Below are 72,089 nucleotides of genomic sequence, written 5' to 3' on the forward strand. Positions count from 1 at the left end.
AAATCCATAAAGTTATGATTAATGTTCCAAGATTGAAATTTTAACTGTATTTATATGTATTGTATATTTATTAAGTCTTTTCTAAAACACTTTATTGCAAGATGATTAATGTCCTATTGTTCGGTATTTAAAAAGTTAGAACATCTGACGAATCACTTAGAAAAACTTAATGTGGACATATTTTCATGCTTTTTTGCTTTTAAAAATATATAGTATACATGAAATATATATTAATTAGATTTTTTTTGATCTATATATTTATCAAAATATACTTATTGCTTATATTAATGTGATTTCATTTTATATAATAAAAATCGAAAAGTTATAATTTATATTTGATTTCATCTTATATGTATTTACCAAGAGATACTGGTTACTTATATTCGATTTTATTCTTTTAATTATATCATTTAGCTAAGAAAGAATGCTAAATGCCAGTTTTTTTATACATCTAAATTAATATAGTTTAAGGTATAAATTTTCTTGAACTAGGCGCCTTCACCCAATTTTTTTTTATAAAAATGTTTATTTTTATCATTAATAAAATGCTAAAATGGTATTATAGAAGCGAAAAGTCAAAAAGTATAATTTTTTGTATGGGAAGCAAGTTAAAATATTGGAATTACACTTATTTCTAAATTAAGCAGGATTTTTTGTCAAAAAAGATTAATTTTTACTATTATAAGGATACTTAATTTATCGAGAACGTTTTAAGTATATATATTTGAATCATCAAGAAAATAAAATCCATTTTAATATCTTATCATCCAAATTTATATTTCTCGGCGTTAAAAAAAAGATTATATATCATGTATGGTATTTTACGAGTAGTCTATTCTATAAATCTGTATTTTAATGCATTTAGAATTACAAAATACTAGCTTAAAATTTTTATAAAAAATAAATAAATTATTTATTCATCCTGAAAATGTATCATATCACGTGATAAAAAAAATACTAATCATGCGCATGTACAAAAAGAGTTTTCTTCACATATATATTTTCTATTGTATATATTCTAGATATAATTCAAGACATAAATAGTTTTAATATCGAGTCCAATATACATACTGACTATATTACGTTGGTTTAAGAATTTTTAAATATATACGTCATAGCTTAAACTTATTTTCATGTATCTTAGAATGAAATATATGGCTCAGAGATTATGATATAGCACGAAAAAATAATAGAAGTAATTGTGTGTTTTTGTATAGGATATAGATAAAGAAATGCATTACAACATAAGTAAAAATTTAGAAAAGTTGCGATATACTTATACTGGACGAATTTGGGGCTTTATCTTATTTTAGCCATCATATAAAATAGAATGAAGTTACATATTTAATAATTAAGGTTTTCACTTTGAATTCTATAACTTTAAAGAGAATTATAGTTATTTGATATAAAAATAAAAAAATTCTAATTGAATTTACTTTATGTATTTATGTTTTACGTCTTCTACTATTAGGAAGTTCGCTTTATACTAATAGGAACTATTGCTTTACTGCTGCTTCTCCATGTGGAACTCCCCCAGCATATCTTGTCACCCGAATTCACTCGGATTCTGCCATTTCTCATAGGCGGTAGTCATTATGAGGTGGTCAAAGGATTATGTCTACTGTTAATCGCTAAGAGTTACAAGCTACAACCACACTTACCTATATCCTTGCTTCACGGTGTGGGGTTTTTTCATTTTATATCCACAGTTCAACGGCTTACACAGCAACCTCCTATTTCTCATGACTTATCAAGTCTTTATGGTTTATCTTTTCTTGTTCACTGGCTGCCCCCTTGGGTATTTTTCTTTAGAGTAAATTCGTTTCGGAATTTAGTGAGGTGGGTGGAAGTGGAACCCGCGACCCCTCACCTTGGGGTTTAACTTGTAAACCACTTAACCATATCACCCATAATAAAAATGATATATATAATTATCGAAAATATATACAAAAAAAAATTCAAGTAAAATTATCGTGACATATGGCTTTGCATAACACAATTTCATACATAATTGAATTTGAAGAAGAATATCCGGAATAAAAAAATATAGTATAGTCCAATAAAGACCGATGAGCCTAAAATTTCATACATAATTGAATTTGAAGAAGAATATCCGGAATAAAAAAATATAGTATAGTCCAATAAAGACCGATGAGCCTAAAATTTCTAACATAATTAAATCTGAAGAAGAATGCCCGGAATAAAAAAATATATTATAGTCCAATAAAGACCGATGAGCCTAAAATTTCTAACATAATTGAATCTGAAGAAGAATACCCGGAATAAAAAAATATAGTATAGTCCAATAAAGACCGATGAGCCTAAAAGCTAGATCTTATTTTTAAAAAATATATAATTTATCTGTCACAATATAATACCACCCATAAATTTTTTTCAAAAAATACCTTGACCTGTATAAATCGAATTTCAACAAGGTTATACGACACATAAATGATAAAAACAACACAGTGCAGTTCTTTTAAAGCTAACCTTGCCTAAAAACTGTTTAATTGACATATTTGGTTGTTTATCGGTACAATAATATTCTTTTTTTACAAATAAATTGCAATTTGTCTAGAGTGTAGGAGTATAGTAGATTCAAGCATAAAACACATATTTATATATTCCAACAACAAATTAATACTTTTTCACTTCTAACGCAACTACCCGCAATTATTTTTTCATCTATTTTTTTAAGAGTAGATAAATATCCAAAAACTAAATTCTACACTATCATAAATATAAAATTATGCATAAATAGTAATAGACATGGGAGTAAAATGGAACTCATAATAATTATTGTGGTATTTATGATGTCTATGTAATTAAGCACAAAGTTGAAATTTGTGGACTTTGAAAAAAAATTAATATTAACGTAGATTTAATAGATGAGATCTTATCCAAGAAAAAAAAAATTATGTTCCAATGGTAAATATATCACGTCATACTTGAAGAAAAAACGCAAAATAACAACCTTAAAATCAGGTAAAAGTTGGAATATATATTGTAATCATTTTAATTCACATCTAACAGTGCGTTTAGATGTTAATATTCGCATAGTTAAACTTATATTTATTCTGTTAATAAAACCAGTTTAAGTTATAAATTCCTTTTTTTCGTTCTAATAGGTACTTCAGTTAAGATGACAATAGATCCATGATTTTGTGTGAATTGAGATAAAATGCTATGTGACTAATTTTTTATTTATCCTTTAAAAGTCTATCTTACAAGAAAAGAAGCATAAAATAATTACGGATAAATTAAGAAAAAAAACAAAATTATTTTTGTTAATGTTATTTAAGACGCAAAACAGACTTTAAAAGGTTTAACATAAAAGTTTTAGCATGTAAAAAGATTTTTTCTGACTTATTCTTGGTTTAAAAATATAATAAGCTGCAAAATACGAGATAAATAGAAAAATATGTAGTGCACTTATATTTTTATATTTAGTAGTTAACTGTCATTATATAAATTTTTTTTAAAAACGTAATATTCCTATGTTTTTTGAAGGATGATAATTTATAGAGCAAATTTTATATAAAGTGATGCGTATAATATGGAACTTGATATTTAGTAAAGATAAAAATCACGCTGTCTGTGATTTAATTTTAAGATAAAAAGGTAGTTAATGAATAAAATGTGTGTGAATAAAAGGTGAACCAAATAAATATTGAAGTTTTAAAGCATATAGCGAATAACGAAAATATGAAAATTACTTTAGATAATTAAATTAAAAAGTATTAAATCATAATTTTACAATTGTAAAAAAGAATAAATGAATCAAATTATAATTAAAATAAATAGAGCATTAAATATTTGCTAAATTATCACTGCGTATTCAAAATATTTTTGTGCTGTCTTAAATACACATCTAGTTTTGCGCGTTTAATTTTGAAAATTTCCATAAAGTTATTCATTGCACAAATTCATTTATATTTATACATTGAAATAAATAGTTTTATTAATATTTTAGCTAATTCATAACAAGGATGTTTATGTATTAAAATTAATATCAAAACATATGTTTGCCATGAAATTATATAAAAATTTAGATTTCAGCATAAAAACGACCTTATAATGTACATATACTATGCAGAAAGCTTAAGTGAAAATATTATATTTTATATGTTAATTTGCTAAAAAAAATGAATATGTAGATTAAACTATACTGTATAACCAAAAGTGTGGGTAACTTGCTTGAAAATAGAGTCAAAAAACCTTGAAATTTATTATTCAAATGAGTACATTTATACAATTGGACGGATTGTTTTTACAATTTTTATGCCTTAAAAAACGTATTTTTGAAAATTATAATATTTTTGTGCGCAAACTTTAAAATAAAAATATTTTATATATTTTTTGCATATTTTCCTAGCTAATAACCATATAAAAACTCAATGTAACATTTTTTATGCATGTATTTCCCAAAAAGATCAAAATTGGAAAGAGTCGATAATTACTGGAAGCAAATAAAAAGGCAGACTTACATTTTAAACATATGATTATGATTTTCTAAAGTATTTAATAATTTTATTAAAACTCTTTCTCAGCAAGAAAAATCGCTTAATTATCTAAACGCTAATTCAAGATAAAAAATTATTTAGTGTATTTTTTTTGCAATGTTCTCACTATTTATTATATATATTGCGTTTTTAAGTTTAGTTCAGTTGAAGACCTACATTATAAATCTATTTGAATTGCTTTTGAATTACAGTAGAAATTTTTTTAGTTTTGTATATATTTTCCTTAAATTTATTTACCATCTCGTTGTTAATCTATTCTTTTTTGTTTTTTTAACAACTAAATTTAAGAATTTTGTAAATTGGGTAATTTATTAGTCAACAGAAGCATAAAAATAAAATAAACATAGAAAAAAAGGAATTGCCATGCAAAAATATTGACGAATGACTTAAATAGATATACTTCAGATCCTAAATAGATGTAGTAAAAATAAATTTAGATAAAAATCAGCTCAACATATAATTAAAATCCAAATTTTTGATATTTTTAATCTTCATTTTGAACACGCCGACCATAAACAAGGTTGAAAGTGCTGGTGTTTCGAAAAATAAGGATTGCAAATGGTTTTAAATTCTAAGAAGATTATATACATAAAACAGCCTGCGAGATACTTTAAAATGCACATGTAATTATTGCTGTTTATGAGAAGAAACTTGCATGCAAAAAATTCAATAGGTATACTAGCAAATATGTATGATGCATTGAAATTTATAAAATAATACTTGATGTAAGATCGGCTTGTGATATATATAGGCAAGATATGTACTATAAAGAAATTCCAATACAAATGTGAATATTACACCACTTTCCACTCAAATTCCAAGGTAACATATCAAACGTATATAGTGAGCTTGAAAACGATAGTTTATAATTTATAAAAAAACTAGATAGATGCCAACACAAAGTTTGATTCAAACAGTGTGGAAGGCAAAAATGGTGCTTAATAAATAGATATACCAAGATTAAAAATTTAAAAATTTTATAAAAAAGAAATCAATATTATCTTTGATTTCATACATGAAATTTTATAGTAAGATATTCTTTTCTGCAAACTTTGTGTTCGTTTTAATCAAAAAAACCTTTAAATTATGAAATTTTAGATAGGCTCTTCCAAGGTTATTCCGAGTGAGCTTTTCTTAATTTAAGAAAAATAAGAATTTCCACAGAATAAGCTTACCAATGGTATTTTGTATCTTATTATGGCATTTTAAATCCAAAATCTAATATATACTTTTATTAGGCTATAAGAAGAAAACCTAGGGTTTACTATAAGCCTAGTACTCAAATACAAATGCCTATTAGCATTGTTAGATTAAAATGATTTTTAGTGTATCGGTCTTTATATTTTTATTTATATTGCCCATAATTTTTTCAAAAATATATGATTTTAAATGAGTTCATGCTTTCTGATTGTAATATACGTATGCTTTTTTTTATTGCATAAAGCAATTACCTTTTTTATAATGAAAAAATAAAAATGAATATTAAATACTAATATTCTGATAATTTTTGGCTAATAAAAGTGACAGCTATATAAACAAAAAACTGTGTATTATTGAAAAATATCTTTAAGAATCCGATCATTGTATTGTGTTCTATATTAACATTGATAATTCGTATCTACTTGGTAGTAGATACAAGGCTTCTAGCATTCAATACGTAAATATAATAATATTTTGATTTAAGAAACATTTAATATATGAAAGTATGACTTAAGTAAGTAGAGGATAGAGAGTGAATATGAAAAAGCTGTAAATAATTTATGCTTCTATATCATTTTAGACTGTATCATATAAACAACATATAACCCAGCTTTCGTGTGTAATAAGGCTTTTTATAAATATATAGATGCAATAAAAAATTTTCGAAGCAAATATCATTGTTCTAAAAAAAAATATACATATTTTAATAATATATTTATTCTTTTTTTTTCAATCATAAGCTATTTTTTTGACAGAATTCAAGAAATTTACTTTTTTATATCAAAAATTTTCAATTTATATTGTATATAGCTTATTTAAAATAAAGTTCTTTTTAACTAAAAAATATCTTTTTGTTTCAAAACAATTTAATATTTTAGAAATTTTATAATTTTGCTTTTATAAAAATATCAAAATGAAAATAGAAATATTTTTTTGCCAAAGCGACATTATAAATTTATTAACTTGAACAAAAATCTATAGAATCAGATCTAGATGAATTTTCCAAATTTATATATTAATTTCAGTCTAAAACGTTATTTGTTTCAAATTTTTACAATCTGATATAAATACAGAACTTTCTTATATTTGATATAATGAATACATTCTTTTATGTGATAAGTGCAATCTTATATTTTACTATCAGTAAAGAGAGGGTGAGGCCAAACAAAACGTGTGATTGTTTGCCGATGAACAATATAGAGAGAACAATATATATGATGAACACGAGGAATCAGATAGAATTTGATGATCTATCATCTTATTGTAAAGTTAACAAGGAGAAAGAAATAGGATCCTTCTGTGAAATATTAGATGATCACCGAAATTCAGATGATAAATCGGTTAAAGGGATTTTTATTAACAATTACAAGAATGAATGTTCAAAAAAAAAAGAGGGGATTGATTTATGCAAAAAGAAAATATCAGAATCTGATATGATCTCTAAAACAAATGGCGTAATAGAAGGATTAAACGGAAGCTTTAAATATGAGGGCTCGAATTTTTATCAAGATTTTATTATGGATCGAAAGAAAAAAGATAAACAAGATAGTGAAAATTCATTACACACTGTAAAATCGAAAAATTATATAATAATAGGAATACAAGAGATTAATAATACAGTTGACAGGAAAAAATATTATAAAACAATATTTAGAGATAAAAGAGGAAATTTAGTGTATACAATTTTTGACAATACTAAATTCAAGAACCTTTATAAGTTAATGATCATGGTTTCAACTACTTATATGAAAAAATTCCTCTTCAAAACAGGAGTTAAGAGAAATAAAAAGAAGCGGGTAGAAAATTCGGTGGATCTAAACCAATCAAAGTACAAGAAATTATTTTTGATATTATACAAAAAATCAAAGGCTATAAGAGACCCTAATTCTTTGCCTTTTTTCGATAACTACCAACTGAGTATTTTTGATCTACTAAAAAAATCAATCTTAAAAACCTCAAAAAAAGTTAAACTAACTGATCATGGCAAATTTGGTAATGAACCTCCTGACATCAAAATAACTTTAGAGGATGCTCTTAAAAAAACTAATATCCGGTCAACAACGGATTTGAACAATGAAAGAAAATATGGGTGTTCAAAAATGGAATGCAAAACCTCATGGAAGATTCATAGGAAACATCTGGCTACTCCTATTCTTGGCATCGGATTTAACGACTGGGGTGCGACAAATAAATAAAAGAACTCTATATGATATATTTTTTTGTTTTATTGTATTTATAAATATTGTGTCAATTTTATCTTTGTTTTACAAAATCATAACATCACAAAATATTATTTATAAACACAGAAATCGGATGCTGATGGATAATAAATAATAAAAATCAAGACTATCATATATATTTTAATGGTTTTACTGAATAAGTCTCAATTTTCTGAATTTTTGTATTTTTTATGATTTGAAGGAAATCGAATTGTTGAATGTGATATTTAGCTTTTTTATGGCTCAAAATAAATGTACTATAATATCAATCAGCTAATATTCAAAACAATTAAAATCGATTGAATAAGAGTACTTTTAAATTTGGATAATAAAAGTACATTAAAATTCACCGCATTAATATAATTTTTAATTGATATGGGTATCTGATAATAGGTTAAGAAGGAAAGAAAAATACAAAGACTAAATAACAAAACAAATCATGTCTAAGTATAATTGCAGTAACAAGATTTTTTGACGTAAAATAATAACACAAAATAATACTAGAGTGATCTTGACCACAGCAATCTGCAAGATTTACCACGGATAAATATAAATAAATTTAAGATGGTTTACACCTAGATCATAATGCTTCTATATAGAATGCGAAAAAATGGCCTCAAAGGATTTCTTAGATATTGTATTGATATTCATAAATGGTTTATAAAAACCAACCGTATCAAAAATATACTTCTAAAATACGACGAAAAATAATAAAAAAGCCTTAGGGGTGATCGAAAACAATAAAGAAAGCTAAAAATACTTTCTTATTAATTAAAACATAGAATGTGCATTATAAAAACAAAAAAAAGGCACTCCGTAAACAAAAAAAGCAATTTTTTTATGAGAGAAAAATAACTCAAATTAAAAACATGCGTAAACGAGCACATAAGATCTCCAAAAATCGCACATAAATTATACAATATTTTAAAAAGCCGAATATATATAAATCAAGATTCGGCCAAGAATTATGCCGAAACATGAAAATTTGATATTTTTATGCAGTAGTAAACTCCAGTGAGAAAAAATCATAGCTAGTAGGCAACGCACAACTTTACCTTCAATCAATTCGATTTGTTTTTTAACACAAACGCAGCTGCTTATGACAGAATTTAACAATGTGGCATAGGAAAATGGCCAATTTAAAGCAACATTATACGAGATGGTGTAAATGATACGTTTAAATAGAGGAAGTAAATATATTTTACGGTAATACTAATTGAAAAAATCATAAAAAAAATCCTTAAGCAATTTAAATTCAGGCTTACTAGATAAATGGTAACCATAATAAGGTAATCTTCTTGATAATAACATTGTAGTACTAAGCAACATGAATATAAAAGTACATTGTCTATTATATTTTTTATCCTTTAAATTTACGAGCTAAGAGGCGACGATGATATATTTGCAGTGAAAAAAAGTATATTCACAGATTTCGCGTGTAGTGGTTGAATATAAGAAAACTTGTTACTCATATGATTAGGATACTTACCTAGCTGTTTATGAAGCTATGTATATAAAAATGAACATTTAAATTTCTTTCTATACTTAAAAATGACAGATATAAAATTTCAATACTATATCATGAAGGCAAATATATGACGTTAATTGGAAAATAAATGCCATCTTTAAAGGTTTTAACCACACATTTTTGTGCTGCGTAAAAAAACTATAGTCAAATTTTAAACTTCCTTTGCACAACAGTATCTATCAAAGATAAATTTCCTACATTTGGAAACAACAATATTTTTATGCAGAATAACAAGAGGTTCTACATAAAGACGCGCAAACTTGAAAATAAGACACAGAAGCAGACATTTAATTTATAATATAAGAATAGGAACTTACACGAAAAAATAAGAAACATATATTAGATACATCAAAGTAAAAGTAACATTACTGCCAGAAAAACACGACCAAATACACATTGGAATATATAAGAACCGATACTCGAGACTAACATCGACTAATTTTATAACCTAGAAATAATTTATGGAATTTAACAAATTAAATGTAAAACTTGACTACAGAGTACTTAGTAATCACTGCTATGAATTATTATGCCGTATCGCAATGTTCTTTTGGGTAAGTAAAAACAAAGACTTTGTATTACTAATTTCTGTTATAATCATAAGAACCCTTTCTTAAATAAATAGGTCTTTGAACAAAAAGAAAATGTTATATATTCGATAAGAAACAAACACCGACGTATATTAGAAAAAAAGTGTTATGATCTGAAAAAATGCTGATCCACTTGAAAAAATTCTTATTATAAGAAGAAGAAAAATAACCGTGAAGAGCTACTTTGAATATTAGCAAAGCGCAACTACACCTGGCCTAATCGACTTGAAAATCTTTTAAAATGTAACAAAATACTCAAAGTTTTACCTAAAGTCTAAGTGGTAACAAAAATGGCATCTCTTCAACTTACAACCATAAAACTCCAAATCAAATTTTTTTTTATAGCTTTGATTGCTTAAAGTTTCATTTTTAACGTTATATTGCGTGAATATAGTATGAGTATATATTTGGCGTTAAATCCTGACTTTGTTTCATATATAAAGGATGCATATTTCTTATGTAGAAAATAAAAATACACACAGTGATGAATTTTTAAAAGTCTTGCACGTATAAAACTATTCAAAAACTGTTAGTATATGATTACACGAAGAGACGGAATGAAAAAGTAAGACCCCATTACTTCATGCTAGTGAAGAAAATATCTTATATGTAACACAGAACATTCAATTATTCAGTAAAAATGTATTTTGATTTACTTTCTGTATAAAAATTCTAGATTCGATACAAAAATTTATACAGTTTTATAGTAACAGGCCTTTACTTATATATACGATAAAAACGAAAAAATGTATCATATTGAAAGAAACCTTGTAACAAGTTGTGATAATAAAAAAAATATGTAGACAAGAAACCTATTCTATATGATTAGATAGCCCATCTATTTTGCATTATTTGCATGCTAAGACAAAGATTATACAATTTGTTTCAGCATGGAATAGTGTGTACACACCAGGCTAACAGGCTTCGAAAAAAACTATTTGTTACATAGAATATTTTTTACTTTATTCATACCATGAATTTATAGTAAACTGGAAGGATATGTATTTTATTGAAGGAAGTTATTGAAGAAGATCTAATCGATAGTATCATATGAAGTGTCTTTATAGAACTTATAAAGTTATAAAATAAGTGGAATTCTCAAATTTCATTGCACAAAAAACTTATATGCTTACCTTTTGCATAGATAGTTATAAGTATATCAAAAGTATGTAAACCCCGCTTTAATTTTTTTGTTGTCTGTTAATACGGTTATAGAAAATATTCTTTGTTTAAATTTGTTATATCGACATTAATTATTTGTTAGCCAAGTATTTTTAACTTAGATAAAATTTTATGTGATTACCAAGCCTTAAAGAATTGATAACAGCACCCACGAAAATAGAAAGTAAAGCCATAAACGTGCAATATAGCTTATATTAATATACTTTCTACATTTATAAAACTCTAGCTGTAATTTAGATAGGTTTACTGGTAACCCGGAAAAAAAATCGAAATAAAAAGAAATTTATTATATATTTGAGCTATTGAAAGAAACCTTTTAATTTTTATGTCGATTTTATAATGTACGATTCGCAATTTTGTTACAATTACATAGTTTATCATATAAAAAATCTATAATAATCAACTTTCAATCAAGAAATAAAACGATAAAAATAAATATAAATAATTGTTTACTTGGTGTTAAAATACCAAAAGTGTATCTGAAGATGTAATAAATGCCAACAAAAGCGAAAGCATCCGCAAAAACAATAGGATTGTAGAAGACACTTAAACTAATAAGTCTTGAGTGAAGAAGATACATCGAAAAATATTGTAAAATGATGAGATGAAAAGAAGAATTACCAATTCTGTTATATGTAGTATTGTGAAGTTTTGCTCGAACATCGATAAAAAGCTGTGAATCAAATTTAGCTCATAAATATAAATATTTGTAATTTTTTTTAACATTTAATATTAGATACCATTTTACAGATTTCGACTAAAAAATATCTTTTTTTGTATAAATTATTTTTAATATTTCTAAGTTTAGCATTTTTATTATTTAATAATGCAATTATCGATTTTATACAATAGTAAAGTATATCTAAAATCAATTTTATTTTATAATGTAATCACACTTCTCCTTTAGAGAAAATATAATATTCTAAAACTTTGAGGTTTTGCTTTTAAAAGATAATATAGCAAAAGTCTGAATATATATAGTTCGTTTTATATGAGACATTTATAAAATGGTGCCCTCCACATAATATCATTTATGCGATCTAGATGAATCTTTTTTAATTTATACACAAATTAAAATCTAAAACGTTCTGCGTATCAAAAATTATCACAATCAGTATAAATATATTTCTTTTTTGATATTTTATAAAATGAATATATTCTTTCATGTCATATTTGTAATCTCAAATTTTACTACCAGTGAAGCATTGAAGGTTAAGAAATTAAATTCAATGGGTCATTGCTTGCTCAAGAAAAATGATGAAGAGGAAATAAATGTTACGAACATAATAAAAAAAGAAGAATCAGGCCCTCTGAAATCTGATATGGATTTGAGCAATATGATAGAAATAGTTTCATTTTTTAAAACATTACGCAAGGACATTCAAGAAGAAGAAGAATGTAGAAATGTGACTAATAAAAAAATATTAGAATCAGATGAGATATATAAAATAGTGATATTGTTGGATAGGATTAAAGCAACCCTAAAATATGGGTTTGCAATAAATCAGGATTTTTTTAGTGATCGAATAAATGCACAAGCAAAGGATAGTAGAAGAAATCCTTTGAAACTGTGTGATTCAAACAGTAAAGGTAAGATAGAATTTTACAAAATGGTGGATACTAAAATAATTGCACGTGATCTAAAAAAAAATACAATGATAAATCTACTGTGGATGTTTTATCAAGAACAATTGCTCAAAAACATATACAGAGAAATGAACAACATTTTACGTGCTAGTTTAAAAAAAAGTCAACCCGAAACAGAAGTAAAGATAAATGGTATGAAACTACAGGAATTTAATTCAAAAAAAAAACGTGAAAGGGTCAAGCGAATACTTTTGAACGTACTAGAAAAATTAAAGGCTATAAAAGATCCGTCGTCTTTACCCTTTTTTGAAAGCCATGAACTGGAGATTTTCTATTTTAAAAAAAGAACAAAGAAATTACAACCACCAGGGAATGAAGGTAAATCATATTATGAAAACTCAAAAGAAATCAAACTAACTGATCACGAAAGCTTTGGTGCAGAGGAACCTGACAGTCAAACAAATCTAGCTTATATAATAATCAGAATTTTGATCCTGTCTTTAACAGCGATGCAACAAGATTTGAAAAAATTAGAATCGTTGGATTTTGGAATTAAAAGCTTCTTGCGGCAGTTTGGTAGCATAGTCTTGATCCCTAAAATTCTAGACGTCAATAATGATGACTGACTGGGGGACCAAAAAATAAATAAAAAAAACAATAAGAAAAAAATATATTTACATGCTAATATAAAACAATAAAATAAGCACTTTTTTTATATTGACACATACAATATTAAATTATTAATATATAAGGACAATAAGTATGGAAATATTAGAATTAAATATACAACTATCATTAATGAAATTTTTAATCTGAACACTTAGTGTATATCTATATAATCACTTAATTTTACATATGTTTTTAGGATGTTTTAATCTTATCTTTGATCTGATTTAAGTGATATGTTCAAATTAATTTATGCTTTCATATATTACAAATGTCGACATGTAATAGATTTGTTCAGTCATTTTCTATTAATACTAAATGACATTGTATTTGTATTTTGCATATTGTGAATTCGCGCAGTTTATTTAGTAAATCCTCTGCATGTAAATAATTTTTTATGATTATATATTTGTTGAAATGAATCATTACATATATTATTTGTGTTATAAATTTTAGAGGCATAGAAATTTTATGAAGCTATGATATATGACATAAAAAAACGTTTATGTACGAAAGAAATTTATAATATAAAATACTAGAACAAAAATAAATTCATATAGATAATACTTCAAACATAGAAATATATTCAAATTGATATTTAATTATATATATTATAAAAGAAAAGGTGTAAAAAAAATATGATTATTAAATTTAAAAGCAAAAACAAAAATTATATTGGTATAATATACATTTTTGCGCATAAAAGTATTAAAGAATGTCTTAAGGTATTAAGAATTTTAGATAACGGTATTTTTTTTAGAAACGTAGTTTGTTAGTGCATATGAAATAAATCACGTCTATGATATACCCCAGATTTCATAATTTTCGACGTATATTTAAAAAATTGAAATCGGATTATGCTAATGTTTTGCAAGAATACAAATACTAAAATCTATAAATTTTTAAAATGTAATAAAAATAATTTATCCAATTCGTTTTTACATGGTAATTTAACAATTCAGAAATATTTCTGTTTAATAAATAATGTTTAAATCTGATTATAAAGATTATATTCTACCTGAGCGCAGTATACATTGAGCATAACCGAGAATACTTTGTCTTAAAACTTTTAAATTTGTAATACTCTTTTTTTTAGATAATATTCATATATTCAATGTGAAATTACATGAAATATTTGAATTATTTTTCAAAATTGTCGTATAATAGATGGAAATGTTCCAGTATTAAAAATCTATTATCAATAGATTTTATTAAAAGCCAAAAATATAATTTATTTGTATTCTTTTACAAAGTTTATAATGTCATTTGGAGCGTTTCTATTGCAATTCTTACTATTCATTTATTATATATACTTATAATTTGATTTTCTAGATGTGTGAAATTTGATTTTAACCTCGCTAAACCACTTCAGAATTTATTAAAAAATATTTTGATATCCAAAATTTATATAAGCGTCCACTATAGACATATTTTAGAATAATATTTTGACGTGATACTCTTTGGTTTTTTACCCAATTTTTTCGCAATAAAATAATTTAAATCGCCTTTTATTGTATATTATTTGCCTGTAACGCACCTGCAGGTATTTGGAAAAAATGAATTTATATTATAAAACTCGAGTATTTTATTGTGTAATGAAATCCCTTAAAATTGTAGCATAAATGTTATTCTTTTGAAATAGGTCTAAAAAAATAGAAACAAATAAAACTTTTAAATAATATCTCTTAATAAATTATACGAACATTTCTTGTATTTCATAATAATAAATTATATATTATATTTACATGATAAGTTATTTGCAATAAAAAATTTATCCATTAGACTTTGATTTTCGTTATGGTATGTACATATTTTTAGTACTAAGGAACAAGACTAAGAAAGGGGTTTATATTTTTTTCAACTAAGCTTGGCCAATGTTTTTTGATTTTAGTGCACGAATAGCATATTGATAAACCAAACATAAATTTATTTAATATATTTTTCAACCGATTTTTTACATTCCGTATTGCGAATTCATTAGAAATCTATATAAAACACCTTTTGATTATTTAGCAATATTATTAACTATGAAACCTTTTTAACCTTTAAAATATAGCTTGGAATTTAGAAGTCTATTAATAACACGAATATTGTGCTAAAAAATTTATAAAATGTAAATCTGAAATTCTTTTTGTTTTATTATAATACAGCATATATTTTCATAACGATCTTATTAATTTTAGAAACTAGATATGTAACCATATCCTAACATTTTCCTAGATTTCACTTTCTTTATGCACTGTTATTTGAGAAAATATATTTTTTTATAACATTATAATTATAATATTTTATTTGTAAGTTGTAAAAAATATAGAATATTTAAATTAGATGAAACATATAAACACACAGTAGTTGATCAATTTTACAAAAAAATACAATGAAATTGATTATAATGAATATATCACCAATTCGTTTTTGAATATTGATATAGGATTTTGTATAGCTTTTGTATAAAAAATAAATAAAATGCATTAATACAATTTTAAATGTTGATGCTTGCTTAAACCTATAGTATGACAATAATAAAAACAAAGAAGACTTAAAGAATATAAGGCTAAATTATCTAAAATTATAGATATACACTGAAATATGTCTTAAGTTTCTTGTTTATGTGTTCTTGAAGGCGAACAGGGAAATAAAGTTTAGCTTGTTTGTCGTATTGTTGATATGCTATAAGCATTATTTGTTCGCAGCGATAAAAGTACCATTACATCTTGAAATTCATAAATACAGACTTGAATGATTATAAGCATCTTTTTATACGATTAATCATATCTATGAGGTTTTTTCTAAATTCTACACTTCTTTCAAAATGAAAAAAAATAAAACTTATAAACAAACAAGAAATCAACTTTTTAATGTTATAACTAGTTTTTAAAATGCAAATAGGTTGATATGTCATCGAATTCAATAGATCTCAAAATATCGCCTTTCGAATATTAGTATGCTGGAAATCCATATAAGATCAAGCAGCTCAACTTAATATGATCGTATTTATCTTGCAAAATTACAGTAAAAGTATAGAGAATGTACAGAAAATTCTTTTAAGAGCATTAAATAATCTAAGTATAAAAGTAAGTCGTTTCTTATGAGAAATACAAAGTTTTACTTACAAAATAATAAAATGCATATAATTTGTTTTGCATAAATTTATTTTCTAAACAGAATTTTTATGAAATTGTAGTGTATATCGTTATTTAACATGTTGAACTTTTGGAAATTTATAATTATTTATTTATACGAAATTTTAAAAGTTAAAATAATTGGCGTGGATTATCGACAACAAAGAAGATCAAAAAAGTTATATGATTTACATGATTGTCGGACGTTAATATATAAGATGAAACTATCTACGATAAATAAAAATCAAAACTGCGATGTTGATCATAGAATTATTGCATTTCCATACTATATTTATAAGTAAAAGCTAATTTTTATAACACATCAATTGTAAATACAATATTGTGATGATTTTGGATACATACATTTTTATTATTGTGAAAATTCTTGATTTTTATGTTTCTGCTCTTTTTATAAACCATATATCGAAGATGCAAAAAAATATTTGAGTAAATGTTTCTAAATAACACGGTTGATAAATTTACTGCATTATGATATATGTGTACAAAATTCCATGTAAGTATGTATATTTCTTTTTATTAATTTTCATTAGAAATAATATAAAATGCAGATTTAAAATCAAATAATTACTTAATAAACAAATATAAAAATCAAAGTTTTAAACATTATGGGTAATACAAATTTGGAAGCATAAATTTTATTTACTGCATTAATTTGTTAGCTTTTTTACATTTTTTCAGTTTATAATAGTATAATCCTAGTTTATTGCATGGAAAATATACATGCAAAAAAAAACCCCTTTTTTTTCCATATGCTCTAGAATATGGATATGGGATGCGAAAGAAAGAAAGAAAGAAAGAAAATACATGCAAAACAATAGATTTATGAAGATCTTAAAAATATAATTTAGACGTAAAAATTTACAATGAATAGATGTTAGATAGTTTTGTATGGAATATATACAGCGAATTGCCGTGCAAGGCAATCATAAGTTAGACGCATGTAAACAAAAAATTTTAAAGAAATATAACCTTAAATAAATGTAAAAGCTTACATGGTAGATAACATTCAATCGTATTATATCAATTAAAAATGGTTATTTATTATATTTCTAATAATATATAATTTTATGTCTATAAGATTCACATGCTTCTTTTATTCTTTACGTTAATTATAAAAAAAAGCAGATTCATCTCTGTATTACATCATTTCTATAGATAGTAATTATTTTATACCATAGACAAAAAAAAATTATTTAACAATAAAATTTTGGTGATCCTTATATTTTAATGAACACTGGAAATAATAATTTTCCATGTAGAAAATAAAATCCTAGATCAATTATGATATAACACATGATAAATAATTTCCTAAATTTCTTTAGCTTAGTTTATCGTTTTACTAGATGAGATTTCTGTGTGAAAGAGAATATATTAAATTAACCAGGAATGGATTTCATATTTTGTTTAACTTAAGATGTTTAAATCACCAATTCCAAAAAAATTACATATAATCTGATAAAAGAGGAGCTCAAAAATAATAATATACATATAATTGATATTATAGGCGTGTTAAATCAACTTCTATTGCTGGAAATGTTGTAAATATAAAAAAGATATAATGCTCAAGATAAATTAGTTCATAATAAAATTCCTTTTTTTTATATGTGTTTCTTTTATAATATTTCAAAGTTAAATCACTGTGTAACTACATATATGTGCAAAATAGACGTTTAAATCATACAAAAATATGAAATGATCGTCGATTAGCTCGAAAAATCTATTTTTTCCCAAACTTTTATACGCAAGGCCCATTTTTTTTATTTTATCATAGAACATGCCAGATGAATCTAATTAAAATATATCAATATGCTTCTATTCGTGTTGAAACGCCACCGAATCTAGAAAATTTTATGCTGAAAAAGTTAAACAATCATATATTTCATATGAAAATATATGTTTAAATTTATTTATTTAGATAAATTGGTACATTTTATATAGAGATAGAAAAAAATATTTATCTACTTAAATAAAATAAAACGATAAAGCAGCTCAGAATATTATTTTTTTAAAACACGAAATAAATCTTTGTATTTTCGGTAGATCCTAAAACCATTTCTATAGCGCCTTTAAAATAATATTCTTGTGTAATTTTGTTATAGTTTTTGTTTATTTAAGTAGATAAATATTTTTTTTTAAATCGAAATGGCATTATACCGTAAATAAACAATTTTGAGCAAATAATTTTATATTCTGTTTCTTTATACAATTTTAAAAATAGTCAAGAAGTTACTTAATAATTGAAGTTTTTTGTTACTAGAGTTTATTTTCTATTTTATTGCTCATACTTATTATAAAAATAACTTATTGTAATCTGCTAAAATTTTAAAGATTTATTTTAGAATCATAAAGGTGTTTATATAGTATAGTTATATAAAATGGCTTATATAGCTCATAATAGAGTATATAAAGGTGTTGAATATACAATTTATATATTGCGCACATAGTTTATAATTTTTTAAATTCATATGGATTTTTGTCGTTCGTCTTCTCATATGATGATAATATTTATTTTCAAAAATTTATAATTTATTTAGAAATCGCCTCAATAAAAAAGTTCTATTTAGCTTGGTAGGCTGAAAGTCATTACTGTTATACGCCAAATATTTTTAAATACAAATAACTATAAAAAAGTTTATCATCACTTTAAATCTATACTATTGCAGTATTGAAAAATTTTCAAGCCAAAAATCTTCGGGATTTCATAAGAAATTCGCATTGAGATGTTATAAATATATTTAAAAAATTATGACTTTCGGCTGTCTTCGCTTTTTTCTATATAAATATGGCGGGTTTAATATAAAATTGACTTGGATTATAAAATAAGCAATCTCGCATAAAAATTATATTTTTCTGGATTCAAAAGCAATTTAAAATATATATTCGAAGCATAAATTAGAAGAGGTGCTTGACAAACATGAAAAATTATTACACTGAAAATCTTGAATTGTTTTACATACATCTCTTTAATATACTTTAAAAGCAAAAAAAAATAAGAATTTTAGAACGCCGGAATCATTTTTTTATACGGGCATAGAAATCAAACTATTAAAATTGTTTTTTATCGTTTATTTCTATCTGTTTCAAGAATAATAAATAAAATTTTCAAAAATATTTTAGAATTAATATGAAATAAAAACACAAAAAAAATCATGAAAAAAAGGAGCAAAGATTTTAGTTATAATAATTTTTGGGTTATTCATCTTCGATAATTTAATCTTGAATTTAACACATTGAGGCTTTGTATCAGAAAATAATTTTTTTATTTCTGATGAAATATAATCTTTTCGATGCAACTAGTGAAGTAAAGGTTTAGAATGCCAACTGCAGAATACACAAAACAAAAAAAAATCATATAAAACTTAATAATATAGCCTTAAAAATTGAAATTTGGAGATGTGATTTTCCAGATGATTTTAATATTTTATATCATCAAACTTTTTGTTTGAGCAATCATTAGTTTTTTTGAACTAAAGTAGTCTAAAACCTACAAAATAACGCAATTTCTATGTAAACCAGACACAGAACATATAATAAACAGATCATTTTAAGATAAAATAATCTAAATATTATAAAAAGGTTTGCATTTCTAGATTATTCATTAAAAAACTGTTTTTTATAATCTTTTGCGGAAATCATAATATATCTTATATGAGAGATGCGATATAAAATATCACAATAGTGTAAAAGTATAAAAAATGTGATTGATTGTTCAATAATATCAGAAAAAAGATTTTTGTAGGTTTTTTTAGTTGTTAAATCCGCAAAATATAAAAAATGTCTTTCGTTCGAATTCTTGGTTAAAATGGTTTACTATTAGTCATAAAGGACAAAAAACATTGTTTTGTTCACATAATAAAATATAAAATTTTCAAATTTAAATAAATCACAGGAATTTTCTAGATAATATATTTAATTAAAAAGTCAAATAATTTTCTATTTACGAGAATTTATGAGCTTAAATGATTCATCTGCAGCAGTATATAAAATGTAAAAATCTTTAGAAATAAAATATATTTATGAAAAAAATCGATGCGGATAACAACAAGTCTGGTGATTCCAACCAAAGAATGCCTTGAATCTTGTAGCTAATTGTTTCTTGTAATTTATGGACTATTTTTTTTCGTTCGATTATTCTTCTATTTTTTATGTATTTTTGAGTTCTTAATATCCGAACATGCTTAAATTTGTATAGTTTTAGTTAGTTGTGATGGTTTTATTGTAATTCTATAAAATTTTTTTATAAGAATGTTAGTACTTGATTATTTTCATGGTATTAGTACATAAATCTGATAATTTTATAGTGTGCGATTTTACTATGACATTTAATCAAAAAGAATGCTGCATATTTTGAACTGATAAATGATATCTACCTGGCTATTATAATTTTTTTTTCCGTAATTTCATTGAAGTTTATAAATTCTCGCAAATATTAGAGTCTCATAAGTTACCCATCTCAAGATATGTATTCACAGCGTTAAAACTATTTTTTAAAATTTATTAAATATTAAGCGACCCTAGAATCTAAATTTTTACTTTTTAGTCTCCTATAAAAACTAGCTGATGGTGAACAGGCTAATTTATAACTATTAGGCACAAATCTAAATGTATTTCAATAACCGATAAAAATTGAGTTAAAGCACGAAAAAAACAACCTTTGTTTAAATAGATATAAAAAATGTAGCATTTAGTAAGCTCATGTAATTAAAAGGATTTTTAATCTAAATAATGATGTTTTTGAAGTTTGATTATAGCAATGTCTAGAATGCGCTAATTGTGCGTTCAACTTAAAAATATTCATGCCATACACCAAAATTCCCCTTTTTATTTACTGCACAGATATAAATATTTTCATATCACCATATAATAAGATTGTGTTAAAATTTTAGTCAAAATTTTAGAATTATTAGAAAATTATAAGTCTACTTTTTATATCATAGGTAAAATTATGTGTTATAATCTTAATAAAATTTTAAATATTTTTTATTTTTGAAATTTAGCATGTGAATAAGAGAAATAAATTGTGCTTGAATATATTTAATATAGGTTTTTTGTTTAGAATTGAATATTACTAGTTCAATATGATATTTTATCAGTAAAATATATTTCAATTTTCATATAGATTTTTTCCTATTCAAATCAAGTTTTGATTAAATCTACAATAATATCGTTTTTATAATTATTTCGACACAGTTTACGTATCTTATCTATACATTAAATAAGATTAGTTGATTTATAAACCTACACTTCTATTTTAATTTAGTTCTCTATGAATGAAAATATTTCAATGCTCATTTAAAGAAGATAAAAAGTAAAAAACGAAAAGACTGTCGAGAAAAGTAATAAATGGATAATAAATATAAAATTAGACTTAGGAACTTCTGGGCGAGACTAATAATATAGCGTAATCACAAATAAATAAAAGAAGTAATATATCAATTCGAACTGTTTTTTTTAGATACGTCACTAGGAATATCAAGCACTAATGCACTGGATTTTTATCTTAGCAATAATGCGGTTCAATAAAAACGGAATGAAAAATTCATTCAAATTTTATACATTAAATGTTTAAAAAAAAAATATGTGAAAATCCTAAAAAAATTAAATTTTAGATGCTTTTTGCTAAAAAAAGTGATTTTTACTATATAAAACGAATATTTTATGTTTGTATTTATAGATCTATATATTGAATAGAAATAAATTAAAATTTCATATTATCATTTGAATAACATTTTCTAATAAAAAATATATTTTTTTAATTTATTGATTGGACCAAATTTATGTACATGAACATCTAAATGCTATAATCGAGTTTATTTAATCAAAATGAAATTCAATTTAAATAATAGAATTCAAAATTACGGATGAAAGCTAAATAAAACCCAGAATTACAAAGTATTGAAGAAACATTCATATTATAATTAAAGTGGAAAAGTCAAAAGATACTACTTAATTAAACTTTTATATATATATCTAATATTTAGAATTTTCAATTATTATTTTACAAAGAAGATTCCTCGTAATTTTATCCATCTCTTAAATGATTAATATGCTATTTTATGTTTTTCCCGAATAATAAGAGCATAAATTATTCATATAATATCTATGAAAACGCAAAAAAATTTACTTTTTTTTAGTTTATATACACCAATGATCTAGTTTAGAAAATAGCGCACATTTTTGGCGGACTTTTATAAGATTTAATGGCTAGGTAATACAAATATTTTATCTAAACATTGATTTTATTTATTGAAGATATAAATTTCTTTTTATCTATTATATCTTATATAATCATGGCGTCAGAATGCTCTTTAGACAGATTATATGATGCTATTTAGATCTCTTCATTAGTAAAAATGCGATATAAAATACATATTTATGTCTTTAATACAGGATTTCACGGAAGGTTCTTTTAAATTCCGAAATGTAAATTTTTATCGCTCTTCTGTGTATGTAGAGAATATGTTTAAGCTGTTTTACAGTAAAATAAATTTTTTTAATATTAAAAACACCTTAATATGCAGATTATTCATTTTTAATTGATTTCTCGGCGCAAGTATATAATTTTAGCCACATAGTGTGGTATGTTGTGATATCTTCCAGGAACGAGGATCTGATATGCGCGTAGAAAAATTCTTTCTATTTATTTATTTTTAATCATACTTTTATTATGAATGCTTACATATATAAACACAAATATAGAATATATTACTTATATTTTATTTTTATAGGCTAATAATTAAGTTTTTAATGTGAACGATCGATTTACCAGATAACTTCATACGAAATTTCACATATATTATAGTTAGTCATAAAAAATATGTTAAGGTATATAAAATCCTGGACGAAGTGGAAGCATACATGCAAGTTCTCACATTCCGCAAGACACTTGAACTCATCTCATTTTAGAGAAGAAATACAGTTACTGAAGATAGATCAGGGGAAGGTGTCAATGGATGCATCAAGTTTTGTTTATTTCTCCTAATGGGCTGACGCGTCTAAATAGATAAAATTGATAACAAGAAAATTAAAAAATAAATAAATAAATAAAATAGTAAGGCATAGTATAGTTAGTAACTGAAGAAGGCTTATATTATAAATTAAAAAATTAAAATTGAAATAAAATTGTTCAATTTTTATTTATTTTAATCATGTTATTTGAAATTTTATCGAAAAAGTATGTTAAATTTCAAATTTACATATTTATTTTGTCATTTCGATTTTTTAAGAGTTTTAACTTGCATTATTGACTTCATGGAATATATCCTTTGTTATAAATATTTTTAATATATATTCAATCCTGTAAATTATGAATTTTTTGCCTGAAATCTTTAAATACTGTATAATTATATGCTCGATTGAACAAAATTTTAAATACGATTACAATGAATTTGAATGCCATGAAAAACAACACATTTGGTATTTTTAAAAAAAATGCCAAATTATCCAAATTAATATGGAATTTTACATAAAAATGTAACCATAAACATTTAAAATACATTAGAAATAATAAGAATGCTTAAATCATCGCTTCGAATTTATAAAATTAATATCAAAAAATTTTATATTGCGTGATAATGTTCCAGGAAACCAATTGTGTTGTTGCTTCGTATTAAAAATTCCAAAAGTTATTATTTGTACTCTAGGCTGATCATTTGGTTTTTATGTCGCATATTGTAGCTTAATAATGTATCATATTCCATCAACTTATAGTTAATGTTGTTTTTTCAGATATTTTTTTTGTCTTCTATACTTTTTAGAAAAATGAAAAAGTGAAATTGTGAAAAATAAAAATTCAATGTAATAGAAGAATCTTTGATGGAAACTTAAGATATCATTTAAATTCCCATTTATATCTTTAATTATTTAAAATGATCTACTAAACATTTTGAAAGTTTAAATCTTTTCATATAATTATCAAATCATATGCAAATATAAAAGTCATTCTATATTGTTTTTAATATATGGTATAAAGGCAGTTTTATCAATTTTTAATGTATCTTTTCATATAATTATCAAATCATATGCAAATATAAAAGTCATTCATTATTGTTTTTAATATATGGTATAAAAGCAGTTTTATCAATTTTTAATGTAAAAATTTAAGTACATTTCACAAATAACTTTAACCATTTTTAACATTTGTTTTTTGCTAAAAATCATCCTGTCTTCTAAAGAGATATTTAAATTGTGACTCTTTTGGCGCAACAGTGATTCTAGAACTCTTTGAAGATGACAAAGAATGACGCTTTGGATCGTGATGATTGAAATATTTCTTGCCCTCTCTATTCGTAATATTCATCAAGAAATGACTTTTTGCTTTTGCTGTTTCTTTAGGAATATTTCTCAATGAATTTTGATCAGACACTATAGAATTGGGATTATTTATATTTTCAACTTCGCGCTTTTTTTGTCTTATAAATTCATTTTCGGGATTTTTAGTCTCATAATATATCTTGTCTATTGTTCTTTTTATTTGGTTGTTATTCTTATCTCTATTATCATCTGTTTTTATATTTTTAAAGTCAAAGAGTCTATTATTTTTTTCATTTATGATTTTAGTATCTCTTCTTTTGACGGCACGAATCCTATCTAGCTCTTCTTTAGTTCTACGCAATAGAGACTTGAGCTTGGAAACCTCTGATTTTTGGTATATAATTAAATTCAATGCTGATGATAGCTGAAACATGCAAGATTCTATTGGCTCGTTAAACGATTCAGATGGATTTCTTAGTAACTTATGCTTGAATTCTTGATTTAATATTATGAATGATGAATTTTCATTGCAAACTGAACAACATTGAGCATCATTAAAACAATTCTTGCAAAGAACATGCATACATTCTCCAATATAGAAATTTATTTCGCTGGTAATATTGTCTTTATAAAAACATTTATGGCAATAAATCAATAGTCTTAGATATTTTTCGTCGCTCATTTTGCATTAATGTTCTTTAATCGATTTAAAATCCAAAAAAACATGCAGTAATACTAAATCTTAATATAATTATCGCAATGAATTTTTATTGGTCTTTTGAATCAATTATAAATGCAGATAGTTGCATAAAAAATTGAAAAGGAGGATTTCTATTAAATAATGATTTTGGTAAATAATATTATCCAAATCTTATAAATTACTATTATTTGAAATATAACTCTTTTTAACATATTTAGCTTTCACTAAAAAAATATAGAAATGTTGCATTTTCTATATATACTTTTTTTAAAGTATTAGCTTATTTGTATGAAAATGAAATATAAAAATACTTATCACTTATATTTAATAAATATCAATTATTTGTGCAATAAATAATATATACACTATTTAAAAAAAATGAAAATGACCTTTAGAAAATTTATATTATTTATTGAGTACTTGGTTGATACGTATGAATATAATTTTTAGAAGATTACATTTAATCTAAATTTATGCTATAAAAATTTTGCATTTAGTTATTTATACACATCAATAAAATAATTTGAATTATATAAACTCACTATTTAATTATAATCGAACAAAATAAAAGAATTACTTTTCGTGAATTTGTGTAAATATCCATCAATCTTTTTATTATTACACACCTTACTTGTAATACATAAAATAAGATATAATATTTACACATTATATGTGGTTTTAAAAATATTGGGTATAATAAGAAATAAATTGGAATTAGGATAGTTTATATGATTTTTTATTGTAATAATAATTTGCTTTTAAAATGGTATTTTATATGGTTTGTATTGTTGCTAAACCCGATATTTTGTCAAACATTATTTTCACGATATTAATTACTTGAAAATTATTTTTATGTTTTGATTAAATTATTATGAAAGAAATTGTGAGATGGATCAGCTTTTAATTAAAACCGAGTTACTAGGGAAAAATATATTTAATGCATAAGATAATCCAAAATATCATGATATATTTCATTATTTTTTATGAAGAAATTTAACGTTGAAAAATTCAAATGATTTTAAAATATTCTGTCAAATAATCGACCCAGACGAAAAAAATTTGAAATTAAGACTATTTTAGGCCCAATATCTTCTTTTTTTTAAGAAAAACATGTAGTGTAAATTTTATTGTATGGAAATATAAAAAGCTTATTTTTTACTTTATATCTGTAATTCTTGAATTCGTCAATTGTTTGCTAATAAATTTTTTATTCAAATTCATTAAATTATAAGCATATATGTGTGTATTTACTTATATCATGATAAACCTAGCAGGCTACTTCTATAAATACTAGATCTAATATAACAGTGAATAATGTAATTGTAATAGAATGTTATAATTTAGCATGATAATGATAGAATCTGTTTTTGTTTAACTTTAAATTTTAGAACGGCATAAATAGGCGTAAATTTACAAAATATCTATATAACTTGATCCAAAAAGATGCTATTTCTAAGATTTATATGGCTCTTTATAACTTAAGCCTCCTAAATTCAGATAAGGCTTATAAACTCTCTACACGTTAGAAAGATTTATAAGTCTTAAAAAAAGGTTTGACTATTAAAAGAAACATATTTTAAAAAACTAATAATCGAATAAAAATTCAAAAAACAAATTTTGATTTACAAGGTAATAGTATCTTGAACATACACTAATCGTTACAAACGTTTTTCGAGCGATTTTTAGGTAATAGTATCAAATTAATATGTATTTATTCAGAGTTTTATCATCGATGCTACAATAAAAATCCATTATTATTGAATTAATTGTATATTATGATAGAATAAAATGAAAATCACTTTTTGTTATAATTTTATGTGAAATATTTGCAACAATATATTTCTTTCTCGTAAATTTACCCAAGATAATTCGAATGAAGTGTTTTATAATAAAAATAAGAAAATATAGCAGCATAATACTATAGACTGTGGTAAAATTAAGTGTGCGAATTTACTATGGAAATAAGGATGATTATATGATGAATCTGTGTCAATTGCGTTTAATCCCATATGAAGACTATATGTGTATAGTAGTTAAAATTTTTACTCAAAAATATATGCCTTCAAAGTTCCGTCACAAATCTGTTTCTGACATAAATGAAATTTATCGAACTTAAAAATCTTGATCATAGAGTAGAAGCTTTTTTTTCCAAATTATTAACCTTCTTTTGCGAAGATCTAAGAATGTAAAAAATAAAGCATTTGAAACAAAATAAAAAGGACTTTATATTATTATTTGAATGCAAAAAATAGTTGAAATGATAATAATTTTGGAAACTTTGCTTTTTTGGTTAGTTAAAATGAATTTTTCAATAAAATCTTTAAATAAATCTTATGAATGTAGATAAGTTGAATATGATTGAAAAACCACAGAACACAATTTACGGTCATGAAATTTTTACATAAATAATTATTTTATCCAATAATAGAACAAAATATTTTATAAATATACAAATCCAATAGAAGTTGTTCTAAATATAATATTTAAAGTATTTTTTATGTGTATAAATATCAATATTTAGTATATCTATAGAATATAAAACTCTTATCTGATTTTTTTTTTAAAATTTTAAAAATGATCGTAATTTATAAATAAGATCAACATATTGAACACGTCATCACAAAAATAACACTTTGCTATTTTTAATGTTCAAAAAGAAAATTTCGTTTCTATTATAAACTTTATCAAGTAATTATATTTCTGAAAATTTTATTGTTTTATATATGATTTTTATGAATCTTTATCATAAAAAATATAATTAGTGTTTGAAGATATGTGTTTTTTAGCTTGCAAGTATGTAATTAAATCTTTTAATATTATTTGTTATAATATTACATTAAATTTTTTATAAATTTTCGAATGGGAATTTTCTTGAAATACATAAAATAAAATTACAGTTTCTACATCCTGGAAAATTAGATTTTACAAAATATTAATTTAATTTAAAACTTAATCTTATTTTATTAAAGATATATTTAGCAATCGTATTAGTATATTTCGAAATGGTATTCTAGATAAATTTTTCGGTGTATTATTAGCCCTGCATCATCTTATATATTCTGTACTCTAAGAATATTCTTAAACTTGTCTATTATCAAAGATGCTGTCTATGGTGGCAATTTTAATGCCTCAAAATATTGAAAATCTGAAAAAGATCATAATATAGAAAAATTTTTTATAATATATCATAAAATCAATGTGATTAATAATTAACATAAGCTATAAATTAGTTTTAACTTAATTAAATATGCTTAAATTTTTAAAATATTTTTTTTGCTGTCTAAGAAAATCGGAAAAGATAGAATATGAAAAACTGCAGATTAAAAATGAAAATATAATTTCTTCGGAAGCAAATGGAATGCGAAGTTTATCTTTGAATAAAGCGAGTGTTTATACGGATGATAAAAAACCAGAGATGGCGCCTGAATATAATTTTGTTAAAATAGATGACTATGGACATGAATTAAGCAAATTTATGGAATATATTGTCAATCTGGATTCCAATATAATGAAGTTGGATGATAAATTAAGAGACCAAGAAAAACAAACAGATACGAAAAACGAAATATCCGTATATATTGAATCTAAAGAGATTGATTTAGGCTTGATGTCAAATCCAGTTATTAGAATTCACACGAAGAACGTAGATTTAGATAAGCTGAATATTTCAATAGTTTGAGTTTAGGTGGTTGATAAAAATCTTGATAAATTATAATAGTGTCCATAAATTTGCTGTCATTTATTTATCAACGATAAATCTTGGATGATGCTTTGATAAAAAATAAAATGATCTGTTTTAATAAAAAAATTATATATGATTATTAACGTAATTTATGCATGCAATAAATGCATATTTCCGCATACATAAAAAATTATATGTAATTTTATTGTCTAATATGATGCCGCTTCTATATATGAAACAAAGATATTAATGCCAATATTTTTATATAATCATTTTATATGCTCTACTAATTATCATAAATTAAAAGATATATTCCTACTAAAATCCAGAAGTAAATTGGGCGTAGGATATACCTGTACTATAATTACGGTTAATCTTTCTTTAATTTATTTATTCTTATTTTTTGTGCCAAAAAGGAAAAAATAATATAAAATATAGCAAAAATTTTCGCTGTGGATTTTTGAAACTCAAAAACTTACTTTTTTTTCTTTTCTTTTTTCGAAATAAAGAATAGATATTATGCCGACTTTATTGCGATGCCCACTTGATTGGTAGAATTTTTTTGTCCCGCTTCATTTCATTCCAAGAATGTTATCTAAAATATTTGGAATTTAATCCGCACAACTTTACGAATGAACTAATATTCATAGATTAATTTATATTTCGCAGGATTTTAGTATATAAATAGCACTTAAAGAGAACACTTAAATTCAATGTCGCTTTTTTAATCATCAGTTCATATATATAAATTATTTTTTAGGAAAAGTCAAATTCTCTTATATTTACATTTTAACCTATCTATATCAAATTAATAGTTCATGGCCCTGTTTTTGCTATCTCTTTTAGAGTCACAATTCGATTTTTAATATAATATTAAACAACTCACTAGATTAATATTTAAAATAGCTATAGCTTGTTTTTCCACTAAATATTGTATTTTTTATACGTATTACAATATCTTTATCTGGACATTATGATAAATTGTTTCTTTAGACAAGTGGTTGATAATTCAACCTAGAGTCTCATATTTTATGATTAATGGTTCAAATTATCCCCACTAAATTAAATTTATATCATTTTAATTCCGTATTAATTCCTCTTAGTAGCAAAGGTTATAGCAAACACTGTTGGATCGACCCGCTGTAAAAAAAATTACTCGATTTAATAACGCTTTATTAGGATATCAAAGATATTATTGTAATTGTTAATATGTTTCCTCGTAGCGATAACCCAACCAACATGTGGCCAGTTTAAGACCGTTAATCTTTTTTGAATGAAAGAGTACAAACTAAGAATAAAATAACCGAAAAAAAAGCAAAAAAGGATATATTTAATTTTATATGTGGTATATATTTAATTGAAAAAATATTTTTTATATGCTATACTGTAATTTAAAGCTTTAATAAGCAATTTTGAATAAAATTATGCACACAAAATAGTGAAAAAATAAATTTAAAATTTATAAAATAAAATGAAATATCTGAGAAAATAAGCTTTATAAATAAACGTATTTCAAACGTAAAATATTATAATTTAATTTTCATTCTTATCAACATATTAACGGCTCCTTCTGTTAATATTTATATTAAGTCTATGTATTTTAGCTTTCTTCGATTTTTTCTTTGATTGCACATTCTTTTTATCACTAGAATTATTGCATTTTAATAGTATCACATAATTTGTGACATTCATTTTGGGTTTTTTATAGACTCTTTATTTTCTATTTAATTTCACTGCCTTATTTATTAGATGCGAAACAAATTAATCCTACACGTTCAAATGTTTGTAGTACATACAGCTTCACAAGAATAGTTTTTTTAAAAACTTTTTTCTGTTTTATTATTTTGTTATGCTTGGTAAATTTAATTAAGAACTAATTTCCATATTTATATTTTTTTTTAATTATGTGTTCACCTTTTTATATTTTATTTGTCTAAAATACCATAACTTTTTTGCTATAAAATATTACATCATATTTTAAATTACCAAATACTTTTTATGTCCTAATGAATGAAAATATATTTAAAAATTGATTATTTCTAAATTTGTCTGCTAAAAATACATTACCATGGGTGAAAGAACCTCTTTGAATTTCTACTCTAGCTTGGTACAACTAGGCCCGTTTAATTATATAAATAATAAATGCGAGTTACTTTTTAATCATTACATGTAGTGTTTCAAGTCTTAAGAATTCACACGAAGACCCTAAATAATAGAGAAAATCTGTTATGACAATGTAGATAATATATTTTATATGAAATTCCTTAAAAATATCGTGGATATACGTATGTAATTATCATAATATTTATTAGATTTTACGTGTCTAATCGACATTTAAATAAAAAAGACACCCAGGTTACGAGAATAAACAAAAATTTATGTCGAAATGGATTTTCTTGCCACGATGTTTATTTAAGATAAAATACAATTAAAGAAACCACTTCATTTATTTTCAGATGCCTACTATTAGCTTTTTTAAACACTGCAAAACCACAAAATAATTATTTATGTTATGGCTTTATAACTGCATAAAATCCATCGAGTAAAATATTAATTCCTATATATTGTGGTTTGTATATGTGATAGGATAAACTAAAAGAGAAATATACAGCGCAAATTTTTTTTCTTTTTTTAGTGATAAATATAATATTTTATAGATGTATATGCGACTCTCGAACATAAAATAAACAAATTCTTATTTTCTTTTGTATCCTGAAATGATTATATCAATCTTATTACAAAAATAAAATTTCTTTTATTCAGATTTATAGCATTCCTTGATTTCCAGTCCAAGCTTATATCTGTTTAAAGATGAGCTGGCAGTAAAGAATAAAATTTCCTATAGATGTAGTAAGAAATGTTTATAAATAAAATAAAGGCATATAGGTTCTAAAAGTAAAGGATTTTAATGACCCATTTAAACATATGTTAGCTTGTAAAAAAATAAAGATTAGCCTAGAATCCACAAAAAAACTGTTTAAGCACACGTTGTGGCCAGGTTTCTAGTTTTTTAGATGTTGGATATCTATAAATTATGTTTAATTTATCTCGAAGATCATGGTGTTTTATTTCAGCTTTTACTTTGTTTATAATTATTGACTATGGTGTCGTAATAGTTTGAAATCGGGTACTTAATATTTTTTCGACTCTAAAATATTTACTTGAATATTTTTTCTTTATCAAGTATATCTAAGCTCTTTTAAAATCTGAAAATAAAAATAGTTCTCAATTTTATATTAAAATGTATGCTCTTAAAATCGATATTGCTTCTTCAGTTTTTCACGTGGAATAGTCTTGCATCAAAATCATAGTTATTTAACTGTTTTTTATATGCAAATATGGTCAAAAATATTTTAATTCGACTGTTTAGAATGCCGAAAACAACCTTATGAGAATTAAAAAACAAATTAATCTAAATAATAAATTGAACTTTACCTATTCTTAAAGTTTTTTTGCAATTTTAGATCATAAATATTTATTTATTTCCGCGAAATAGTAATTTTTATTTTTATTATTGAATACATAATATATTATGTCATGTTTTGTATATAAGCAATAATTTCCCAAAAAACTGGTAATATAATTTAATAATATACAAAGTAGGAACAGTGCAAATATGTATTTTAAAGACGTTATTATGATTTTTTTTGTGGTTTTTTAATTTTTACAGTTTTATTTGACACTTATACATTTTTATAGAGTAGCTTCGCTTCTTTTATTAGTTGAATAAGAAAAAATTGTAGTATTTCCAAACTAATAAATTATATGGTACAATAAGTGATTTCATATTATCATTTGTTATGTTATAAGCTTATCACAGTGAACTATTTGACATTTCTAAAACAAATTGAAAAATAAAAATTAATAAATTTGAAAATCGTATATTTCGCAATTTATTTCAAAATTTGATCTACATTGATTGAAAATTGATATATTTGGTGAATTAGAACACTAAAAAATAATTATAAGCTTTAGTGTTCAAAACCTTCTATATAATTTTACAATTTAATTATTTTATTAGAGAATATATTTACGTAAAACTTTGTTTTTCCGCCTTGAGGTATAAGTAGAAGCTTTATTTCTCTCCAGATATGATATTCTTTTTTTACAGTATCTATAATTTAATGTGTGTGATTTTACTCAGTTTGATCATTTTAATTTAGTCATCATAAATCTGGTGATCACTAATTAGTCAATTAAAATTCGAATTATGTTCATATTATGATATCCTAATTTAAAGTTTGTTTTTTTCTGTACCCTGATCAAATGTTTTTATATTTCCTGTTTTAGAGCAATGAATAGAATAAACTATTTAGTGTGTTTCTCCTATTATTTGTTTTTTTTTAATTCCGCACGACGTATAAAAATTATTGTAGGTTCTTAAGAAATATCTATTAAATACCAAGTGTTAACTACTATTTGTTTTTATATAAATTTCACGTAAAGAATCCAATTTCAATTCCGTTGATTAAAGTCTAGATATATTTATATGCGGAATTGAAATACCCATATAAAATAAAAAACGAAAAACAGCATTTAAGAGTATAAAAGGTAAATTTTTGTTTCAAATGCCTATAAAGTGCCTCCGATATTTATATATTTCCAAAAAAAAATACACACATCCATATTTTATCTAGTATTTTGCATGCTATGGCGTATTTATTCGTGTGATATATGTGAAAAGGAGAATCTGTATCAAATTTAAGATTTAAAGACAGCAATACTAAATTTTTAACACATTAATAGGCGCACTTATGTCTACTCCATATTCATAAAGAATTTTCGAATCTATATCATAAAATTTATAGATATGAGCTCCTCATAACTAATCCACAAATGGAACAAAATGCCAAGAAAGACACTCGATAGTGTGGAAAATATACATATATGGTTTATATTTTCTGGTGAATTTTATTTTATACAAATCTAAATCCCAACATTACAATTTAATAAGATTTGAGTAGGGACTTAAATATAAGTTTATTTAATGGTTAATAAATACTTGCATATGAAATTAATTTTTCGGTCCCAATATTATTTTCAGATGTATATTAAAAAAAAGATGGATTAGCTTTACGTCCATGAAAATAATTCTATCTTGAAAAGAGCGAGCCTCCGATATGTTTTAAGTTGCGCATGAAAATATTATTGGATAGATTCAACTCACCTGTTGTAAAAATATTCATCTGATGGTAATAATTTGCATTAAGAAATGGAATGTTTTTTTTATTTAAAAGCGTGATTTCGTTTTTTAAAACTATTCGAATCAATATAAATCTTAAGACATAATAAAAATTTCCTGCGATAGTAGGATATAAATTTCATATAATCAGAGAACTTTATATATGACTAAGCTTAAATTGATATTAAAATAATTTATTAGTGATTTAGATTTATTTGGTTTATGCTTATAATAGAAATGCTTTATTGAGAATGTTTACCGTTTAAATATTTATAAGAATTTTCGGTTTTTTATCATAAATTTTATTTCAGTAAATAGAAATGATATTACTACCGATAAATTCATGATTATATTTTAATAATTGTATTCTATCATAAATATATAAGCTGGAAAGTATTAAAGCGAACATTGAGGAGCATTCCTTGGATTTCAAAATGTATAATCTTGCAAGTGACGAAAGCCTTATGGTATGAGTTGATTTTGCACTTGAAAAAATGTACAAAAAAAGTGAAAAAGCTGAAGATGTTGTTCTTAACAGTGAAAAATAAGATAAAGTGCAGAAAAGAATCCACGTAATTAGTAAATAAATATTATATCAAAATATATAATACGCCCCTTAATATACCTCAAAACCCCACTTTTTTTTAGCTATGATACACAATTTGATAGTTTTACCATTTATTTACTATGTAGATTTTTAATTTTGTAAAAGTTTAGAGATTTTATAAAAACTATATGTTCTTTAGTATATTTATCTATTCTATTTGATTGGATTGGATTTCGTTTTTAATTCTATATTTTAAATAAAAATTTTGAACAATCACATAATAAAATATATAAAACAAACTCAAAGAATTAGAAAGAGATTGACCATAGGTTTGTCCCAATTATCTTCAATTTTTAAAAAAATTTATTAAAGAAAAGTAATTTTTTTAATTATGTCCACTTTCTTAAGTTTATCACTTTTATTTTTAAGTCATGAGAAATTGTTTGGAAACTGACTTTATGATCAATATTTCCTTTTTTTATAATATTTTATCAATTTAAAAATGTTATTTTCTCATAATTTTATCGAAAAAATAATATGTAGCGAGTAATAAAATGAAAATGATGTACAAATAAGTTTTATATGACAAATCTGATTTATTGAACAAATATAGTTTCGCTTGAACAAATTTAAACAACAAAAAAAGCTCTTCAATTCTAATAAAAATAACAAATTTTAAGTAAAAATGAATACTCGGATCAAATCAGAATATATATTACCAAATCTAAGTTTTGTTTTTATAAATATTTATCTATAATAATATAATACCTTTATCGGCCTTGAGACATTAGTTAAAGTTATTCTTACAATATTTGATTCTTTATTATACGTAAAAGAAAATAGGCGTGATAGATATTATCAAAAAAAAGTAAATGAAAGCTTGTCTGATGCTACATCATGAATTTATAAGGAAGTTTATTGTGATTTAAAAAAAGTACCTTACATTGCGAAAAAAAATATTATAGTGTGTTGATTCTTACTGTGATATGTTTACCTATAAGTGACAATGGCGAAGAAATTGATATTTTTGTAAAAAATAAAATCCGAATAACTTAACTTTTAAGAAATTAAAACTCTTATATACGAATATGACACACAAGTGTCTGTATTTTGTATCAATGTTTTTGGTCAAGATTAGAATCGTAAGAATATGCATTTTTACTTAAGGAATAGGAACTCACTTTAACGAGTTTGAATTAAATCTCAAAATCGGGAAACAATGTAGTTCTGGTATCGAAAAAGGGACACACTTAAAAAGAAGCACGGCAACACTAATATTAAATGCGTTCATTTGAATTCGAATATATTTTGGATTCAACATTATCAGAAAAATAGTAATTATAATTTTTTTTTAATTTTCTGTGATGAGAAATTATATTTTCATGCATATCTTATCGATAATAACTACACTAAAACATTAGTGCGCATAAAAAATAATTATGGTCTATAAATATCCTGCAATGAAAAACTATAACATCAACAAAAATCCTAATTCCTATGTGAAAATGCTAAAAAGATAAAAATATAATTACCACGTACCTTCGCAAAGTAAATTCAGATTAAATTTCAATAGAATATAAGAAATATAATTCTAAATATTTATTATAATGTGACTAAAAAACCTTATCTATAATTTGATGTGTTAACTTCATTCGGGTGGCTATAATGGACATAGATAGCTTTGTATATGAATAAAAGACGTCATTCAATAACGCTAGTAAGAAAAAAATTTTAGGATATACGTAAAAAAAGAAGATTTTTTTCAAATTTCATAATTAATTTTACCCTGTTAATGGGTTTAAACAACAAAGAATCACAAATTTAAAACTAAAGATTATTTCTGATATCCAAATTCATAAAATTTGACTTTTTGAATGGAAAATTCGATTTCCATGTGTTATTTTTAATAGAATGCTATTTAATGGTTGTATTTCGAAGAGCTAGTTGAACAGCTCGATAATAATTTGATTGACTTCTGGTGTAATCTTAATAATGTTAAGACCGTTTATTTCAATCTTTATCAAGTGTTGGTTTATATAGATTATCTAATTCCTATCCTCGATAGAAAAATCATCTTCCTGCATTATTCCATTAATAAACTAATTTTTGAAGGTGACTTCCACAATGTACATACATGCTTAGTGACCAGAAATAATATTTGAAAACCCCGGATTTATATGATAGTTATCAAAGAATGATATATTAAAAGGACACTTTTAAAAACATATGCTATTTTATGAATCCTCGTATTGTGTTTAGATTAAAGAAATATTAACATAAAATTATTGTCATATTTTAATTTTTAAATATAAATTATGAATTTATTTCATCCTAGATTCACCGTATATATTATTTGTGAAACTAAATATACTTTCAAATGAATAAAAATTGTGAATAACCTCCTTGGCAAACTATTATTTCATTATTTTTTTTGTAAGCCTTTGAATATTTGCAGCGCAAAAATATGTCAATTTAGTGGGCTATAAAATAATATCTTAGTAAATTTAGAATAAATTGGCATTCTTTAAATTTATTTTTTATCAAACAAATAAGAAATAATATAAAACGCTCGGTTGAAACTACAAGAATTAGATATCTGTTATATATCAAAATTAGGGTTGAATACTATTATTGCATGTATTACATGAGCATTCTATACCTAAAAACGAACATAAATGGTTTGATCAAAATTAAGCTTTTATCACTATCAATAAATATGGTTCTTATGGCGTATTTCGAAATGTTTATTGATCTTCTTAAATTATAAAATCTCAAAACTGTAATTTGTAGAAGTTAAAAATATATTTTTTTATTCCGTATAAATTGCTTCTTTCCAGACTTAAGCTATATTGTTGGTAATGCGACCGTTTTTAACCTATTTTCTTTATATAAGAAATCTAAGTGTTGAAAAAATGCTGCAGTTAAAAATCTAATAATTTAATCGAAGGAACAGATATATGGAACGAAACTAGGATTTTTTGGGGTTAAAGTATTGAAAAAAAATGTAACTTTTTTTAAACCTACTTAAGATGATTATTACGGATTATTCAATAAAAATTTAAATATTTAAACTTTTATATTATTTGTTCAATTTTTTTCGTATGGAAAAAGAGGTCTATAATATAAATGATTCATTCAGCATACAGTATATATTGGTATTCAATGATAAATACATAGTTTATAGTTTAACATTTGAAACAATTTATAAATTCAAATTGCATTTTTCTTCTCTTTTATTTATGCTATACACTCTTCTTGGATTTTTTTTAATTTACAGGTTAAATAATAAAATTATTTTAAAAATCTTTAAAAAATTTTATTGTGTGAATTATAATTTTAAATAGAATTGTATGGTGAAATTTCAAATTTTTTCTCATCGCATTCCCACGACCTGAAAATTTTTGTGCATATCAAAATCTTAATTGCAGTTTTAAAACCTAAAAAACCCCAGAAATGATCTAGAATTTACATTTATGCACATAAATATGGGTTGGCATTTTTTTTGTATGGCTTATCTATCTAATTAATCATAGTTTTATTGCTCAGTTATACTAACAGCTTAAAATTTTACTCAATATCCTTTACATCACAAGTTAGACGGGTAAAACTATGGAAATAATATCCCTCTATAACTAAACAATTCCTTTTTTCACCTTTCTTATAATATCGTGAAAATTATTTATATTCCATTAATCCTATCTTTTTATTTGCACTTGCCTTACCTGTATTATTTTTAAACGTATTTTTGCGTAACACTAGATAAATTTATTTGAATAAAAACGCGGTTTATAAAATATATTTACATTTTAAAAAGATAAATAAACTATTTTAAAGTTCAATTTAAAATAAAAAAAATTGATGTATAACATATGTGATTTTAACTGTTTTTTTAACAGCATCATTTATACTTTTGTTATTGTAATTCATTAATGATAATAAAATACTTTATAATCATGCGTAATATCACAGAAAGTGTGTGTAGTATACTTAAATTATAAATAAATTCTATTTGCATACTAAATTTACAGTATAGCAAAAAAAAACTATTAGATTTCATTCCATTACAAAATAAATATATATGCATTATTCAATTGCTATGCATAAATACTTATTGAATCCGATAGCTATTATCATAAATAAATGTTTGTATATATCTATCAAAACGAACATACGGATTAAACTGATAATTGTGAATAATTAAAAACAAAGTTAAATAAATTTAAAAAATTATGGCGAAAATTTAAGGAATTCCTAGATATGTATGAATTTCATCTAAAAACTTTCGGATCATAATAAAATTAACCGTATATCAATAATAATATGCATAAAAACATGTTAATAAAATAATCATAAAAGGATTAAATATCAATAAATAAAAGCTAAATTCTAAAATAGAGGAATTGATGTAAATCTATATATTTGTAAATTTTGTGTTTGTACAAGCATTGTATATATTGAAATATTTAACCTTTCATTTTAAAATATTACCCGCCAAAAATCATATTTTTAAACAAGGGAAATAATTTATTCTTTTTATAAAGATGATTTATAAAATGGTATGTTTTTTTTTAAAATAGACTATTATTTGGAAATTTATAAGAATAGATTTATTTTTGTCTATGTAATCTGGTTAGGAATATAACGCGGCGTTTATGCACAGAATAAATGTGAAAATATTATAAAACATTTTAATATAGCATAAACATTGTAAAATTTTGATGGTCAATATTACTTTAATTTTAAGATCGACGGCCGATTCATAAAAACGTTTTTATGCGTAGAATAAAACATATAAAGTAAATATTAAGATATTTTTTTATAGGTAAATTTTCTTTTTATCTATCTTATCTACTTAAACGTGGTCAACGTGTTGGGAATAATGCACAACTCTTTGATGCATCTTTTGAGACTTTACCCCGATCTATATTCATAAACTGCTCTTCTTCTCTCAAATATGATGAGTTCTAGTGTCTTACGGTGTGTGAGAGCTTGCATGCATGCTTATACTTCGTCCGGGATTTTTAACCCCTTAACATATTTTATATGATATTTTGTGACCCTCCCCATCCTAAGTAAATTAAAAAAACGTTCCTTATGTGTAAGATTAAGATACTTTAAAATAAAAATGACATATTTGAGGAAGCCTCAATAAATGCAAATTGCAGTAAAAAACACAAATTTAATTAAATTGCCATCATATGCAAATAAGGAAGTGCCATCATTAATTTTATTCTTATTGGGTTTTTTTTTAAATTTCGTAAAAAGGTTCTACCTATACTTTCGGTATATTGCGGTAAAAAAAGTATTGTAGTTGTAGCGATAGAAAATGCATTTAATCTCTTTTAAAGCTATTTAAAAGGCAATTTTATATTAAATTTATAAGTACATAATTATTATAGACATAATTCATGTCTATTATCGCGAGCTACTAAAAATTATATATAAATTTCACTTGCTTTTACAGTTGGGAAGATTAATTTTGAGATTATAAGAAATTATGCATATTTATATATTTGGGGCTAGATTTGTATTTTTTTAGCCAAAATTTTAAAAGATAGATCAGAAAATCAATCGAGATCAAAAAAGGTATGTAAATCCGAGAATATTAAGATAACTAAATATTTTTAATTTTGTCTTCAAACTATTCCTCTATATAAAACACTGTTGTGTGCTGTGCAAATATTACTTGTTTAAATTCTGATGCGTCTTTATAAAAAATTATAACAATAATACATGTATGTTTACGGCCTCTTCTATGATTTTAAAAAATATTTTTTGAAATCATAGTTTATCATTTAGAAATGCAATCTTCTATGTATGCATTGTTTATAGATGAAGATAAAATAGTCCATCAATTTTTCAAATGATTTAAACTCCAAGGTTGTAGCATATTATGTTAATGAAATTCCCGTTTTCTATAGTTTTAAAATTAAAAGACTAAAAAATAATAGATACCACAAAAAAAACACCTAAATATATTTTTTTATTTTAATAAAACGATCTACGATATAGACTTAAAGATAACACTAAAAATTGTCTAGATATAAATGATAATAATCTTCATGTTTACGAAAAGTGACAGAGGTGTATATAGATTAAGCAATACACATATTTTATAACCGAAAAAAATACAGACTAAATCACTAAATATAAAATGTGACCAGAAAAAAGCAATAAACTATATATTTAATTATTTGCGGCTTGTAAGTGCACTTATATACAAGCAGGTGTAAATTAATAGTTTTATAATGTAAATAAAGCAAAAGGATATCTTTACAAAACAAATAAAATTGCTTAAATTTTTTATTATTTTGAATCCGCTAATAATGCGAGTTTTTTTTAATGTATATAAAAAGGATTTTAACTAAATAGCATGCTTAATTTTTTTGATCACTATAAAAGAATATTTAGAACTATAAACTCGTTTCAATCATCAACTAGTTGAAGACAAATATTTTTTACAGATATATTGAAAATGCCTATTCATCACACATAAACATCCTCATATTGAGTCAGCTTTATTCATTTAAGATATTGTTTTCTAAAACTGTTTTCTTTGAGTCATAAAATTTATTATATTAGCTAAATGATAACAATATAAAGCATGAAGAAAACATACAAATATAGAAGTAAAAAAAATAAAAATTTAATAATACGTATGATCACATGCATTACCATTTCAAGTAATTAATATATTTCGAGCTATATAAGCTATTCGATTTTGTATTTTTATGTTTAATTTATATTTTCTAATGTTATCTGTGATGTGTGTAAAAGAAGATGAAAAGGTGAATTTAGCTTCCCCACAAAATAACCAGGCATCTCCAGAAAGTTCAAATTCTTCTACTTTAACCCCCGATAACGAGGAACTGGATGGTGCTAAAGCGGAAGGCGAAGCAAAGGAAACCGAAGAAAAAGACTTGAAAAGAATTTTTTGCCGAGGATATGTGCAGTTTAATTTTATTGATCCTGAAAATGTGGATACTAAATTCGAAATGAAATCGAGATCTAAAAAAATCGAAGAGGATTTGAGAGCTCCATGTCTTTCTGATGATGTAACAGGTGGTTTTGCAGCTAACATCAATTTTGATTCGAATATTGTTATTCGTAAAAATGAATCAAATGACTATGCTCATATGATTCCTTCGTTTGGTAATTTGCTTGTTAACCCGAAAATGCAATTTAGCGTTCAGAATAACCTATCAAGTTCGAATCCGGCTAGCAAGCTCGTTGCTTCGGATCCTAAAGATGAAGAAGCGAATAAAAATTTGAGTAAATAAAAGGAATTCTCCGTGACTTGTTTTAAAGGGTTTTTTTTTGAAGAAACAGTTTTCTATATAAAAATTTTTAATCTCATAAAAATTACCTATTCAATTTGGAATAATAATCGTTGTGGCGTAAATCTTATAGCTATTTTCTGTTAAATTTAGAAAAAAAATATACATTAATTTTTATCCTGGTATCAAAATATTCGTAAATATGAATATCAACAATATATCATTTTTATATTTTCTGTGTAAATATTGATAGAAATCCACAATTTAATGCTCTTATAAAGCAATTTTCTTCTTTGTGTATAATTAAATTGAAGAATTATTTGGTATTTAGTGTTTAAAGTGCATTAATTTCTCTGTTTTATTGGATGATCGATTTTTTGATTTCTGAAATGTCTAAAAATGTAAATATGTGGCTTTTTATTTTGTGATCTCATTGAAAACGGCTAAATGTTAAATTATACTCCGATAATCTAGTGGTTCTAAATTCTTTACATATACTCTGTTTAATAAATTAAGAACAGAACCCCATAATATTTTTAAAAATTCGAAAATCTTATTAATTTTTATTAATATCATATCATAGATTTATAGCACATAGGTGATACTATAGGTATTTATAAAATAATAGCTTTCGATATATTTATAATATTCTATTGAAGATATATATTAGAATCTAGTGGTTAAAACATCTTCGCGTACATTAATTAGTATCGAAAATATAGCATCTGCATAAATTTGGCCGCTTTTTTTAAAAATAATAAAAAAGAATTACTAAAAAAACGCGTTTTTAAGATTCCAGATTATAACATATTTTTATATATGTATTTCAATTTAATTTTTGTTTATATGTATAAAATTTACTTAAATATTATCGTATACTATTAATAAATTCTTTTTATTCCATCTCTATTTTTTTTCAATAAAAGAGTAATTTAAGATTCTTACATCATCATATGAATATTTTTCTGATTTAAATTTTTTCTTAGAGACTTTTTTTAAGCACAAATGATAATTTTTTGTGTTCACGAAATCTTTTCGACTTTTTTTTGTTTGAGATTATCGGCTAATTGATGTTCGTATTTTGTATGGGCTTTTTATGTGCCTTTTATTTACCGAAAAAAAAACTGTTCTAGACTATAAAGCATTTAATGCTTGTTTTTTGTTTTAAATTTTCTGTGATAATATTTATTGCTTGGGTTGCGCTATATTTGTTTCTATGCAACTGATGGATCAAACCGGATATCATACGTTATACTTATGTCTTTCTCATATTTAATATTTAAATAACAATAAAAATTACCAATATCTATTTCTTTCGCTTGTAATTGGTTTACAAAGTTGTGTATCTTGAATTATTTACTTAAATATAAATCGCCTTATATAATATTATTCTGCTAAATATGATTATATTAATATAAAATAATAGGAAAGAATAAGTATAGTTTAAACTTTTTATTTACATATATCTATTACAGTTATTAGGTATGAAATTTGGATTTTTTAATGTAAGAGCTTATATCGTTTTTATAGAAATATATGTATTATTTACATTTATTTTTTATATCTAGCATGCATTATATTTTTTTTGTTATTTCACACCTAGTTATTTTATCTTTAGGATCATTTCATCTTTTTAATCAAAATTTTTTGATTTTATCTCGTCTTTATCCATAGGAATAATTAAAAGTCAACTTTCTCATTTATCTCCTTTAATTATACAAAAAATAACTATCATAGCATTTTTCAAAATTATATAAGCCGTTAAAGAGAATAAAAAAATCCCCCTATACTCTGTTGTCTTTCAGTCATAGAAAAATACGCACATGTGTAATTTCAAAAAAACCATTATGGTGTTAATGCAAAATTAAAGTGTCGAAAGTTGTTTTTTTATAAAACATTGGTACTTTCATAACACTTTATCTTTATCCGTAGCTTTTTTGTGATTTTTCAAAATATTTTCTGCTGGTTCTTAAAAATAAATATTCAATAATTGCTGCATTGAATAATAACTATACAAAATTAAATTTTAAGAGTATTCGAAAGGAATCATATGCATTTTGTAGTACGAGAATATTTAAGTAGGCTAAAAAAAATTGAAAATTTTGTAAATAACTAAATAATATTGCAATAGCTCTTTTTGGTGGAATTACATGGAATAATCAGGGGTAATTAGATATGGATAAACATATATATTTATGTTATTAGAATTGTTATGACTAATATTATCTACACATTATTGTAAAATTATACCATGTCTTATGATGAATATGATTTTGATCAAGTTTATGATTAATATTAACTTTGATATATGAATATTTAAAATGTTGAAGGTGTTGTTTAGCTATGCTTTTTTCGTAAATTTTTAATTGAATAGTACAAAATATGTATTATGTACGAATATCATGAATATTCATTGATTTTTTAATATGCCATTACTTTACATTTTTTTACTTTATATAAATTATGGTAACGATTTTTAAACTCACATCTATCACGCTAAGCTTTCCTATATTTATAATGTATTTTAGTTCTTTATTGTAATTTTTGTTGATCTGTGCAGTTTATCAAACTCTTTACAAATATGACGTAATTAAAAAAATTAATAAAATGTCTATTACTTGCCGCCAATATATATTTTTTTTGTAATGTGTTTATCGAATACTAAGAATTATTTTGCTAATTTCCTTTAAAATAATACAGAATCTAAGGGTAAACGTAAATTATTATAAATTTATATATATTTTACTTGTAAAGGCGATAATATACCTCCTAACGGTCTAAATAGCATATGAATGACCTATTTTATATGACTTTATTGATGTAATTAAATATGAGAAAATCTATACGTTTGTGAAGTTCTATCAGAATAAATAATGTTGAAATATAATTTTTCATGTGAAATATTCTCCAAAATATTATATAGTGTTAAAAGCTCAATTCTTTGTGTGAAATATTAAGTAGAATATCATATAATGTTATAAATACCGATTTTTCATCTAAAAAGTTTCATAAATAGCATATAATGTGACAAATACGGAATTTATATGTAAAATATTATAATTATCGAACCCCTACTCAATATTTTTATGTTTCATGGCTTTATAGTATAAATTTGAAGCTTGCATAATATTTATTATTAAGGACTGTATTATTTTAAGTTATTTTTTCATAATTATATAGATTTATTTTATTTCTATAGTAAGTTTTATATAGTAAGAAAGATTGAGTTGTTGTCTTGGTACGATCGGGTTTTTTTGCTGTTATTAACCCATTAAAAACTAGTTATTGCATCAAAACCTGTTTTATAAAATCCAATTTTTAATTAAATCAATTTGTATATTTCTTTTGAGTTTTGTAATAATAAAAATTATTATAACTTTTCAAAATTTAATTTAATTAATTTGGATTTTTGTCATGAATTTTGTAATTATAAAAATTATTATAGCTTTTTAAAATTACATTTTTATTGCCTAATACCTTCTAACATGCCAATAAATTCTATTTATATATTTTATGGGTAAAATTTTTTATATGAGATAATATTATGTCTTTTCTGGCGTTTTATAAAGGATAATATCATGAAATTTTATTGTAAAAAGCTTTTTGTTTCTAAAAATACGACTATAATCGAAAAATAGAATACTGTAGCTTTTTTTATTTTTTAAAGTGTTTTTTTTGTAAGCTCTTATGGAATGTAATGATTTTATATAATACTTAAAGGAAGACTTACTATGACTTGTTTTTCAATTTGAACTAATTTTATATTTTTGAAGGAATATGCTAATATATGATAAAAACCAACCAAATCACTTTTAGTATATTTTTTAATATTTTAATGGCAAGACAAACCAGGTATTTTTGTCTATGATAAAGATAAAAATTCAACTACACAAAAAAATTAAGAATATAAAGGTATTTTAACCTGACTCATCTATAGACATTAAGATAAGAAAGCATAATTTACTGGTAAATAAACACCCCTTATTAACACATTCAGAGCACGAATAGTATCATACCCATAACATGGCGTGATTTGGTTACAAAATACAATTAGTCAATAATCTAATATTAAGAATTCTATGAAAAAACATAGTGTAAAAAATTTAAATGATAAGTCTTTAATGATAATATCTATAGAGAAGGATTTTAAAGATGATGAGACTGAAATGAGTATTGTGAAATATGTTCTGTAGAGCAATATAAAAATTTACTTAAACAAATTTTAGTGTACAAAAACCAAATATCACATAAATACATTTCATAATATTGTATATCTAAAATTATTTATTTGGATGGGTGGGTCAAAAATCAGCTTTGGTTATGTCTAGAGAGTTAAGCTCTTCGCTTTGAATTCGTTTTTTTCAAATAATTAGCATCCTCAAATAGAGTATTTTTTATTTAAGGGCTATATTTATAGTCGTAATTTTAGTTTTTGTTCTCAGACACAGCTTGCTTGATTCTCTGTACACACAGCGTATTTATACTTTCGGTTATCTTCTCCTCTCCATAGTCTTCTTCAATACCCCTCCTTCTTTCGAGACCTATTAAATCAAGGGTTTTTCTCAATCCCAAGGTTTAAAAGTATGCCTCAACCTGGTTTGTGACATCTAGTTCCTTCAGAGCATCCTCAAATATTAACTAAGTAAATTAAATGGGAAATTAAGAGCCTAATTTGTTTATATCTTAAATTGTAGCAATATAAAAAATATTCGAATTAATAGCCTAATTTAAAGTGTATTTTGAATCTGGTGGATAAAGTAAACATCTATACAAGATGAGTAATTGAAATGATAAATTATTAAAAATGAAAAGAAAGATGATAGTTGTGCCTTTATCAGAGTTTCACATGCCATAAATGAGAAAAATAGAACGACTCTAGGTGATCTAAATTTTTATATCGATGTATATTGATTACTAGCATCCAATAACAAAAATATTAATTAATTTGTTTTTAGTGTTAATAAATGATTATTTACAAGTTTATAAAAAATAATTTTATTGAATTAAAAACCATAATTTTATTAACCACTCACAATATTAATATTCTCATCAATTTTCACAAAAACCAATTGGGCAATTCTTTCACCATCTGTATATTCAAAAGGAACATTTCCATGATTTAAGAATTCAACAACGACTTCTTCATTATCATTTCCGGGAACAATACATGTATTAAAAACTTCGAGAAGATATTTGTTGGATAAACCGGATCTGCCATATACTAACCCAACATAGCCTTCTGGAACTTTAAGCGATATTCCAGTTCTAACTGTTCCACGTGATTTGGGATTAATAATTCCTCCTAAATTAGCGTGAATATCACATCCTGCTGCTTCACTGCTATGTCTTTGAGGAATTATTGCTGAATTTTCAATTTTGAAAGCGGCAATCATTGCTTTATGGGGTATTTTAAATTTCCATGCGACCATACACAAAATCATATTGTGATAATCTATCCTTGTCTCTATTTTTGAATAAAATAAGATTCAAATATATTTATACGAAATTTTATGTGGTAAATCGTATATTAAATTCATTTTAAACATTTATTTGTACTTTGTGCTTAGGATGATTTGTTTACACCTCCGCAAGATAAAATATTATCAAGATTTTTAAAATGACTAAGTTCATGCTATTGTTCACAAATCCAACTACATCGAATAGTTTATAAAATATTTTTAAAATACTAAATTCATGCTATTGTTCACAAATCCAACTACATCGAATAGCATATAAAATATTTTTAAAATGACTAAGTTCATGCTATTGTTCACAAATCCAACTACATCGAATAGCATATAAAATATTTTTAAAATACTAAGTTCATGCTATTGTTCACAAATCCAACTACATCGAATAGTTTATAAAATATTTTTCTAGATATAAAATAGACTTTTTAAATACAATAGTTTCAAATTCGACTGCATGGAATGGTACATAAATTAAATATGACTAATTTTACTACAATTTTCCCCTAATTCAACTACAACGAATGGTATATAAGTTATTTTTCTATATACTAAAATAGACTAGTCGAATATTATTAGTAAAAACTCGAGTACAAAAACATTTTTTTATATTATTAATAACAAATTTTATGCCATTGTTTATAAATCCAACTACATGAAATTGTAAATAGCTTATCTTTTTTGGATTTTAAAATAGACTGGTCAATACAATATTTCAAGCTCGACTGCATGGAATGGTACATAAATTAAATATAACTAATTTTACTACCATTTTCCCCTAATTATACTACAACGAATGGTATATAAGTTATTTTTATATATACTAAAATAGACTATTCGAATATTATTAGTAAAAACTCGGGCACAAAAACATTTTTTTATATTATTAATAACAAATTTTATGCCATTGTTTATAAATCCAACTACATGAAATTGTAAATAGCTTATCTTTTTTGGATTTTAAAATAGACTGGTCAATACAATATTTCAAGCTCGACTGCATGGAATGGTACATAAATTAAATATAACTAATTTTACTACCATTTTCCCCTAATTATACTACAACGAATGGTATATAAGTTATTTTTATATATACTAAAATAGACTATTCGAATATTATTAGTAAAAACTCGAGTGCAAAAACATTTTTTTATATTATTAATAACAAATTTTATGCCATTGTTTATAAATCCAACTACATGAAATTGTAAATAGGTTATCTTTTTTAGATTGTAAAATAGACTGGTCAATACAATTGTTTCAAACTCGATTGCATGGAATGATATATAAAATATTTTTTACCAATTAAAATTGACTAACTTTAATAAGATCTGTCAGAAATCCAGCTAGATAAAATGGTATGTATAATTTTTTATATATATGGTCTTGAAAATCTTTATTTTAGAGTTCAAAACACAATCGATGCGAAAACTATAGAAAATTTTTAACAAATGTATATTTGTGCAATTTATTTATAAGAGGAGATATGAAGGAATAAAAGCCATTATTTTTGATTTTAATTCTAAAATACTAAAAATATTTTAATGTCAATACAATTGTATTTTAAAAGTGATTTATCGCATTAAATTATTGAAAGTTTTTGCATTGCGCAAAATAACGGTATTAACTATAAAAACCGAGAGCAAATACATGGAAGTAGTTTCTTTTTTCTAAAATATAGAACATGTTGCACATTATTGATAGGGTTTACAAGTGTTTCTGTTTTTTTATATATATAATTAAAAGTTAAAATTGAGTTCAATTGCGCATATAAACAAAAAAAATGTATCTTCATTTTAAATTTTTCATATTTTAAATTAAAAAAATCAAAATTATGCAATTCTATTCAATTCAAAATAAAATTAGTTTAATATTGATTATAAATAATATATTGTGAACCTCTCTATATATATAAATTTCTCCTAAATTTTCTTTTTTAAATTATATTTTTAATAAATAATGCATTTTAACATGAATTTTATTATCAGCTGTAAATATTTTATTTTTTATAAAAAAGATATCATGTCACTCATTATAAAGACCATTTACCTTTTTTATATATTTTTTTTATTTTTTGTGCTATTTTTAAGGTTAAAAAATTCTCGATGAATATAACTTGACATATAGTACGAATATATAAATTGATTGCCATTTTTTGAATAATTCCATGTCAAAAAATCAGTTTTAAAAAAATATACATTTTACAGTTGAAAAAATTATTAAAAAATAAAATAATCCAAATATATGATATTTCTTTATTATCGATTTTTTAAAAAATTAAGTGCAGAAAATTGATTTAGATGCATCAAAGGAAGAAAAATACTCAAGAAACAAAGAACAAATCATTCCAAAATAATGATAAAAAATCCATATATTCTTTAATTTCAATTAATCTATCATGTATTAATGAATGTATAAAATAGGCCAAAAGAATGTATAATTGTTCATAAGAAATAATTTTAAACAGAAATTTATCAATTATCTACAAGCTAATGATTATATATCGATAGATTATCCCACATAAATATCATTCTAAAATAGATTTTTAGAATCAAAATTTAAAATACTAATCAAGTAATATATGTCTTGCGTGGCGCAATTTAAACAAAAAAAATTCTATATCACACACGAAAACATTACAAAATTTAACCAAAGGTAATAAATTTTGATTTATAATGCTTAATGACTGTTGTGTGATGAAAATCAAATTATAAAACAGACGTAAAATTAAAAAAAAAATCTGAAAGAAAATTAAGTCTATTTTATTGTGTAATGTCTTGATTATTTGATTATTGTAACTTTTCATTAAATAAAATATAATTTTTGATGTTGTTTAATTTCTTTATGTCAAAAATACGGATTTTTATTTGAATCAGACAATTTTATATTTAATAATTAGAGCATTAACCGTCAAAAATCCTAAAAAATTTGAAAAATATAATATTAATATTTTTTGCATGCTCAAATGTGTAGTAATTTCGGTTTCATATATAATTATAAAGGTTATTATTTACACAAATATTTACAGCTAAATTATTTGATCAGCATTTTTTTTTGTATCTGAAAACCTTTATACAAACAAATAAAATAGCAAATCGAGAAGCTTTGATGTATAAAAATACTTTGTAAGTTTTAGTATCATCCTGCATATAAAATCTTATGATTTATATAAATATAATTTGCATGAGGCTAAAAATAATACATAAATAAATTACCCGCAAATTACATCTAAAAAAATACTGCTGCTATCAAATGATCTATGAGGCCAGGCATTTATATTGCATGTATCTAGCTTTTTTGGATCTATAGCACTTAATGGTTGGATGTGGTAGAAGTTTTTAATTTATGAATTCCCTCATGTAATCAGCTATAAAAATATAGAAATTCTGTAAAAACCGGCAATAATGCAAACTATATTCCGAAAATTTACTGCTTTTTCATAAAAGTTCAAATGTTCTTATCTTCATGTTATTAAACTAATATAAACATTTTTTTGACATATCAACGTAATCTATGCTGATTTCGTTAAAAATACCTAGCTTTTCTTTTTATTCGTGCTTAGGGATTTATATTTTTATTATATGCCGTACCAATAAAAAAAAGTATGTTATTATTTTTTTAAGAAATTTAAAATGCTGGAACATGATATTATTTGCAATTTTATGATTGAAGAATATATAATGCATTTACGAATTATATTTTTTGTGATTCCTGTTTTTTTCTACACATTAAATTTTTCTAAAACTTAGATCTTTATGTCTCGTTTCAGAATTCTCAATTTTTTTACGTGAAAGTTTTTAAAACTTACTCATATTTATATTTACTTAATCAAAACCTAGAAATTATATCATGTATAATTATATATGGTTTAGTGTGATAATTTGTTTATCTAAAAAAACATAACGCTTTAATCACCTTTTATAATTCTTTGCTAAAATATTATATTTCAAAAAAAAATACTCTAATATTTCAATAAAATTACTCTTGTTTCTGTAAAATATCATTAAAAATGCAATAAAATGCATTTTAAACGAATGAGATAGCCATATTAATTTATATTTATACTGCTGTACATTGATAAAAAGGCATTTTTTACATGATGAACAACTTGATATTTTTTTAAAGTAAACATCTGAATTATTATCTAATCAAAAATGACCAAATCTATGTTTTGATCACATGGTTATATAATGACAAACCAAATATATTTATATAGATAATAAAAAAATACTCCTTTATTGTTAAAAACGATTCATTATATCACAAACAATCAAATCAAAAAAAATGATGATCTAAGCAAAAAAAAGGAGAACAGAAATTACGAATATAATGGCCCAAATAAAAAATATCTTAATGAAAACAATAGCACTAGTTTTTCAAAAAATATCAGACGAGATACCACAAGTAGATTGGGCCATGTATGAAATAGTGAACCCATCGGTGCATCAAGTAGTTTTGATATTTCTACTTCCAGAACATTTGTATATCATAAACGATCCATGGGCGATGTTATTCTACAACAATTTGTATTTATATGAACAATCTGCGATAAGATCTAAGATAAAAAAATTTATGGATCGTATTACCGAGAAATTCAAATCTAAGTTTGGTAATCGTTTTGAAGTTATGAGATTAGTTATATCTGGGGGCGAAAGATTTAAATTGGATTCGTGTTTGCATGCACTTGATACTACACTTGTAGTTTTGGGGCCTTGTTCAGTCGATGTCGGGGTTGGTCGATTTATATTTAAGTCTTTGGATGATTTTATTGCTAAAGATGTGATGATTCCCGTGTTAAGAGTACCAAATTTTAGTAAATTTAGATAATATTTCACTTTTTTATTTTTATATAAATAAGTATTCTCTTTTTTTGTAATATATAAAGTGTTTATCTTTACCTTGGTAGATAGAAAGAGATTCTCCATGTCATTAATTACGAATATGCTTGCTAAGCAATGCCAGCTCAAGTAAAGAGAAGAAAAGATTACTCAATATATCATTTTATATAAGAATAAAATTAGATTTATGTCATTTACATTTTTCATGATCTAAATAGCACAGAAAATACAAAAAAAAATGCATTAATCCGATAAATGAGAGCAAAGAGAACATCCAGAATTTGTAACAAAGGGATTCGGACAATCATGAGGGCGCATTAAGCATCTGAAAATTCAATCGAATTCATTAACTATTTTTATTTTAATTTATTTAAGCTGAATTCAGAGTTTTGTTTCAACTTGGTTATCATGACATAATTTAAGTTTTTTTTGCTGAATGCCGGTTCTCTGTCTGGTATTAACTACTAAAGTATGTTGCAAAAATATAGGTCTTCTATTTAAAATACCCAAAATCAATATAATTTCTCACTTATAGGTGATTTTTATTATAATTACAAGTTTAATATGAGATATCGTATATTTTAAAATCATTTACAAAAATTTTTACTTTAAAAATATTTAACTTTTTGCTATTTGAATTTTATATAAATTTTGTATATTTTAAAATTATTTACAAAAATTTTCACTTTAAAAATATTTAACTTTTTGCTATTTGAATTTATAAGAATTTCATTTTACAATCCAGTATATTTTTTCCTATAAGCATTATTTTAAAATAAAACAAACTATTATAATTTCTTTATATTTTTAAACGCTATAAAATATAATATACCTGTTGGTAATCTCAAGAAGTAGATATTTATAAAGAATAAAAAACCATAAAATAAAAAAAAAATCAGCATTAAATTATTTTTCGGTCAAACGTTTTTCTTAAGCTGTTTATAAATTTCGAACACCTTCTTTTTTAAAATAGTAAAAAATCTTTTTCTGCATCTGTCTAATAGTCTTCAAAAATATTTTCATTCGTATCGAAGTTTATTTCTGCCGCATGTGCACTTTTACGCATCAAGTCAATCGTTCAAATTTTCTATCAATTATGCATATATTAATTAGCATTGTGAATTGCTGATTTCATTGAGTAAAAAGATAAGCTGTGTATTTTTGTTTATATATTAGTGGAAAATTTTACAAATCCTTTGTTAGTATTTCACACCGTTTTGTTTTTATAGACTATTTAATTTGAATTATGTGTATGTTTGTCTTGTAATATATATGCATTATATCTATTTTATAGCTTTTATATCATAAAAATCTTGCTTTTAGAATAAATCCGCAAATTTTGGCATCAATAAAGCTTCAAAATTCCAATACAAATAATATCTTGTCTTGAGGTGCATAAAATACCGTATTGATTATATTAAGATTTTTTAAAAAAGCATTTAATAATCAATTTACAAATAAAATTAAAATTTATATTTGATTAACATAAGCTTAATAATAAAAAATTCGTAATTTAATAGATAAACCCAGACTTGTGAAGAAAATAAAAAATTATATGGGCTTAACACAATCTTAATATATAAAATTCTGTAATTTAATAGATAAACCCATACTTGTGAAGAAAATAAAAAATTATGTGCGATTAGCACTTGCTTAATAATATAAAATTCGTAATTTAATAGATAAACCCAGACTTGTGAAGAAAATAAAAAATTATATGGGCTTAACACAATCTTAATAATATAAAATTCGTAATTTAATAGATAAATCCAGACGTGTGAAGAAAATAAAAAATTATATGGGCTTAACACAATCTTAATAATATAAAATTCGTAATTTAATTGATAAATCCAGACGTGTGAAGAAAATAAAAACTTATATGGGCTTAACACAATCTTAATAATATAAAATTCGTAATTTAATTGATAAATCCCGACTTGTGAAGAAAATAAAAAATTATATGGGCTTAACACAATCTTAATAATATAAAATTCGTAATTCAATAGATAAACCAAGACTTGTAAAAAAAATAAAAAATTATATGCGATTAGCACTTGCTTACTAAAAATATTTTTCGTTGTATAAGTGTACAATACATACATGCGAAGGTAATAATTTAAATCTGGTCAATACAATAGATTCTAACATAAATAAGAACGAGAAGTGTTGAGGAAGGCCAAAAAACAAGACATTTTTATTAAACGTTTGCATAATATAGTAATTGACCTACGTTGATTTTTGTATTTTTTTTTACTTTTTAAGGAAGAATATACACGCTTTTCATTAAAGAAGGGGGAAAAAGTTTATAAAATCTTATATGCAACATTATTTGTACACATTTGAAAAATATATGATTATAAACATATTTAGTGACATAAAAAAAAGTTGAAAAAAACTTATATTTGTGAACAGAATCATTCTAATAAGTAAAATTGTTGATTTTTATTACTTTAGATATTATTTATTTTAGCATAATTAAATATTAATAAACATAAATACAGTTTTAAAAATTAAGATATATCCTTTGAAGTATGTTATTCTTAATTTATTATCAAAATAGATGGATTTAAAAACCAGAAATACTATAAAAATCCTTTTTTGTAGAAAGTACGATCAAAATCAAAGATTTCGGTGAAAATCTAGTAATGTTTAAATAATTGTCAATTAATAGAAAGAAATGTTTCTTCAGAAACTTATTTCTTGCGACTATAATCAATTATTTGATAATAAAACAATATGATTCTCTAGAATGGTTCATTTGGCAATTTTTTAAAGTTTAAAAAACATTTTAGATCCTTTTGAAAGTATGTTTATCGCATTTTAAATATACTTTTTATGAAATTCATTTAGAAGTAAAACGTGCATAATATTGAATTTGCAAAATTTTTTTTATATAATTGTAAGATACCATCTTAATATTTTATATATTATCATCTTTTCAAAAATAATTTAAATTTTGATCCAAGGATCTTATTATCTTATGTAAACTCATTGTATTTTTTTAACAATAACGTATTTTTATCATGTAATTGTTCAAATTCGTCTCTTTTTCTGTATTTTAAGCGCTGTAGTTATATAAAACTGTTATAAATACGTTAATATAAAAATATAATTTTATAAAAATTTTTACTTTATTCAATTACTTTTTTCATAAATTTAATTTTTTAACAAAATTAAAATTGCTCTTTCGAACAGATTTGGCTTTACTTCTTTTCACATCATCATGCTTACAATCTTCTTCACAAAAGAATAATATTTCTAGTGTCTACCTCTATTATAATGATTCCTTCAATGTAAGTTGCAAAAGCAATTAGGTTATATGATATTCTATATGGTAATTTGGACAATATCCTACAATATTTTTGTATATAATTTATTTAATTGAATTTTTTTGGTATATGATAAACATGCAATGCTTCGGATAACTCTATTCATATATTTTTTTACCATATGTATAGTAATGGATGAAACTATCTAGACTAAGTGTATTTATATATTTTTATATAGCAGTAACTGAAATACATGGAGATCTATAAAATTTGCTTAATTATGGTTATTTTTTAATGTAAAATTTTGAACACATCTTCAAGCAAGGCTAAATAATTCACATGCGCACTTTTTACCTATACTTTTAACTGTCTCATTTATGTTCAATGCTCATCCCCTCCCCTTTTTTCGAGAAATTTTAGTTTAAGCAATTTTTCGTGCACTATGGTTTGAATATAGGCCTTGATTTGGCCTGAAATTATAGCTCTTTCTTGTAAATTTTGTGAGTTTGTGTTATTTTGTTCTGCAATTAAAAACAAAGAATATTTAAAAGTGTTGATAGAACTATGCCATCCAAAATTTATAATTTTAATTTAAGAACTTGTCATTATTAAAACAAAATATGTAAGTTGATCGAATTATACCAAACATAGTTTATAATTGAATAGTGAATTTTTCAATATTAAAACAAAATATGTATGTTGATCAAATTATGCCGTCCATGAATTTAATAATATTGAATTCAAGAATTTCTCATTATTATATTTCTTGATAAATAAAGAATTTTTCTATTAAATAGAAATAAAATTTAATATTCTATTTATTGAGTAAAAATTATTGTCAAAAAAAAAGATTGCAAACGAGAAATCCACTTAAACAAACATGAAGGAACACTTTGATTAAGTTATATTTGTTGGAAACTAATAAGATCAAAAAATATTTATATTTTTCACTTAAAACATGGCTCAAACTATTCGGGTCTTTGAGAATATTCAATTTAGTTGTATATTTTTTTATATTAATTCACATCACAGGCTTAGTTTAGCAACACAAAAGACATTTTATGGAAGCATGGAATGAAATCGATATAAAAAAATATATATTTCAAATTATTAGGAAACACTTCATTATATTATTTAATTATTTAAATTTTACAAATAATGGAAAAAATGAAGAAATTTATTAAATGTTGTACATATTTGTTATTTTTAAGAGATTTCGAACTTTCCCCTAATAAATGTTCGATTCGATTTTTCAATTCTTGTTGTTTAAGATATTGTTTTAAGAATTTAATAAATAACGCTTTAATGGTAAATGTTATAAAGATTGGGCGGTATATGATTCATATATAGTTTTGTAATTGACTGATTTGTTTGAAGTCCTTGTACTATCAGTGCTTCGAGCGAATTGTCTCTTATTTTAACCTAATCAATGACCTATTGATTCATTATTGTTTAATATTTAAAATGGTTCCAATCATTTGATGTTGCTTCGGCATATTAAACCCTTTTTATCATTGATTTGATGTATCATATTAAAAAATATAGAATCGAATAATTCTTGAAAAAATTTATGCTTAATTATGTTCATGCATAAGTAAAATTAAAACTTCAGTATAAAAAATTATAATATATCTTATAAAATTTATTCTTTAGTTCAAACATACAATAAATCCATTCATCTTCAGCCTAACAAATTTTAACCTGTATTAAAAATTTGTGCTTAGATTAGTACATACATAATTAAAATACAAACTTCAGTCTAACAAGATTTACATATATTAAAAAATTTCTGTTTAATTTTAACATGCAATTAAATCATTCATCTTCAGTCTAACAAATTTTAAACTGTATTAAAAATTTATGCTTAATTATGTTCATACATAATTAAAATATAAACTTCAGTCTAACAAGATTTACATATAACAAAAAATTTCTGTTTAATTTTAACATACAATTAAATCCATTCATCTTCCGTCTAAAAAATTTTAAACTGTATTAAAAATTTACATATATTAAAAAATTTCTGTTTAATTTTAACATACAATAAATCCATTCATCTTCCGTCTAAAAAATTTTAACCTGTATTAAAAATTTATTCTTACGTTAGAACATACAATTAATTTATTCAACTCAGTCTAACAAATTTTAGCATGTATGAAAAATTTATGCTTAATTTATACATGCAATAAATCCATTCGACTTCGCTATCACTAATATTAAAATAAATTAAAAAAATTGTACTTAATTTAGCACATGCAATTAATTAAATTATGCAAAAACTTTATATTGCATTAATTCATTTACCCATAGCAAAGATGGTTGGACACAATGAATATTCATTACAAGAGCTTATAAGCGAAATGGAAATAATAAACGAATATCGTTTTGATGGAAAATACAAAGTAGTGGCAAAAATTAGAGATGAGCATGCAATAATAACATTTACGCCACCAGCACTTACCAAAGATTCCGTGACTAACTTGATTAAAGATGCTATAAAAACCAATATAACCCTTCAAAATGATATTTACGCTTGTCATAATGTTTTTTCGCCCGTAAATTATGGTTTAAGTGTGATTTATCCAGCAACAAAAGAGGAATTAAAGAAGCATAGAAGAGACTGTTATATTTTTGAGAATGAAAGCTATGAAGATTATTGTACTAAAATCAAAGAAATTAAGATTATTGAAAAGACGAGAGGTAATTGGATAAGAAATATAATTGATAATTGTGGAAATGTCAGTATTTCCAGTTTCAAAGATGATCCTACGAATATCGGTGTTGCATTAGTGAAAAAAGATGATACAATCAATCTTTCTAATGATGAAAAAGCTTACGATGAAAATTTAAATGAAATTAACCTCAAAATTACCGAAATAGATCAAGAAAAAATAAAAATGCTACAAAACGAACTCGTAATAAAGAATAAAAAGGGAGAAGATGAAAAAATCAAAGAAATCATATTCTATAACGATGATGACTTTGTAATTATCCCAAATTACCAATGGAACGGTAAAACAACTGCCGAACTTTACATACTTGTATTTTTCAAACAAGAAAATTTATATACCATTCGTGATATCGATAACATCGATTTACTTGAGAAAGCACGTGAAAAGGCTCTTCTAGTATTGAATTACTATTTTGGAATGAAAGATGAAAATGTGTATATGTTTTTTCACTATCATCCGACTTATTATTCATTGCACCTTCATGTTTGTTGTTCTGATTTTTCTTGTCCAAGCTCTGATGTTGGAAAAGCTGTTTTGTATGAAAATGTTCATTTTAATTTAAGTTCAGATATTAATTTCTACAAAAAAAACAGCATGAGAATAAAGATTAAGGCTTAAAATTAAAAGGGGCATGGCATTAAAACTCATTATCGTATATTTAAACATATTTATCTACAACGAATAGATTACAGTCTCCACTTTTTTCTCCTTGTGCATAGTGTGTGTAATTTTTCTCGTGGGAAGATCATATCTTTACTTTTGGCTATATAACTTACACCATTTTCCATACAGAGTCATTCAAGATGTATTAGTTCAAGTGTTTTTCTCAATCCTATAATTTCAATATATGCCTTCGAGCTCTTTCATAAAAATTTTATGATATTGTGCTACAATCTTATGCTACGTCATATGCTATACCTTTATCTTACACTTGTAGATCATTGAGAAGTCTGATTCTAGCAAACATAATCCCTTAGTTTATTGTTTTTACCAATATCTATACTGGTTTACATCAGTGCTTTTATTATCTATATGCTTATACTATCTATATATTTTATTGTTTTCACCAATATTTACACTATCTATATATTTTCTTATTTTATTGATCTCACCAATGTATATGTTATCTATCTATATATTCTGATGGTTTATTGTTTTTACCAATGTTTTATTATCTATTTTCTTAGTTTATTGTTTTCACCAAAATTTACACAATCTTATATACTGGTTTACATCAATGTTTTATTTATCTATTCTCTTAGTTTATTGTTTTCACCAATGTTTATATTATCTACATATTCTCTTGGTTTATTGTTTTCACCAATGTTTATATTATCTATTCTCTTAGTTTATTGTTTTCACCAATATTTACACTATCTATATATACTGGTTTACATCAATGTTTATACTATCTATTCTCTTAGTTTATTGTTTTCACCAATATTTACACTATCTATATATACTGGTTTACATCAATGTTTATATTATCTATTCTCTTAGTTTATTGTTTTCACCAATATTTACACTATCTATATATACTGGTTTACATCAATGTTTATACTATCTATTCTCTTAGTTTATTGTTTTCACCAATATTTACACAATCTATATATACTGGTTTACATCAGTGTTTTATTTATCTATTCTCTTAGTTTATTGTTTTCACCAATGTTTATATTATCTATTCTCTTAGTTTATTGTTTTCACCAATATTTACACTATCTATATATACTGGTTTGCATCAATGTTTTATTTATCTATACTGGTTTGCACGCATTTCTATAAAAGTGATCAATTTTTTATTTTTATGGATATTAATAACAGGGCTCTCACTAAAAAGCTTAACTTTCTCCATAATTTTAGTATCTATTTTTCTCACACCATATTAATTTTATATAATCTGTTGTACTGACTGTCTGTGTATTTTCTTTGTTTTTTTTTTAAACTATATTTTCTTGCTGACATTAAATTTAAACATCTTATTATCTCATTGTGTGATAGTGACCTATATTTTTTTTTAAATCCCATCGCTTTATAGTTAACCATATAAAAATTATCATTTATCTGTGCGTGTAATGATTTTTCTTCATAAAAAAATGGGGTTTTTAACCTAAATAAAGAAAGACCTGGCTTCTTCTGATTGTCTCATATTTCCGTTCTTAAGTTACTTTGAGTATAAATCTATATTAAATATCGAGTTCACATATAACTTTTATAAGGTGATGTTATATAACTATTCGTAGCTATTTTTATAAAATTAAACTTTGTTAGTTCTTTAAAAGACACTTGAACTTATCATATTGTGTGAAAAAGAGCAGTTGGTAAAGATAGATCATGGGAAAAGACGTATTAAGAAGTTTTAAATTTCTTCAATGGCTGACAACGTCTTAATAGATCTAATTGATAATCAAGAAACTTAACCGATAAATAAATATTATTTCTTATAAAATAATTCCAATATAACCAAATAAATTGATTTTTTGTTATAGTTTGCAGGTTCATAGAAAGAATATATCCAACACGAAAATGAAATTCAAGAATATCATGACACGAGTTCTGGCCATAAATACGAGAGAGGTGCGATGCGAAGGTGTCAAGATTTCCTCTAATTTATAAAATAAATTAAATTAAAACAGTATTGGATCCAGGAAAAAAACCAGTAGAAGGTATTATAAAGTTCTAAGCGTAATTATAAAAGCCGATAGCACAGTAATTTAAGGACATTTAAATAAGAACTATTAGAAAAACTGGAGCAGATATAACTTTAGTGCAGAAAATCTACATGTAAATAAATCCTTGCGAATGTAGAATCATGGATATAAATTTTGATGAAAATCAGCCAATGATCTATACAATTTTATACGGGAAAGTATTGTTCCAATATTAGAAAAATATGTCAGCGTAAAAAACAAAATAGACAAAAATCACCGTTTGCAAGAAAACATGTATTTAGAATGTATAATAAAGAGAAATTCTGCAATTTAATACAGACTATTTACACGAAATTAGAGTTATATTAGCTTATAGAAGCATGATTTTCGAAAATTTCTTCAATAAAGAAAAACGTTTTATGAATAATTGTTTTTAATGTTTTTGAATATAAAAAGACCATAAAAAGCGTACTTGACAGTGCATTCAAGTGTATAGTAAACCAATGCAACTTTAACAGGCCATGAGTCGATGGGAAATATGAATTATAAACTTTAGGTGACAATTGCAGGGTCAAAGAAAAAGAGGTTTCCCAAAAAAGCTATACCTTGTGTGAAAATAGCAAGAATGCTTGATTCTGTCTATAACTTAAGGTCCATAGAATCTGCCAGGTAAGAAGCGAAAAATTCAAAGGCTAAAGTTTAGGAATATTCATGCAAGTTTGTGATGTCAAATCTTTTTATATTTTTTTTAACAATGTAAGATGCTAGATCTATCTAGGCAAGACATACCCATCGCCGATAAAAACAGTGACATGTCAATATTAGAAGCAGTGAATAAAACAGTAAAAATCGAAATAGAACTTTTACTGATAAATAGCTTACAAATGATACCAAAGCTAAGATAATGATCTTAAAATGATACGAACGAGCTATTAAGTGTCACATTACCCTAATACTTTATAATGGATGTTTCTCTTCCATAAAGCCAAGGAAAGAAAAAATTAAAGGATTTTTCATATCTAAGCAATGTTTTGAAGAGGCACAGAAAAATAAAAAATAAAATTTCTTCTGAAGAGTCTTTAGCTTTCTACACTAGATTTTTGTGACTTACTTAATACAATCAAGTATCTCGTACAAAAAAACTCCGTTTAGTCAAATCTCTTGCAGATAATCAATGAATTCATATCATCTAAGAAGACTAAGGTGAAATCTCAGAAATTTAAGCCGCATGGTATTATGAGAGTTTAAAACAGAGTAATAGAATCATTTAATCTCTCCAGTTGGTTATTTTTGCTTCTCACCGCCTCTAGGTATTATAAAGCCTGAGAGACGATGGTAATATATTAAAAGTACTGAATATGCTTTTTACTTTTAGGATTATGTTTTAATTTAAAATAGTATTCATATGCATTTAAAAAAAATTTAACAGTTCTTATTTATATTTTTGTCTCCAAAATCGTGATTTACATTCTGGTTCAATTTATTCATAGATTTTTTGTAAGAAAATAACTTAGTAATATGAATTTTGACCTATTAAGCCTTTAATTTATGATTTCTATGCCCACCATAAATTATTATTTTTAAAAAAAGATTTAAACTGGTTTTGCCTGTATACAATAATTTTAAATAGTAATATTAATCGAATATATTTTTAGGCTGGAAATGTGAGAATATAACTTCTGCTGGGACATTTTAAAAGTTATTATGAATAAAATAAAATGTAAAGTATATAATTATACGTATGAATGATAATTAATGCATTATAATATTCAAATATTGTCTAATGTGCTGATAAAATACTGTTTTGGAATTCGTATTTTTTTAAATCACTTGTGATCGCTCATTTTAAGGCACTTTTTAATTGGTTTAGATATCATGGTATATTTAAAAAATACAATTGCAAACTAAGTACTCTGAATTTAAGTCGTACAAAAGCGCAATTTTTACCGAATCATCGATAATCAAGACTTATGAATATTAAGACTATTTGAAAAATAAGCCCATAGATATCACAATCTTGCAAAGCATAGACGACTCCACTATGTGAGACTTTAACTTCATTTTCTGCTATATTTAAAATCAAATAGTAAATGTAACCTATCAAATCTATGTATATTTCGTAAGAGCAATATTTTTTGTGATATAATAATTCGGAAATAAATTTTATGATGATAATTTGCATTCTATAGTTAATATATAAAAGTGTCAAGATAAAAATATTCATTAGAATTGAATTTATCTGATCATAAGAAAGAAAATACACACTAAAATCTTATCAATTCAACTAAAAAAATCGAAGCGCAAAAATAGAATTCCGATAATAAAATAGTAAGTTTTATATAATTTAGTTATATACAATGCAGTCTAAGTTAATTTTGCAACCTTTTATAACGCTTGATCTCATGTTATAGACCAACATGTATTTAGACTTAGTATATTCAATTTATTGCATGAAAAACTATTTATTTCATAGCATCTTTTCGAATCTTGTTTACAGTTTCAAAAAATTCAGAAATATTTTAACCTATATTTTAAATAATTTTCCATCACTTTTATATTCTTATATATCTGCAGTTTATTCTTCATTTTCATCGTAAAAATCTAAATTATCGGACATATAGAAGATTATATTTCAATTTTCTTTCGACAAAATGACCTTTTTTGAATAATTTATTTATTTGGGGATAAAACACCTTGTTTGGCTAATAAAATACATCTGATTCTATTTCTAATAGAGTATTTGATTCAGCTAATAAAAAAACTTTGAACGGCAAATATAGCCTTAATGATATTTATTCCTGGAACGTGGTGTATAAACAATATACGATAATTATAATTTTGCAAATAAATTAACCTCAAAAAGAAGTTTGTTTTAAAATCAAAATGTAGCGTATAAACACGAAATTCAATATTTAACAAAATGAATATATATTGTTTGATAAAATGCTGTATCTAATTATAAAATGCATTTAAAACTAATTATAATTTACTTACTTATTTACATATAAATTTTATGGTTGATCTCCAAGAACTCAATCTTGACTTCATAGAACATTTCCTCATATTAAATAAGTGGGCTACCCCTAAAACTCTATTTGCGGCATACAATTATAGAACCATTCATATCGCAAATGCTTTATAAATATTCTATCATAATATATTAAAAATATCCAAAAATAATTACATTTCTGCACGTTCTATATAAAATTTGCATTTACCTAGCATTAAAATGCGGTATCTTAAACAAATAAACGCTGAAGAAATATTATATAATTATCATTAACTTTAACTTTAAATTATACCTAAAATCGTTTTTCATCGTACAAAAAGTACATGTATTGTGCTCTGACATAATAAGATGTTTATTTAACTGATTATACAAAGAGATGGGGTGTTAAACAAATACAAAATATCTAAATTTATTATTATAAACATATTCTAATACCAACTAAAATTCAATTAGTTTCACGAAAATTATTCTCGTCAAGTATTATAATGTATATATGATAATTTTTTTCATAAAAACTACTGAATAATGGCTTTGTAATTTTTATAATAATTTGAAAATGAATAAATCTATCAAATGTTGAGGTTTATTTCGATTAAAATTTGTGTCAATGTAATCACGAAAATAAATTTATATTGCTATATAGTTAGTTATAAATTTTACTTTTTTGTATTTGAAAAAAATAAATTTAGTATTTAAGTATAATATTTTCTAAATTAAATAAATTGCAGAATTCCGGCTCAAAATACATGATTTTAAATAAATTTCCACATAAAAGTTCTAAATTTTGGCATCATGCAGAGAGAAAGTTTTTATTTATTTCAAATGCAAACCTTATTAGTAAACACATACAAAAGCACAATATTTTTGAACAGAATATAAATTCCTACAAAATTGAAGTGTCGAGGTATTTAGAATACCTTATTTTATAAGATACCGAGTTCCAAAACTTTTAAATATTCGTGTTTATCTATTTTATGTATAATTCCAAATATAAATCATCATTTATTTACGAGTTTATAAGATTATAAAACATATTACAGATTGAACGGCTGTAAATCATAACAACTTCACATGCATAACCTGATTATAACATGAAATTTCGGGCAAAATAAAATTGCAGCGAAAAAGATAAAACACCCCGAATAATAACATAGGCTGATAATATCAAAAAAAAAATATGATGCATTGATTTCGTTCATTTTTTTGTTATTGGAAATTTATTAAAATAAGACATTGAAAATATATCGAAATTCTGACATAAATAATGAATAACATGCCATTCTAGGTTTTATTTATATCCTCGACGGCTTTTAAATTATTATAATTTTCTTTTAGAAAGATTTTTTTTTGTTCTTTATAAGTATCAAGAATATAAGACGGCTCCACTTTTTTTGTGAATATAGACGAAAAACCGCTATTTAATATATAAAAAATATAGTGTGATATTTATTTTTTATAATTTTTCTTTTGATCCCCAGTACACATTTTTTAAGGCAAATTTATATTTCGTATAAATATATTTACCTTTTAACAGCTCTATTTACTTAAATATATATTTTTTTAATGCTATAAGCGCTCTATTTTCTTAATTTTCTCAATTTTTTATATTATGTAAATTAAATATTATGAAAAACATCTTTATTGATTTGTTACTTATTAAATGAATTGGCAAACAACATTCTGTCTTGACCTGATAAATATTATTATATAACATAACGCAGATAAAAAATGTTCAAGGCTTAATAAATGCAAGTTTTTTATCACTTTAAAAAACATCAATGAATGTATTTTAAAGGTAATATTATATATCACTAAATTATTACAAGGAAAATAAGTTTTTCGTCATTTATTTTTGTCTCATGGACTTTATTTGCAGTAAATTGGAATTATACCCCGTTTTACCAGGCGTTTACTTGGAATGTGCAATACATGTCATATATTTTGATTTATTAAAATATTGCACAAATAAATATAATTTTCCTCACATTGCTTAATTTGGCTCAAAGACATTCACCAAAATTAGTAAATGTTTATATTGAAATTTCATAAAAACGTTCGCCTGCTGGTTTTTTTTATCGATATAATGGTATAAACATTGAAAAGGATTCTCCTATTTGTAATTATAGGTTATAATGATAAAATCTTATAGAATATATATTTTTCAATATAAATACAGATGTCTTATGCCATAAAATATTTTAGTGGTTTATAATTAAGCATAAATCACTTATTTAATTCCAATTATTCAATTTTTGAGAGTCTTCAGACAAGATTATGTTATAAAAATAGATCACTTTATTTTCTAAAGTATTTTTTCATTGTTTTAAATCAATACATAATTTTTCCTTTGATATGTAGACAAGACAGCCATGACGTGTAAAATTCTAGATTTCAAAATAGTATAAAAAAATCACACTTCAAGTAATATCGTGATAATTGAAATATTTTGTTTTAACATTAACAAAAAAATATTCAAAATAAATCGAAATATTTATATATTTAATTATAAACATTAGTTCTAGACTATTACAGGCTTGAAAAATTAATAGCAATGTAATTATAATTATAAATTAATTTGATTGATTCTTATAATTTCAAAGACCATTTTAATAATCTAATTATAGAAACTTTATAAAACCGTTATTTATTTTTATCATAAAAGATTATTGATGTTTCCTAATTATACATATTTCTGTTTCTTATCGGGAACATATAATTAGTCATTTCGGGCCACTTTTGCATATTTAATTTAAAATTATTTGTAGCTCTAAATAAACCATGAAGATGAATCTTAAAATGTATTTATTTATGCAAAAACTATTTTTAGTACCAATTACATGCACTTTCACAGAAATGGACTGTGCTAAAGCCCTTATCGAATTGTCACAATCAACTTATTATAATCTAGAGAATTCAAAATTTTCTCTTGCGGATATTGAAATTGCTGATAGCACAGATAAAAATACAAAAATAAGGTCGGTTTCTCCTGATTATTCACTTGAAAGCACAACAATAGAAAGTGTTAATAGCCCAGATAAAAATACAAAAGAAAGGTCGGTTTCTCCTGATTATGAACTTGAAAGCACAACAATAGAAAGTGTTAATACCATAGATAAAAATACAAAAATAAAATCGGTTTCTCCTGATTATGAACTTGAAAGCACAACAATAGAAAGTGTATTCGGTAAAAAAGGCGAAAATTCTGTAATTTTGGACCATAAAATTGCTGTTGATTTTACCACGGATTTGGTTTATATGAAAATTTATAATGAGGAAAAACATTGCACACCAACAAAACAAATCTGTAAAACAGATGAAATATCAAATAAAAAAAGAAAACCAGATGAATGTAAAAGTAATCTTGATATTATTACTCCTATATATGATGCTGGGAAATTAGAAGAAGCTACCAACAAAAAACATAAACTAAACGATTTCAAATCTTAAAGCCTGATTATTCGTAAGCTCATAAATAAAGCACAATACAACCACATTTTTCATAAAATCCAATTCAGTTAAAAAATTGCTTTTGAAGAAATAAAAAATTTACATGCTGTATAATGTTAATAGCGTATCTAATTAAGTAATTATATTAATATATCAGATTCTGTTTATAATTAATATCAATAAAAACCGTGTGTTACTGTAAGAAGTGTAAATCTTATATCGTTAAAGAAGAAAATATGAATATGGCATTAAAATTATCATAATTAGGAGTGGCGGAGGAAAATGAACAAAAAAGAAACACAAGAAAAAATCACTGAATTACATTCTTTTATTCATTATAAATATTGCTAATAGAATAATTTAAATAGATTATTTTTAAGTTTCAATTATTTTTCTAGAATTTAGTATATCATCAATAATTATAAAGAACTCCGCAATAATTAAAAAAAATAGATCATAAAACTAGCTGATAAAATTTTATAAACTGTATTTTTATTTAGAGATACCCAATTCGTATTTATTTGTATCATTTATACATTCTTTCGTGCCTTTTCGTAAGATTGTAATTTTAGACCGAATCATTACAAAAAAGAGGTAAATGTGTATTATAAACTATAAAAAACCTGTATTTTCTTAATATTGTAACTACTCCAATCTAACTTATAGAATTGATCTAACTTTTTATCAAAAAAATTTCGGATTTTTGTTTTTCACATTGGATAATATTTCATCAGTATTCAATTTCGAAATTATCAGATTCATAAACCCTACTATTTTGATAAATAATATTTGGACTTCTTCTTTTTTAAAAAGATCTATAAATATGAGAGAAAAATCGAATTGTAAATCGATATATTTGAATTTTTTTTCGTATTAGAATAGTTTGGAAACTTTCCTAGGAACGATCATTATTTTTATTTGCTAATTTCGGGTGGTAATAATGAAAAATTACGTTTTTCTCGACCTGCCCCACGCTAAAAATTTTTTAATACAGTACATTTAGAAAAATGAAAAAATTTTTTTGAATAATGCTTTATAATATTTTTAATATTTTGCATTTTTTTAGCGAATTGATATAAATTTATTATCCCACCTGGCTATGAAAACCATCATAAAAGTAGGTTATTGGGCTAAATATGATTAATTTTTTACATTGATATTGAAGGTATTTATAAATAGTAGTCGTTTTGTTCGTATTATAGACTCGCTTTAAAGAAAATTTAAGAAAAAATTGTACTTTTTTAATAGCATGAAAGATCAATAAAAAAATCAATTAGTTTCTTACAATTAAACTTGTAATTCATTGTTTGGGTTTTTACCTAAGTTTCTAGTATTCTTCTCCGGATAGTAGATAATATAATTCATAAAACATCCTTTTTTGATCATTTAAAAAATTAGTGCGAGAAAATAAATATCCTTGAATTAATTGATAAACCTGGTCATTAGATGATACTATAACTGCATGTTATAATCTAAGCGTTAGTTTATAAATCTTGGTTTTATTTTTTGAATGTAAGGAATAACATATGATAAAAGATGCCTTAAAAAACAAACTTGTATATAAATAGGCAAAAGTCAAAATCCATTTATTTTTTATTGACCAAAATCATATTTAAATTTTTATCATCTACCAATCAGATACTTATAATATTTAGTTGTAGATTATTTTACATTCAAATGCGCATTTTAGTGGCTATAATAAAATTACTCTTTAACAATACGAAAGAATTCACGGACAAATTTGTGGTGAAAAGGATTATTGTGACTTCACTTTTTTTGGCATAATACAATCTCGTGGTAATCAAAACAATTTATATCATTGCAAATTCTTTGAATAACGGATAAAATCAAGAATTTCGGATCTTTAAAAGTGACACAAATATTTATGCAAATATATCAAATAATATTTTTTTTTGTCAAAAGAGTACACTGATAATTTTTATTTATTTAACTAGAGATAATTCCCATCGCTTGTCACGTTACCCATAAATAATCTGCAAAAATATTTGGTGAAAACGAACTATTTCGTTTTTCGCAGTATTTTGTATACATAGCAAATAGGTTTTTTATTTTCTTGCTTGATGCCCCTATTTTATAATCACCTCCCAGCAAACAGAGAAATTCAGAAAATAATAGTTTAAAGATTAAGTCAAAAAGACAGAAACTTTATCAAGGCTTAACTCAAAAGCCAATTCATATTTTTTATACTATAAGTTTCAGTTGTATATAAACTATGAATCTAAGATTGATTTTTATGCCAAATTTTTATTTTTATCTGTTGTTTGCACGTTCAGCATTGATTTTCGAGAAATAAAATAGAGAGAACGAAAAAAAATGAACCAAATAATGTTCAATAAACTGTTGTTCTAGAGAATATAGAAAAAAGACATTGTCACAATTTATAAAATACAAATGTCCATTGGCGTCACATTCGCTTCATTTAAATCATTTGTGTTTATTTAAGGTATATAATTAACAGGTTTTGATTTGAATTGAGTCCCGCAATTTGATTGTTATAGGCATAAAATTTCTATAAAAAAAATTTACATTTAATTTACAGATTTTTATATTTGATATATATCGGGTTAAATATTATTATAATACGGACTAAAGATAGAATTTAAATAGCTAAATAAAAATATTTTACATTGAATAATTTAATAAAATTTAATCATATTATAAACTTGATGCATAATAAAAAAATCATTTATTGACCCTCTTGGCTACGAAATTCAATCTAATAATAGTTAATTTTACAAAATTGTATATTGCATACATGTGAAAATGTCTTAATATTTATAAACTTACATTATTTTTTAAATAAATATATTTTAAAAATAAAAAGCCCAATTTTATGTTCAAATATAAAGAAATTTCTCTTTTGCATAAATAATTTTGAGTAAAAAAGCCTTTTTATATGCTTAAAACCTATTTCACTGGTGAAAAAAAATTGATATTTTTGACGAAAGTTTTTTAAACTGGTGCTTGTAATCAGTTTATATTCTAGATCTTTCTATAAGAATCTTAAATTTTCTTTTTTCTATCAACTAAATCAAGATAACATCTTTTAAATTACACGGTGATGAAATTTGTTCTTTTTTTTGACTTACACAATTTGGTTACAATTATATAAAGTTAAATTATGCATCACTCTAAAATATATGGGTTGATTTTATGTCTAGATTTTTATAGATGTATTTTGCGGTATTTTTTGCATTGTATATTTACTGTCGTTTGATTTGTAAAATATACGTTCTTCTGCCTTGTAGTTTATAAAATAAATCCAAATTTCATCTTAAAAAATTTTGTTGCCATGAAAGATATTCTATTCTGATATTAACTATAATTTTTAATATTTTAAAACCATAAGCAAACATATTACCACATTTTACCTACTACATCAATAAATACACCAATCCCTGTCGATAAAAACACAATGGTCACAGATTTCTATATATAAAACCGAATTTCTGTTTTTCTAGAATAATTTTACTTTTTTTGCTATGTTTTTTCTCTATCTTATTTCATTATTTTAGATTCATTTTATCATGAGTTTCAATTCAGCTTCATGCAAAGCTATATCCGAAAAAAAATAGCATCATGGGCTCTAAGAATCAACTAAATTTATGCTTTTTTCATCGATGCATCCAAAATTATCGGACTGCACCAAAATAAATAAACCAAAAAATATAGTATATAAAATTTGAAAAAAAACTATACCGTAATTCAGAATCCTGAAATATCATTCAATCCAAAATTTTAGGCTGTAGATTTAGAATTTATAATAATTAGAACATTGCATAAACTGAATAAGGTTTCTTTTACATATTTTTCATATATTATAAGAAGATTAATTTTTAGTTTGTTTAATCGTTTTTACAATATATTTTGTGTTATAAATTTGTAGTTGAATTTACAGTAAAAAGAAAGAAAATTTGCAAATAAAATAAGTTTTCTAATATTTCCTTTTGCAGTAAATCTTATGCTTGGGATTTTGAGATTACAAATAAAGATTAATAAAATAGTGGCGCATATTGTGCTTTAATATTATATATTATTTAAAATCAAATTTTGGTGTTTTCTAATTCTAAAACCCAATAGGTAATATTTAATGCACAGAAAAGTTTATTTATATGCTACAGTACTAAATTATTTAAAATCATTTTAATTATAACATAAACACGACATTTTTAAAGATGTTTTAGGATTAAAAAATGGATTTAGTTTACCTATTTTTCGAAAGTCAAGAAGGCAATCGAAAAGATATGAAACTTATGTAAGAAAATATAATGTATTTTAAAAAATCAAAGAGACTAATCTAATTTATCTTAAAAATATATCTACCTTCTAAAAATATTTTGAACAAAAAAGAAAAAATTAAAAGAATGATAATTA

The sequence above is a fragment of the Rhyacophila brunnea genome, unplaced genomic scaffold (genome assembly GCF_057557595.1).
Source record: "Rhyacophila brunnea isolate RB1 unplaced genomic scaffold, BYU_Rbru_1.0 scaffold_113, whole genome shotgun sequence".
NCBI classification, from domain to species: domain Eukaryota; kingdom Metazoa; phylum Arthropoda; class Insecta; order Trichoptera; family Rhyacophilidae; genus Rhyacophila; species Rhyacophila brunnea.